The sequence below is a fragment of the Chrysemys picta genome, chromosome 1, assembly GCF_011386835.1.
Source record: "Chrysemys picta bellii isolate R12L10 chromosome 1, ASM1138683v2, whole genome shotgun sequence".
In the NCBI taxonomy this organism is placed as follows: domain Eukaryota; kingdom Metazoa; phylum Chordata; order Testudines; family Emydidae; genus Chrysemys; species Chrysemys picta.
In genome coordinates this window covers 265,220,108-265,292,196 of record NC_088791.1, presented here as the reverse complement: position 1 = coordinate 265,292,196, position 72,089 = coordinate 265,220,108, and the positions used below count along the sequence as shown (strand labels likewise).

The window sequence follows — 72,089 nt, the reverse complement described above, 5'->3', positions numbered from 1 at the left end:
GACTGCAGTGGTCTTTGGATCAGGCCCATAATGGTTTTCTTAAGACCAAAACGTACTGTAGGGCCAATGGGCCAGAACAAAATAAGTGTTTCTCAATCAAATCCTAATGTACCCCATATCACTACTAAAAGTGGAACAGAAAAATAGTAAGGGAAGGAAATTTAAAAAAAAGAAAAAAATCCATGAAAATATGAAAACAAATCTAATAGCTGGAGAGGAACAGCATAATGGAGAAATACAGTTGGATTAGAAAAATCCTTATTGATTCCATTATCACAGTGTTTAGCTATTCTAGTGACAGTCAACCTAGAAGACAGATAGATAACATTTCCTTCTTCAAAGACAAAAATTGTCTCAAGATCCCAACAGAGTTCCACCACAACACAACAATTTAACTTTCCAAATTTCACAAATAATTTCTGTATAAATCACAGTTTAGTCTTTTTTTTTCATAGCAAAATTGGTAAATTAGGCTTCACCTTGCATTCAGAGAGAGATGGGAGAAAACAAATGTCCTTGCAATTGGATAAGCAGTTGTTAAAGACTCAAGGGGAAAAAATGAGTCCAAATGACTTGTACAATATTTCACATAGCCACGAAGAGATAAAAATAGCTCTGTCAATACATAAATACCACAAACACCATTGCAGGATAAATTGTAACACTTTTATCTATCTCTCTTTTCTCCTCCTTCTTTATAACATGGGCAATTCATAAAACCACGTCTATCTCATTGTGTGACCTTGGACAAGTCACTCAACTTCATTGTGCATAGCTTTCCTATCAGTAAAATGAAAGGAGTAATACATATATGCCTTTGAAATGTGCTTTGTCATAGTCCAATGAAGCATTCAGTAAAACTGTTATATATTATTAGATATTATTTTATTAAATATTAGTTTACTTTGCAGGCCAAATTCTGCCCTTATTTACATCAGTGCAATCGGATTCCATTGCAGACACATTACTATTTTTTTTAGTTCCATTAATATTGATTCTGTTTCCCAGTACATCTTTTTTATATATGCATATTGGTCAATAATATGCAGATGGGGATAACAATTATTAATTGCTCTATGCTCTTTAGAGAAGATAAATGTAAAACTTTGTTTCAGAGCTGACCTTGACTCAGTAGATCTCATTTTGATTCCATATTTCTCGTTTTTGATTGTTTACAGTTTTGATGAGTCAAGATTTTCGTCTAGTCTCTTTCCCTCCTATTCATTCTCCAGTTCTTTTAAGACATATAAATATAGTAATTGCCATATTGCATCAACCCAGTGGTTGATCTATTCCAATATCCTGTCTCTGAGAGTCGTCACCATCAGCTATTTCAGAAAAAGGTGCATGACACCTAGCAGAAAGTAGTTATGAAATAATCTGCTCACAGGAAGTTTCTTCCTTACTCCTAATGGTTAGAGGCTGACTCATTCCCTGAAGCATGGGGATTTATATACTCTTCAAAACTCTTGGATACTTGCTATTTTAACTTTTTATTTTCTGGCTATACTGAAAGAAGGACAGGAGACACTTGATATGGATTTTATTCAGGCCACAACTTTATTGTATAGATGTCTGGGACTACTTGGCAAATAAAGTGTGCAGTGTAGGCAAATCCACGTTTATTCAAATCATTACCCGGGGCTTCCAACAGCCCCCCTTCATTTTCCATCCAGGTCCCCCATCTTTACCTTACCTTACCATCCTTACCATCCACCACCCTCATAAAAGGGTTAAGGTGGGCTATAAGAACAGGGAGGGATGTTGGGGTCTGGAGCACATGACTTATGAGGAGAGGCTGAGAGAACTGGGATTGTTTAGTCTCCAGAAGAGAAGAATGAGGGGGGATTTGATAGCAGCCTTCAACTACCTGAAGGGGGGTTCCAAAGAGGATGGAGCTCGGCTGTTCTCAGTGGTGGCAGATGACAGAACAAGGAGCAATGGTCTCAAGTTGCGGTGGGGGAGGTCCAGGTTGGATATCAGGAAAAACTATTTCACTAGGAGGGTGGTGAAACACTGGAATGCGTTACCTAGGGAGGTGGTGGAGTCTCCTTCCTTGGAGGTTTTTAAGGCCCAGCTTGACAAAGCCCTGGCTGGGATGATTTAGCTGGGAATTGGTCCTGCTTTGAGCAGGGGGTTGGACTAGATGACCTCTTGAGGTCCCTTCCAACTCTGATATTCTATGATTCTATGATTCTATGTTGGCTCCCTGCTGCAACAATAATAGGACTCCCCATCTCCCGTTCTGTTCCTTTATCTAGCACCTCCTTTTAAGTCCTTTACCAGGCTATTTATCTGGTCAATGGATGCCTTCCCAATGGAATACCTGCACTGGACATCCGCCCCAAACTTATAAAATAAGTTATGACATATAGCCTATCACCTTTTCTTCTTACCAGAAAAGGTCCCCACGACACCTGCTGTGGGGAAGGCAAAAAAAACCTCACTCCACTGAACCTAATCTGGTGGTAATGGAAAAGTTCCTTTCCATCCAGCATAAAAAGGAGCAACTAGCCCAATGCTCACCAGCAGGTCCTAACCTAACCTGATACAGTAACTCTTCGTTTAACGTTGTCCCACTTAACGTTGTTTCAATGTTACCTCCCTCCTCAATTAGGGAACACGCTCATTTAAAGTTGTGCAATGCTCCCTTATAACGTCGTTTGGCTGCCTGCTTCTAAGATTCTGTGGAAGAGCAGCGACTTTACAAGGGAGCATTGCACAAGTTCCGATTCTCTGCCTCCTCCCCCTCCCTCCCAGTGCTTCCCCCACCTTTAGGACTTTCTGGGAGGGATGGGGAGGAGCAGGGAAGCTCTGTGTCCACACTCCTCCCCATCCATCCTAGAAAATCCTAGGCGCCGCTAAACAGCTGTTTGGCAGCGCTTGGGACTTTCTGGGAGGGAGGGCCAGGAGTGGGAAGCGCCATGTCTCTGATCTTCCCCCTCCCTCCCAGAAAGTCCTAAGCGCTGCCAAACAGCTGTTTAGCGGCGCTTAGGATTTTCTGGGATGGATGGGGAGGAGTGGAGACACGGAACTTCCCTGCTCCTCCCCCTCCCTCCCAGCACTTCGCATTTAGGACTTTCTGGGAGGGAGGGGCAGGAGCAGGGAAGCCCTGCATCTCTGCTCCTCTCCCTCCCTCCCAGACAGTCCTAAGTGCCGCCAAACAGCTGTTTGGCAGCGCTTTGGACTTTGGTGGGGGGGAATGTGGCGTGCTCCGGAGAGGAGGTGGAGTGGGGGTGGGAAGAGGTGGGCCTGGAGCGGAGCTGGGACAGGAAGAGTTGGGCCTGGAGCATTCCTGGCAAAATCCGAGCATGTTATCCAGGGAAGCTGCCACTGCTGCTGCAAAGGTGCTTCCTAGCGTCCTTGCCTACAGGGGGCTGTTCCTGTGTGGGGTAAGCCGGGGCACTTCCCAACCACAATACAATACAGTACTGTACAATATACATTATAATGCCTTTTGTCTGCCCCCAAAAAATTTCCTTGGAACCTAACCCCCGCATTTACATTAAATCTTATGGGACAATTGGATTTGTTTAACATAGTTTCACTTAGAGTTGCATTTTTCAGGAACATAACTACAACATTAAGTGAGGAGTTACTGTATTTGCCACCTCTAGGGAGGGGAAAGCTGGTGCTGTCTTTCAATTACATTGAATGACCCTTTGTTTTTTGTGTTGTGAGACAGGTTGCGAGGAAGGATGTTGTGAATAGGTTTTATAAAACCAGCCACTGTAAGGTGGCTTTTTTTCTGTAGTATTTTACCTTTTCCTATGAACAGTGGCCAAAGTCACATATGACATCCAGACGACCACAACTGTCTGCTCTTTTATATGGTCTTGGCAGCCTGGTCCTTTGACAACTCAGGAGCCAGTAGATGATGAAATATGACTCCACTTGAATACTTCCCTACACCAGAGATCAAGCATGTCAAATTCCATGAGACAAACAGTCCTAAGTGGATTATAGAGTGGATGCCTCAAGGCTGCTCAGGAACCTGGAGCAACGTGATGGCAGTACTATAATAATGTGCTTCTCTACAAAATGTTTCATATAAAAAATTTCTTGAACTCTATGGAATAGAATAACAAATACATCACTCTATTACCATATCATCTGTTCTCTTTTCTTCTTTTTTTTCAGGGGAAGAAGACTTGTACTTACTAACATGTCACCTTTTATAAACTGTCACAAACTTGTTTGCTGACTTACTCTTTGGTAGCCTGATTTCCCAAAGTTGTCCAGTGATTTTTGGAAAGTTTTTCTAATTAATATATTCAGGTCATATCTCTTATTTTGTATACTTTTTTCAGAGGTGAGAGTAATTAGGTGGTGAAGGCTGATTTAATATCCTATGAAATGGAATTTACATTTTAAAAAAGCTACACTATTTGAAGTCACATTATATAAAACTAGCAAGTAATGAAAATGAGGAAAATTAACCTTCACTCAAGAGGTGTATCCTAATGAACAGTGTAATGTAGTGCTGTTTCACCATTCAATAATATCTTGGTACTGATAAAAATACATTTCAAAATATTTCCTCTCTCACCCTTAGTCTCTCTCTTGTTTATTTAGATTGGAAGCTCAGTGGGATAGGAGTATATTTACATAACAATCTTGCACACTGTTGGGCTCATCTTGGTTGGGACCTCCAGATGCTACTGTTATACAAATAATAATAACTGACACCATCTTCCCATCAGTAATTCTGTCTTTCATTCCCCCACCATCCTTTGTCAAATGGGCCCTTCTGCCAGGCTCCTAAAGTGTTTCCAGATATTAGGCAATATAGTTAAAGTTAAGGAGGTCTCTTTCTTGTAGTGTATGACAGGACACAGAGGAAAAAATTTCCTGCATCTGAGATTAGCAGTCTAAAAGCCATGGTATTGGCTTACTACCGTAGAGAGGTAAAATAAAAGAATAGCTATTCTTCAAAATTCTTGGAAAGGCACATTTATAACCTTAATAGGTCACATTATAGGAATCCATCCAATGCCAAATCTATACATTTATTTTAGAAAATAAGTTTGTGTAGGATAATAGCTATTAATGTTAACTGAGTCAAAGAAACTGATCACCCAGAACAGCTCCCACTGAGACAGTAGAGTCAGTTATTATGCCAAATTGACAGAGTTTGGTGGCCTGCCACACCTACCCAAACTTGCAAAAGTGATCCTTTTTGTCATTTTTAGCAGCCTCCCATGTTTCTGCACAGGAGAAGTCCCAAGGTGTTAGGACAGGGTCCATGATAGAAAGGATAAGGAAGAGAGATAAATATTGGGGGCCCCCGAGGATGTGAACTGGGGCCTGTGATGTTCAACATATTAATAAATGATCTGGAAAAGGGGGCGAACAGTGAGGAAGCAAAATTTGCAGATGATACAAAATTACTCAAGATAGTTAAGTCCAAAGCTGGATGTGAAGAGTTACAAAGGGATCTCATTAAATTGGGTGACAAAATAAAAATGTAAGAATGGCCATAATGGGTCAGACCAAAGGTCTATCTAGCCCAGTATCCTGTCTTCCAACAGTGGTCAATGTCAAGTGCTTCAGAGGGAATGAACAGAGCAGGTAATCATCAAGCAATCCCATCCCGTGTCGCCCATTCGCAGCTTCTGACAAACAGAGACTAAGGAAATTCAATGTTGGTAGGGACAAATTAATGTACATTGGAAAACATAATCCCAACTATATATATATATATAATATGATGGGGTCTAAATTAGCTTGCTGTCACTCAAGAAAGAGATTTTGGAGTCATTGTGGATAATTCTCCGAAAACATCTGCTCAATGTTTAGCGGCAGTCAAAAAAGCTAAGAGAATGTTAGAAACCATTTGGAAAGGTATAGATAATAAAACAGAAAATATCATAATGCCACTATATGAATCCATGGTACACCCACCCCTTGACTACTACATATAGTTCTGGTATCCTCATCTCAAAAAAAGATGTATTAGGATTGGAAAAGGTACAAAGAAGGTTAACAGGAGTGATTGGAGGATGAAACAGCTTCCATATGAGAAGAGTTTTAAAAGACTGGGATTGTTCATCTTAGTAAAGAGATGACTAATGAGGGAGATGATAGAGGTCTATACAATCATGAATGTTATGGAGAAAGTGAAAGATATTTACCCCTCCAATAATACAAGAACTAGGGGTCACCCAATGAAATTAATAGCAGGTTTAAAACAAACAAAAGGAAGTACTTCTTCACACAACACACAGTCAACCTTTGGAACCCATTGCCATGGGATATTGTGAAGGCCAAAGGTATAACTGGGTCCAAAAAAGAACTAGGTACATTAATTGAAGATGGGTCCACCAATGGCAATTAGCCAAGATGGTCAGGGATACAACCCTCTGCCCTAGGTGTCCCTAAGCTTCCAACTGCCAGAAGCATTTGCCGCTGGCCACTGTCAGAGACAGGATACTGGACTAGGTGGACCATTGGCCTGCCCAGTATGGCCATTCTGATGTTCTTCTGATCCTTGTAGATATGATTAATCCTTAATCCAGTTAGGCCAGGGTCCAGAGTGCTGCAACTGTGAAAGGGGAAAGACACATGGGGAGAGACAGCCAGATGAAAGAGATATAGTGATACTGTGTAGCAAGAGGATGCAGACACAGGGTGAGGAGCGGGGAAGAAATAAGTGATAGTGGTATTGGTAGGAGAGACACGGAACAGGGGGAATGTATGGATATTAGTTGGAATAAAGAAGAAGGGTGGGAAAGGGGAGAAAAGGAAGCAGTGTAAAAGTGAGTGGAAAGGTGTAAGAGAATAATATAAAGAAGTGAGAGATGATATGAAGATAAAGAAAGAAGACAGAAGTGGGAGATGGAAGGAAAGAAAGAGAAGGGAATGAAGAAAATGGAAAAATAGACAAAGGTAGGAAAGTACACTCAAAACTTTGATTGTAACCTTTTAAATGTAATTGTGTTTATACATTTTATTGTAGGGCATATTCCTCTTCTGAGAAATAAAATGAATTGTTTGCAGGACAGAAGAGGGAAAATTGGACTGAGAGTGAATTTGGTGAGAAAGAGAATTTACCAGTACCAGCCCACAAATGTTTATATCTGTTTTTACTTCTATTATAGTAATGTCTTAGTGCCCCAACCAAGATCAGAGCCAATTGTGCAAAACACTGTTCAAGCACATGATAAAAGATAGTCCTTGCCTTAAGAGTTTGCAATATAAATAGTCAAGAGGAACAAATGCTGGGAGATAGGAAAAGTTATTATCTCAATTTTATAGATGTGGGAACAACAATACAGAAATTAAATGAGAATTGAAAGCAAACTTCCTGAGACCAGGCCAGTGCTTTATCCATATGACCATCCTTCCTCTGAAAATAGAAAGCTACTATTCTTCTAGTCCCTTCTTTTCTCTGTTCCCCATTCATCTTAACAGTGACTCCTTGTACAGCTCTGCAGAGTTTGTTTTGTTAAAACATATGTTCACTGGTACATTTTTTCATCTATTTTCACTGAAATTAGGAAAAGAAGATACATAATATGGAGCAATGGTCAAAGTTCCATGACTAAGCTTGCAACCAGGATCCATTATAATTCCTATTTTTAGTGCTTACAACTTTCACTAAGAAAACTGATTTTTGGCCTGAAAATTGCCTGACTTACTCTGAGGGCAAAGGAGAGGATTTTCCCCCCTGCAAAGTTGAATGAAAATTGTTCAAATTGTTTTAAACTTAAAGCACAGGTCATAAAAAATTACCCTGATTTGAAGTCTTGACTAGTGTCAAATGTTTAATTGGGTCCCTCTGGCTTTAAAACAGATTGTTTCTCTCATTTCAAACTTGACATTTCCTTGAAAATGACATTGCAGGCTATACTTTAAGAAATGATGATGATGATGATGATGGTGTAGTTCAGTTTTAGAGCACCCAAAATGGGCTGGCCATTTCACAGAAGAAATAAGAAAGCAGGGCCTGTTCAAATGAGCTTATCTTTTAAATTAGATTCTAGTTTTACAAAATTATTAATGATATGGTCAGAGAAAGAGAGAGAATACATGACGATGTGTTGTGACACAAAGGTTGAATGACCTGAGTTTGGGTGACTGCATTGTTTCTGAGTAGCGAAGTTACAAGGGAGTTTTGACAGTCATCCCTAGTGAATGAAAGTAAAACCTTTACACCACACAAAGATTTACTTTGTTTCTTCCACGTATTTTACAGAAAAACATATTTTCCCTAAACATAATGGAGAGCTTTCAGTGCATCAGCCAATAAAGAAGGGGAATGTGTGAGGGAGTGCAGCCTACCCAAGCAAGGAGACAAGGGAATTATCCCTCTGATCTTAGCAGAGTTGAGGAAGGGGCCTTCACACCATTCCCCTGAATTTATCCCATGATCCTTGTGCATTAGCATCATAAGCCCAGCTGTACATGAGAAAGAAAGAAAGAAACTGTAATTAATGATTTAATGATTTTGGAAACTTCTACAAATAATCTAACCATAATAATTTTATGATCTCTAAGGCCTGATATGTAGCATGCTAGGTCTAGAGGGGAAAAAAGAGCTCAAGGACTGGGGAGCTGGGAATCTTTTCTGACAAATCTGCAGAAATCCCAGGACTAAGGAACAGGTTCTGCTTGCCACAGAAATTGTCACTCTTCTGGGAAAAAAAAAAAAAAAAAAAAACCCTGCAGCTGTACTTTTGAGTTCCACAGACAGCTAACTTCTGACAGTTCTGAATGGTTCTTTGTGAGTGTAGTCCTCTCTGTTTGATTCAAAGCTGAGATTCTGGAAAAGCTCCAGAACACATTCTCTAGTGTGGCTGCAAAGTGCTCCGAGTTTATGTTAGGAGACAGACAAGGTAGGCATATTTGAAAGTGGGCAGAGTTCAGAATTCTTCCAGAGTGTTATCTTTCTTTTTTTCCACATATGGCTGTTTAGGTCTGACTCTGCAATCCTTGTACACCCAAAACTCTGTGATTTCAGTAGGTGTTTTGAGTGTCCAAGAAATGCAGGGTCAGAGCCACAGTGAAATGATGTGCCAACTGAGTTAATTTGAGGTTTAGCTGAGGTTTCAGGAACCCAGGCACATTGTCAGACAAATCACATCAACTGTATCATAAAATCAAAGAAGTTAGAAACAGAAAACACTGATTGTTATTATCCAGGAAATTTCCCTGCCTACAAAGAGTTGTTCTCTACAATATATCTTGTAGTGTTTTGCCAAGCCTTGGTTAAAAAGCCTCAATTGATTGGGTTAATGCCACTTCCTTTTTTGGGGAAAAGGGTAAAATTTTACAAACTATGTTTCTCATCCTAACTTTTTCCTTTCTTGATTTTACCCTATTTCCCTTTTTTATAACCTTGTACTTCTAAGAGATTTATTGTAACATGTTATCCCCCCCCCCCCTCCTCTTGTTGTTATGACACTTAAAGTATTGGAGACAGTTATGTTCCTGTCACTTAGTCATCACTTAGCCAAGCTGTTCATTTAGTACAAAAATTAAGTACTCTTAATTTTTTCCATATTAATTAATTCCTCTAGACTTGATCAGTTTTGTTCTATTTCCTCAATTCCTTACAGCTCGTAGTCTAGAATTGACTGCAATATTCTAGGTGTGGTTGCACTAGAGCCCTCCAACTCTCCATTGTATTCAAATATAGTCATAAATCAAGTAGCCTGGATTTATTCTGGAAATATGAAAGTATCAAAGTACCCAGATTAACTGTACATGCTTCCATGTAGTACGTGCAGTGTACTGAAGCTGAACATACTTGTTGAAGTCATTGAGAACCAGATTCTGTCTTATTATTTCATGGGTGCAGTGTGGTATGGAAGAGTGCAAGCAGTTTTCCCTATCATTGCACAGCCCACATATGGACAAAGCAGAATTGCAGCTCCTATTCTCTGTGGACAGCAGGGATTGCTCCCTCACTTCTCCCCATGGGTTTCATGGCATCTCAAAGCAGACAAAGAGGTTTTCCCTGCACAAGGGGGTAGTAAAGGGGCAGTGGATATGCAGAGTCTATGCATCTGAGAGCTATGCCATGGAAGCATGCCTCCTGGTGCTCCCTGAGAGGTGGTTCAGCACTATACTTCACCTTATTATGAGGCTGTGTCATGATGCAGATGACAATATGTGAAAGTTGGTGTTCCTGTGTAGAAATGTGCCTGACATATGTATCTGTCTATTTCGCATAAATCACTTGTGTTTAACAATGAATCCTACTTGTTTTTAATTTTGTAATTTATGACTAACATTCTACTTCGTTGTTTTTTTCTTCAGTAAAATTTTTATTTCTTTATATTGTTTGGGTAATTACGTTGGTTTCACGTAACCAAAGTAATGGACAAACCTCCTTCCAAAATTCAGACACAGAATTGATGAATTTCATGTTATTTCATGTTGTAGAACAGAGTCCAGAAATGCCACTGAATTAAAGGGCCCCTGATTATGCTTTGGAATCTTAGACTCAGTGAACTGGCTTTGAAACAGAGAATATGTTCCAAAATGAATGACCAGTTGGGAACTTATAATGACTTACACTGCACCACATTCTGATTGCAGTTGCTTCCATAAAAATCCAAGTAACAGCTTTAAATCAATGTAATTAATTCAGATTTACCTGGCTGTAACTGAGATCAGAATCTGGCCCATTATGATGGTTTCTTCTCCACATAAAAATGAATGACTTATACATGTGTGGGTGGAATGAGAGAGAGAGAGAGAGAGAGAGAATATACTACCAGCACATTCTGCTCCTATTGAAGTGAATAGGGATTTTGTCATGATTTCAGAGAGCAAGATCAGACTGCATAAAGGTAACCATGAGCTGTTTGTTTATAGAAAAATGAAAGGGTTTTAATGATAATGGTAGCTACAAGAATTAAGTCTCAATTGTCTGTAAAGTCACAAGATTTTGTTGTTGTTGTTATTATAATATGCCAAGATTGGTGCTGCACTGTGGTAGGCACTATAGCCTTATTCAACTCTTATTCTGTTAACTAATAAGAACTACCTAACATTTCTGGAAAAGTAGATCTGTTATTTGTTTGTTTGAGCACTACAATGATTAACTTCAAAGGCATGCCAGGAATACAGGGACAGGCCCAAGAAATGGAAAGACATCTGCAAAATTATCATGATAATAATAACTGATTATCATAACTGAAATAAGTATTTGTGAATGGAAGTCAATGGAAGTTTGCATGTGAAATGGATGAAAAGGATTATATTCTCAGTCTACTAGCTAGAAGTAGGATTTATGCTGTATCTCTGAAATAACTGCATTGACTCAATATTTATGTAACTTATTCTTAGCCTTCCTATCTTTTAATGAAATTTATCTCTAATAAAATGATAGTAAACAATAACAAACAAAAATCCAGTTTCCCAGGGCTTGTTGATTATTTGCTGCACTTGTCTGGTGCATGCACAACCATTTTCTGAAGCATCCACACTGTGTATACCAAGGAATAGATTTAATTGAACAGAATCCTCAGTGAGAAATATTCAAGATATGCTATACATGGTAGAGGAGTATACAAGGCAGTAAATTACTTTTGTAAGGGAGTAAATGCTGAAATGAAGTGGAGGCGTGTAATAACTACAGAAATTCTTTCTTGTGAATATATTTCAGTGACATGAACTTTATGCCTACACAACCACAAAAAAAGAATGTCAGAAAAAAATAGAAAAAAATGTTTTCCTTGTCTTTAAAGTGTTTGAAAATCTGCTCCTGCCTAATATGACTTTCCACTGATGTCACTTGAGGCATAAGGCCTCTTATATAAGCCATTTTGCAAGAGAGAACTCAAAAGGGGAAAATTCACCCCCCCGGTGGAGGGTCCACAGACTGCCTTTTGCATTGCTTAAGCCCCATTCAATTCTAAGTGGTATGAAGACCTTACACACTGGGTTGAATTTCACCTTATGAATGATTCTTTGAGGTAGTGAAAATATGAGTTTTCACTGGAAACAACACCATGAAAAAAGGGTGAAGAAATAGCTAAATCCTGTTACACTTAGAGCAAGTCTACACTACCATGCTATATTACTGCGCTGCTGTAGCGCATCTGGTGAAGAGCCGCTATGCCAATGGGAGTGTGCTCTCCTATCGGCATAATTACTCCACCTCTGCGAGAGGCGGAAGCTATGTCAGTGGGAGTGGGTCTCCTGCCAATATACCATGGTGTGGAAAGCACTTAAGTTTATGTAACTTACATTGCATGGGGGTGTCTTTTTCAAACCCCTGAGTGACATAAGTTACATCGACTTAACCAGTAGTTTAAACCAGCCCTCAGTCTCACCATGAACAGTCCCATTGAGGCTGCATGGAGTATACCACTAGTCAATGTGGTATCAGAATCTGAACCAAAGTGAGAAGAGAGTTATATGAGAGCCCTAGGATAAAACTCAAGATAACATAATTTTAAAAATAAAGGATTAATACAATGAATTCTCAAATCTGGAAATATTTAGATTATATGTAAACATAGAAATAATGTAACACAACTCTGGTTGCAAGTTAATAAAGATCAGACAGACAGAACAAAATAAATGGACGGAGACAGAATGTTCCATTTATAATACATACAATACACAAGTGATTGTTGGTTAATGATTCTGTTAATGGAAGGATTCACAAATGGGTGATTAAAGGTGTTTTTTTTTATAATGAATAATATTACACATAGTATCAAGTATCAGGGGGTAGCCGTGATAGTCTGTATCTACAAAAACAACAAGGAGTCTGGTGGCACCTTAAAGACTAACAGATTTATTTGGGCATAAGCTTTCGTGGGTAAAAACCTCACTTCTTCAGATGCACATAGTAAGCATTGCGTTTTTACACTATATATAGTAATACATGTTATGTTTTATCAGCTGATTCATAGAACTAAAAGAATATTTTGTGAGCACAACTGAGGGGATCCTGGAATGGTGACTAGCTAGAGGTTCTGCCTCTTTGGTCTCTAGTAAGATCAGAAGTTATTTAGAAGTGTGGCATCAGATTCCTGTAGCTAGGAATATAAAGAAAGTTTCTAAGTGACATGTAACGCTGATAAAGGCTATTTGTGACCAAAATAGAAATAGAAAATGAATTATATAAGCTAGCTCAATTTGGGTATTAGTGTACAGCAAATTATATTATAGAGTAGCCGACGGCCAGTCATAATCAATATATCATGTGGCAGTTTAGTTATTCTGAATATCAAGTCATATTTCTATATTTCATTGTCCAGTCTGTTACAGAGTACTTGTATGTTTTTTGTTGCTGTGCCTTTTACTGTAACAATGAAGTCTGTCATGGCTCATCATGGCTGATATGAAGGTCAACTGTATGGAGGCATGTGTCAACTGCATTTTATAAAAAGGCAGAGTTCATAAAGACTATCCCTGAAAACTGGGAGAAAATTACATTTATCTTTTTCATATAAAAATTTAAATTATAAAGAGAGCCTCAACAGAAAACTCTGCTTACCGAACATAATATGCTGCTATAAGTGCCTTTGCTAAGGATATTTGTGTTCTGTTCAGTTGAAAAAACTAAAAAAAAATGTTTTCCCGTTATAAAATCTACGTAACATTTGGACCAGGCCATTTGGCCACAGGATACCAGATTTTTAAAGAATGATTTCATGGGCCTGATTCTATGCCACTGCAGCCAGTGGCAATCTTCCCATAAATCATGAGCTGTCAATGGTGTATGACTATATACACATCCACATCAGTTGTTGTAGGAACACATTTTTCAGTGGACAAGCAGGACAATACAAAATTTAAATTTTAAAAGTATATCTGTATAAAATAAAGTTAGTTTTTTTAAAGGAACATTGGCAGCCATTTGCCAGTATCGAGACAGATGAGATTTGTTTAACTAATTCAAGATGAAGCTCCTTTATTATTGTCTTAGCTATTTTAAAACATACTTTTTGCTAATATGGGGACAGATGTTGATACCTTTAATCACACTGAGTGGCACCTTTCTACACAAGTAGTCCCACTGAGGTCAGCAACACTATAGGTTCTATTCAACATAAGCATATCAGAATCTGGCCTTTAGTAATCCATTTAAAACTAGATTAGGTTACATTTACACATGCTATGTAGTGCATTATTTTGTGAGTCTCACTGATTACTCACAAAGTAAGGTTTCACTCAGTATGCATAAAGATGGCAGAATCTGGCCCTTAATAAATATGAATTGCTAAATGTTTCCAAATATTGATGTAAAAATGAAACTTCTCTTGGGTTATTATATGAACTGTGTGAAAACTTCAAAAATGTATTTTAATATTTGCTGCTCACAGTACCAGTACAAAAATAAGAGATTACATTTTTATCTGCATTCCTGTGCTGTGAAAATAATAGTTTAAATTGGAAGTAACAACTTCCACTTAAATATAGAGTGTGTGGTGGTGTCTGATAGAGCTCTATTTAGGTAAAATGCATGTGGCCTTATAGGGAATGCAAGCCCAAGAAATCCTTGTGTGCTGGCTGCGCACTGTGCTTCTTTGTTTACAGGAATAGTCACCTTAGTGTTTAAGGAGAAAGAAAAAATATTCCATTCTGCATCAGGCAGTTGTGCAAGTTCTGAGGAATGGGGAGTTAATGTAACTTAGCACTGCATAGCTGCATTTTATCAAGAAGAATCATTTTGTAATAGAGTGTGGCTGCTATGTTTACAGAGCTTGAGGCTAACAGAGCTTACATAGGCTCTGTAACTCCAGTGGCAATTTTAGGCAGGACAGAGTCCATAATTTAGGTGTAGATATAATATTTATGAAGTTTCCACACTGCTGACAGCTTCGTTGAGATATTTACATTGGGGGAAAATGCTGAGATGAAGTAAGTCAGAAAGGAACATCATACTTTTTTTGAAGAAATGCTGAGAGTTGGTTTGGTTTTGTGGTTACACTACTGGAATGAGACTCTTGAGAAGTGGATTAAGTTATTCGCTTCATTAAAAACTTCTTGTGTGACATTGTTCAACTCATTTAATTTCATTATGTTTCAGTTTCCCAGCTAAAATTTGAATAATAATGCTTCCTTTCTCAGGGCCAAATTCTGACATGCTTGCTTAATCTGAATAGCAGTTTACTTTGCAAATGGTCACGTTTACTTCAACAAAAGTGCCTGTGGAGTGAGCAAAATTCAACATGCATAAAGGTATCAGAATCTCAGCCTCAACTGTCTGAACTATTAGTGAGTCTTACTTAGTAATCTCTTGGTTGGAAATTCATGGGTTCAATTTTTTTCTCTGGGAGTCGGATTCAAACCCAGTACAGATACTGTGATGCAATAATGCTAGGGGTCAGTCTGGGGACCAAAATATAAAACTGTGCATATAATCCCCATATACCTGATTGTGTCTCATAAAGTGATCAGCACTGAAATATTTAATAGTGTTGACACATAAATTATCAGCTCTTTAAATTGTTATTAGAGCCAAAATCACAGACATATTATTATTTCAGGTTGGTTGGCTGCAGACTCAGGAAGACAGCTCTGCATAGGTTCACATTTGGAAGGTATTCTTTACAGTCATAAGGGCTACAAACTAATTTTTGAAGTAAAAACTTAACTCTGAGGGGGCTGTCCAAACAGGAAATTCCTTGACCACTTATTACAACAGATTAGAAGAAACCCCAATGGTCTTGTCATTATATCATCTCTCAAAAAAGGAAATGTCATATCCCAATGCATATGAGTCACTACTAAGGATATAAAGACTGCTGTGTTTGCCTATACACTAGCTGCTCTGAGAGCACATTATTTATATAGCACTATGTAACATCTTGAGTATGAGTAGAATTAGAGCATAACCAAAATATTTCCAATCCTACCTGGCTGTTAGTACAAGCATGTAAGTGTCAAAAGACTGTATATTTCACTGAAGTCTGCACAATGTCTTGTGTATGAAAATTCTTGTGATATCCTATTTTTCCTGACATAATGGAGATACATACCCATAACACACACAAATTCCTTTGTATTTGTTACATGTAAATACTGAGTTAAAAGATTTCAATGTCTAGGAAACAATGTTTTTATGCCAACCTGTACAAAATATATGGTAATTCATTATAAATAACATTATGAAAAAAAACTTTATTCAGACATAACTTTTCTAGCAGTTTTCATTTTCTCCTGCTTTTGAAATATATAGTTATGGTATATAATAGAGGAAGGACTTCACTAGTACCTAACTGGAAAAATCTGTTATGAAATCCAGTGACTGTAATGATCACTGAATTTATGAATACGTCTTCTTTTTTAATATTGTTCTAGAGTCAGAGTCAAATAGAACTGTAAAGATTGTAAGCCAGGGTTTTGCTTATTGTTGTAATATTATGTCCCCTCCCCCTTAGCTTTTTTCTTTTCATTGTTAAGCAGTTCCTTGCGTAGGTGCATATTGGGACACCTAGTGGCAGTCACTGATGATAAGTTCCCATTCAGGAGAAGTGGAGGAGACACCAGTAGAATGACATCCAAATGTCTCATTGAGTATGTGGAACCCACAATGTGCTTTCATTCTAAGACATTTGGTTTGTTGTGGGTTTTTTTTAACACCATGATCGTCCCAACAAATTTAAGCCAAACATTATTCTCTTTCTATTACAACATAACGCAGTTATACGGGCTATCACAAACCAAACTGTTAAATCATATTTTGATTTTAATATGTTTACTATGTAAAGAAAGTTTACATATTTCATTTATCTAAAAGACAGAACTATTAATTGAGAATCATTGTTGTCTACAGTATTTAGATAAATGTTCGCATATAATTGTTTTGTTACCACATTATTTCCTTAATTTGTAAGTATATGTTTATAATGATTCAAATTCTTATTACATTTATTTTGTAAAGAAGTTACATGTATACAGACATGTTAGCTTGACTAATGTTTCCAAAACAGTAAAGTGATCACATTATTCTATAAATTAAGGTCACTTTCCCCCAAATGTTGGCACCTGAAGTTAAGCGCCTACATTCTAAATAAAAGTGGCTTGCTTGATGTACAGTGATGAAAAGCACCAACAGAAGGTACTGAAGTCAGTGGGAGCTGTGGACACTCAGTGCCACAGAAAATGAGGCCACTTTTCTGGCAGTGCCTACAGATAGATTTAGGTATGTAATGTTAGGCACACAACTTTGAAATCTTTGACCTACATGCTTGACATTTTCTGAAAGTGTAGGATAATGACCAATATAACAGGAGACAGGAGAGATGAAAGATCAGGACTGAGACATAATGGCAGAGCTTTATAGAGAAGTTTATAATAGTATTTGCCTTGCACTGAACTCAAGCCTACTCCTTTTGAAATCAACAGAAATTGTTCAATTAATGCCAGTGGGAATAGAATTGGGCCTATTATATGTCCTATAAGCAGGGATATTTGTCATTTATTTTTATGAACTCTAGATTTACTCAAATGTTTAAAATAAAGGGGAAAACCAGCTCTAAATTAAACTAAAATTAACACAATTCTGAAACTGATTTCCCTTTTCTGCTTATAAAGTTAGCCAGACTTTTGGTGTTCTCACTCTAGCGACTTGTATTCCCAGTTTTAGTTTAAAAATTCACAATGTATCAAGATAATGAATCATCACCGACAGCATAGTCCTCATTACGTTGGTGAGAGTTTCACCTGACTAAGGACTGCAAAACTGAGACTTATATTGCTGTTCATGCAAATTATGATAAATATTACAAAAAATCTTACTGAGTTCAAATAAAAGTGCTTAATTCAAAATGGAGTGCTAATCAAAATGAGGTAATAATGAATGGAACACTCAGATGCTGTCACTCTACATTAATAACAATTTCGAACACATTTGTTCTGCTAAAATACTCCAGCAATCTAACATATTGAAAAGGTTTCAGTAAGAACTGTGAGGAAGAGTTTCCATTCATTGTAGTTGCTTCAAATACTCTCAATAGCACAGAACATTAGACTGTAGTACTTTTACTGTACTCATTTTTTTGGAGATATCCCATCTCCTAGAACTGGAAGGGACCTTGAAAGGTCATCAAGTCCTGCCCCCTACCTTCTCTAGGAAGGACCAAGTACTGATTTTGCCCCAGATCCCTAAGTATCCCCCTCAAGGATTGAACTCACAATCCTGGGTTTAGCAAGCCAATGCTCAAACCACTGAGCTATCCCTTTCATTTGACATTATTTTTTGTAAGCACTGTTTTGGTTTTATGGAATGTTGACTTCTTCAAAATGATTTGGTTGACAGATTTAACCTCTGTAATGTCTAGCTTTTGAGGTTATTCAAAACATTTTCCTCTCATATAGAAAAAAAATGTATGTGTGTTTATGAGAGAGATACACATAGAATGCATGATAATATGGTGCAGTATAAAAAATGTACCAGCATGACTTTGGGATCACAACATTCCTCAGAAATGGTGAAGTCACAAGAAAGTTATGTAGGCCATTCCAAATTAGTGTCTATAAAATATGTATACCTCACCATGCAATTATGTACTCTCTAAATACTACATGCAATGTTGGGAATATTTTAGAGGATTTATTTATTTTTATCCCTCCATCTATGAAACCATCTAATTGAAAGCCAAACAAAGTAATTCAAAGACTTCCTTTGACTTCAATAGGCGTTGGATTAGATCATATGTCTCACTGTACAGGGCACATAGGGAGTTATAAACACTTGTCTATATTGTCTATACCTAGAAATGTCATGATTGTAATCTTTGATCCCATTTGGCACTAAAAACGAGTACTTGGTCCCACTGAGAAGCTGAGATTCTTTCCAAAACTATATTTCTTCTGTTTCTAGCCCTACAAGGTCACAGGAAATGTTAGATTTCAATACCTAATGGAACAAACCGGTTTATGCAGAGAAAGCTAACCAGAGTCCAGGACCAGATCTTGTTCATTCTCGGCTTTAGGCAATACAATTTGCTGGTAAAAATTCCACATCTGGAAAGAAGAGGATACATCTGTGGGCTAGGTTGATGTTTAAAAGGTGTTTCTTTGAAACTTTTCAAGGGATTAGAATGTTAAAATAAATTCCAAGGGATGATATACCGCCAGTGGGCAGAGAGCTAGTGGGACAGTCAAAGGTGCATGATAAATTTATTGATCATTAGTCTTGACTTCTCAGTTAAGGTAGCATTTATTTTTTTCACTTAAAACTGGAATTTCATCTGAATTTAGTTTTTCACTGAAAGAGGGAATTCAGTCTCACGGGGGTCTCCAATTTATATGATGAGTATGACTATACATTATATACATGTTTTATGTACTATACACTGGTTGTGCATATGTATAATTTAAATATATATGCAAATATATTTTCGCTTGTTTTGAGATCATTCAAAACTCCAATTGCCCTGCAAAATAAATACCTAGAGCTAAACTTAAACATGATCCACTATGATAGCTTGAAAGCAAAGTGAAGGAGCTTCATTTTATTTATTTAAAACGAGATTGCACGTGAACTACAATTCTCCCAACTGGCAATAAAGGGGAAAGCAATCAGCAAAACGGTGTGTAGTTTGTCTCTTCAAATTACCAATCGTTGAATCGCTGGCATATTATTTCCTCCCCTCCCTCCTTCAGTTCTGGGGCTGGCTGCAAAGTCTTACGCTTGTGCTATGTTCGGGACATATTCTGCAAGGCTGATTCCCATGCCCAGAAATAATATCTAGAAGCTGTTTTGGCTCATTCCGCGGCATTCCAGGAGAAAGCCGATCTGCCGCCCTGCACTGCCATCTATTGGCCACGGGGCCTCACTGCTCTGCCTTCCCCCAGCTCCACCATGTCTGCCGCAGCTTTGCTAAACCGGCAGCTCCACAATGAGCAAGTGTCGGAGCCCCGGCCCCATGGCTCTTGCCATTGAAATGGCTTAGAGGGCAGAATCACCCGCACTCACACAGCGCCTCGTGCCCGAGGCAGACAGGGCCCTTCTCTGCGGCAGGTCGGCGCGCGCGTGCCCCCACCTGCCTTTTGCTGGAGGCAGGAGGACGAGGGGAGATTCTCCTGATCTTAAGGACGGCGCCTAGCAGCCCGTCCGCTGCCCCAACTCCCTCGCTGCCTTCTAAAGAAGCGGATGCAGCGGAGGCTGCCAGACACCACGCAGGAGAAGCAGCTACAGCAGCCTGAGCTCGGTCCGCGGCGGAGGCTCTGCAGGAGGCAGCCGCGGGGGCCAGGCTCCCCGCTCTCCCCCGCTGCACACTACCATGTTCGGCGCGCACCGCCAGAAGAAGAAGGGGAAGATTAAACCCAGGCGCGCGGCGCCGCGCATCCTCCCCTGCCAGTCTGGGTCTCTGCCGGCCCGGCGGGGGGGGGCCGGCCGGCGGACAATGGTGTGAGGCGGGGGAGCAAATCAGGAGGCTGGGTCTCGGCTGGGCGGAGGGGAGGAGGGGGAGGCTGAGCTGGAAGCTGCTGCGGAGCGGGGAGAAAGTTGTGCCTCTCCGTGGGAAGGGGGAGCGCGGGGAGTGCGCGCCGGGGGCAGGCGCGGTAGCTTGTTGTATCGGCATGTGAGTCCCTGTGTGGCGCCCTGCGGAGCTGACTGCCCCGCAGCCTGGCAGCGAGAGGCGGAAAGGGAACAGCCTCCTGGTCCCTCAGTTAACCCCCAGTGTACAGCCATTCCCCCATCTTCCTCCTACCCTCCCTCTTTGTGCGCCCCTCACCCCCCTTCCTCTCCTCCCTGAGTCCCCCTCTCCCCTCCCCTGGCTCCGCTCTCTAGACCCTCCACTTGCCCGCCTCTCTCCTCCGTTCCCCGCCCCCCCACTCTCCACCCCCCCTCACTCCCTCTCTCTTGTTCGCCCCTCCCTCCCGCCGCCCCCTCCCCCCCCCCACTCTCTGGTCGCGGGGAGAGCGCTGAGAGCAGCTTCGGGAGCCAGCCCTTGGCACCGCCGCCGCCGCCGCGCTCGATGTGTGTGTGCCGCGGGGGCTCGGCGCAGCCTGGGCGGGGGGCGCCGTGTGCGTGCGTTCCTTCTCCAACCTTCCCGTCTGTGAGCCCCGCCGCCGCTCTCCTTCGCCCGGGCGGCTCGCACGCAGCGCACACCCCAAACAGGCATCTGTATGGGTTGCAACAATGCTTGGGCCCTGGAGATTTCAGGCTCAGTAAGTATCGGGGTTGACTCCCCCCCCTTCCTGTCTGTGTCTTTTTGTGGCTTCCCAATCGCCCCCCTCCTCCGCAACTCCTCCCCTTCCCCCCTTTGGAACAGGATTTCTCCCGACTCGGGTGCTGCTCAGTTAGGTGGCGGTGTCCGGCGGCTGCTGCTGCTGCTGCTGTCGGCGGTACTGAAAACTGCCTAGAGCCGGCCGGGCAGTGCGGTGAGCTAGGGTTTGAACTCTTTGGGGGGAAAGCAATACACCCCCCGCAAACTGTGACCCTCCACGGAGATCTGGCAAGGAGCGGCGCACAGCCATCACAGACGGGCTTCTCAGGCAGGATCGCAGCCTTGTATAGCACAGATTCAACTTTATTTTCTTGATCCCCACCCCCGTCGTTTTCTTGAAGGAGGAAGGGGGGAGGGGAAACTGTATTTATCTCCTTTACTAATCATAACTGAATTAAAGTTGCAAAATGCCCGGGAGTTTGATACTATACTGCCCGGGCACGTTTCGCAATGGCTTTTTTTCTTGTTTGGTTTGGTTTGGTTTGAAGATCAGGCGATTAATGGATGAATAGATCTGATCGGGCTGAGAAAGAATTTGCAAGGTAAATGCGATAACTAGAAAGATTGATGCAGCTTTGATGCAGTGAAGCCGTTTATCTTCAGTAATTTCGATCCGGTAGATGTTTGGTCGAAATTGTATATCTATATCTAGATATATATCTATATTCGCCAAGACGTCCGATTCCCTGCTGCTTCCCTCCCTATGCTGCAAGTGCTAGATTTCAGCGTTGAACTCGCTGCCACAAGAGATGTCTTGCAGTAATGAGACTTATTTTTAGGGTGCGTTTCTCCAAGCGAGTGTTGCCGTGAGGAGTGACGCTCAGAGAAGGTTGACCGTAGAAAATGCAGTCTCAATGACTTATTAGTCTCCCCCCCCCACCCCCAGACACACACAGATGTACATATTCTGGCTCTTAATATTATTTTTAGACAAGTAGAAGTAGGAGAAAGCTGCAAGGAGACAGACTGCAAGAGAGAGAGAAAATCGGATTTGTTTCCTGCTAGATAAAATTCGGGTATTAAATCACTGACGTAGGTCAATGGTAGGATTTTTTTTTCCCCGTTGGCTTTCAATCAGCTCGGGTGTCTTCGCCCCTAAAGGATGAAGAGCACTGACAGCCATCCTTGCTTATAATCAGTTTCTCCAATGCTTGGAGTGTTGGCGATGATATATTTCCATGAGACCTAGTTAGATCTCTCCGCTTCTATTAGGCTAGTTTTACAAAAAAACATTGGGAATAAACAGTATGCCAGTTATGGCTGAGCCTGCGAAGGTGATCTTCATGTTTTATATATTTTTTTCACAAATTTTGGGTGAGTGGCTCAAACGTCCCCTTTAATTCTCTCTCGCGCTCGCTGTACGTGTGTTCATAAATATCAACCGAGTAAGGTTCTTATGTGAGTGGAGATGCAAAACATGAATACTGTTACTAAAGAGAGCTAGTAAGTGCATTCAGTTACACGGTGGATGTAACTCATTGCAGTGCCGGAGAAGTCCATCACAAAAGTTATGTGCTTTTTTTAAAAAAAAAATGCATATATATACAGCCATTGACCTTTTTAGGAAAGAGGTGATTTGGGGGATCCAGCAGGATTCTATGTGTTGAATTAATGTACATATCTCACCTTTTTTCTTTGGATTTCCGACAATGGCATTTCCAGCAATGGTTAAAAATAATCACGGTAACACCTTGGGTCTGTAAAAGTGGGGAAAGACCTTAACAGTGCGCTGTTCGCTTAAGAGGTTCTGAAAGGAAGAAAGGGGGGTGGGTAATAGGGCTGAGATGGGAAACCTCATAAAATGGTGCTTTTTACTTTTAAATTAGAACCGTGAAACCGAACTGACAGCCATTTTATGTATATTTATGGGACTGGTCATGAAAAAAAAAATCCGACGAAACACTGAAATGTAGCACATATGAATAGAAACAGAACGGTTTCCAGTGTGACCTTACCTTTTAAAAATACAGCAGACGTTTAACTCACTAGGAGTTGAACATTGTCCTTTCAAGCAGATTCAGTGTTATCCAGCTTTTAAAACACTTGGAATTAGAAATGACAAATTTTTATTTTGAATAGCAACCTTCTCCACCTACCCCCACGCTAAAATAAATAAATGAAAACTTTGTGTCTGGTTTATATTTTAAATCTTTATGCTATTACGTTTTCTTTTCTCTTCTTGCCCGTACAGGAGTTAAAATGTACGCTTGCTGCTCTACAGTAACTTTGGAACAGGACCCCAACAAAAAAATGCATATCTGGATGCTGCAGACGATAGCGGTTGCTTTAACATCGCTAGTCCTGTCGTGGGCAGAAAGCATCGAGTATTATGGGGAAATCTGCGATAAGGCGTGTCCTTGCGAGGAAAAGGACAGCATCTTAACAGTGAGCTGTGAAAACAGAGGGATCATCAGCCTTTTCGAGATCAGCCCACCAAGATTCCCTGTCTATCACCTCTTGTTATCTGGGAACCTTTTGAACAGACTCTACCCAAACCAGTTTGTTAATTACACTGGGGCTTCGATTTTGCATCTAGGGAGCAATGACATACAAGACATCGAAACGGGGGCCTTTCATGGTCTGCGGGGCTTAAGGAGGCTGCACCTGAACAATAACAAGCTGGAACTATTAAGGGATGACACTTTCCTTGGTCTGGAGAGTTTGGAGTATCTTCAAGTCGATTATAATTACATCAGCACTATTGAACCCAATGCTTTCAGCAAACTGCATTTGCTGCAGGTGCTGATCCTCAATGATAACCTCCTCTCCAGTTTGCCCAACAACCTTTTCCGTTTTGTGCCCTTAACTCACCTGGACTTGAGGGGTAACCGGCTGAAGCTGCTGCCCTACCTGGGCCTTTTGCAGCACATGGATAAAGTGGTTGAGCTGCAGCTGGAGGAGAACCCATGGAATTGCTCTTGCGAGTTGATCGCTCTGAAGGATTGGCTAGACAGTATCTCCTACTCGGCTCTGGTGGGGGACGTGGTTTGTGAAACCCCTTTCCGCTTGCACGGCCGAGACTTGGATGAAGTCTCCAAGCAGGAGCTTTGCCCTAGGAGACTCATCTCGGATTACGAAATGCGACCGCAGACACCTTTGAGCACCACAGGGTATTTCCACACTACCCCGGCCTCGGTCAACTCCGTGGCCACTTCTTCCTCGGCTGTTTACAAATCCCCCTTGAAGCCCCCTAAAGGGACCCGTCAACCAAACAAGACCAGGGTGCGTCCCACCTCCCGCCTGCCCTCCAAAGACCTGGGATACAGCAATTACGGCCCCAGCATCGCCTACCAGACCAAATCCCCGGTGCCTTTGGAGTGTCCCACCGCCTGCACTTGCAACCTGCAGATCTCCGACCTGGGCCTCAATGTCAATTGCCAGGAGAGGAAGATCGAAAGTATCTCCGAGCTACAGCCCAAACCCTACAACCCCAAGAAGATGTATCTGACCGAGAACTACATCGCCCTGGTGCGCAGGGCGGATTTCCTGGACGCCACCGGGCTGGATTTGTTGCACCTGGGCAACAACCGGATCTCGGTCATTCAGGACCGGGCCTTTGGGGATCTAACTAATTTGAGAAGACTCTACCTGAACGGGAACCGGATCGAGCGGCTGAGCCCGGAGCTGTTCTACGGGCTGCAGAGCCTGCAGTACCTCTTCCTGCAGTACAACATCATCCGGGACATCGAGGCGGGCACCTTTGAGTCAGTCCCCAACCTCCAGCTCTTGTTTTTGAACAACAACCTGCTGAGATCTTTGCCCGCCAGCATTTTTTCCGGCCTGACTCTCTACAGGCTGAGCCTGAGGAGCAACCACTTCTCCTACCTGCCTGTGAGCGGGGTGCTGGACCAGCTGAAATCCCTGCTGCAGATCGACCTGCACGAGAACCCCTGGGATTGCACCTGCGACGTGGTGGGCATGAAGCTGTGGCTGGAGCAGCTCAACACCGGGGTGCTGGTGGACCAGGTCATCTGCGAGTCCCCCAAGAAGTTCTCCCAGAGCGACATGCGGACCATCAGGTCGGAGCTGCTGTGCCCGGACTACTCCGACATCATCGTCTCCACCCCTACCCCTTCCTCCATCCAGCTGCCGGGCGGGACCACCCTTTTCTCTTCCACCGTGCGGCTCAACAGCACGGGCGCGGCGGGGGGCGCGGCGCCCTCGGGCGGCGGGGGCGGATCCCCCTCGTCGTCGGTGCCGCTGTCGGTGCTGATCCTGAGCCTGCTGCTGGTGTTCATCATGTCGGTGTTCGTGGCGGCGGGGCTCTTCGTGCTGGTAATGAAGCGCCGGAAGAAGGGCCAGGGCGACCCGGCCAGCGCCAACAACTCCGACGTGAGCTCCTTCAACATGCAGTACAGCGTCTACGGCAGCGGCCACCACCACCACCCGGCGCCGCAGCAGCCCCGCCACCCGCGCGGCGGCGGCCCGGCCCTGCCCAAGGTGAAGACCCCCGCCGGCCACGTGTACGAGTACATCCCGCACCCGCTGGGTCACATGTGCAAGAACCCCATCTACCGCTCCCGGGAGGGCAACGCGGGCGAGGATTACAAAGACCTGCACGAGCTCAAGGTCACCTACAGCAACCACCACTTGCAGCAAGGGCCGCCGCCCCCGCCGCCCCCCGGGGAGGAGGAGCCCCTGCGGAGCCCCACTTACAGCGTCAGCACCATCGAGCCCCGGGAGGAGCTGCTCTCCCCGGTGCAAGACGCCGATCGCTTTTACAGGGGCATTTTGGAGCCCGATAAACACTCCTCCTCCTCGCTGGGCACCCCCGGCAATAATCTCCCCGATTACCCCAAATTCCCCGCCGCCTACACCTACACCCCCAACTATGACCTTATGCGGCCCCATCAGTACTTGCACCCCGGGGCGGGGGACAGCAGGCTCCGGGAGACGGTGCTCTACAGCCCCCCGAGTACTGTCTATGTAGAGCCCAACAGGAACGAGTATCTGGAGTTAAAAGCAAAACTAAACGCAGAGCCGGACTACCTCGAAGTGCTGGAAAAACAGACCACATTCAGCCAGTTCTGAGAAATCCCTCCCTCCCCCCAACAACCATAGCGACTCCTCCTCCTCCTCTAGAGTATTTGTATTTAACAACCACACACAAAACAAAGAAACACAAATGCTGAACCCCCTCCCTCCCCCCTTTAACTCATTTTGTTGTAGGGTGAAGTGCCTTGGCACAGGATTTTCAGCTTCGGGGAATGATACTGAAAGGGTGTGCTGTTTCATTTTTATTTTTACAAGTAGGAAACAATCTATTGTGTAAACTGGGCACAACACTTGCTCTTGTGTGTTTGTGTGTCTGTGTGTTGGGGAGGGGGGAAAGAGGGTTTACTTAGGTTGGATCGTGCAGGTTATAAGTACAAAAGTCATAGTCACTTTCATTTTGTTGGACAGGCGTTGCTAAATTTTATTTTCTCTTTGGTTGAAGAGTGCAGCGCACGTTTCCCCCTTTTAGCTCTGGGTGAGTCTAAATGGCTTTTAAGGAAAGATTTGCACACCCAATTTAATACAAGGTTTCCTTTTTTAAAGGATGTGTTTGTATGCTTTCTGGACTTTTGAATTAAAAAAATATATATATTATGATCTTTAAAAAAGATCACCAGAGATGTTGACAAATCATTAAAGAGGGCAGAGATATATGATCCATAACTGGTTAGTGAAAATAACTTATTGATGAACTATAAAATATTTTATTGTAGCACCTATTTTTATATGTGCATTAGCATTTCTCTTTCCTTCACTATTTTAGGGCCCAGTCTTGCAAATACTTACATACCCACGTAACGCTATTCATGAAAGTAGTCTTGGCATAGGCATCCATCCTGCAAACACTTAGGCAAATGAACAACTTTGCTCAGGTGTGTAGTCCCATAGATTTCAGTGAGTATGTAAAGTTAGCCACATGCCCAAAAGTTTGGAGGACTGGGGCCATAGTCAGTGCAACTGTTCTCATAAGTAAAGTTACATGGACATGTAATTGTTTTTTCAGGATGGGGCCCAGAGTCTGTGAATTGCTCAGAAGTGTTGCACTACATGCAGAGCTTTATTTCCAAAGCTGAAGTGGTATCAGGAGGACATTTTAAATCACTAAAATTAACAGTAATTATGACCAAATTTAAAAGACAATCTAAGACAAGCAATCTGGTCAGGATAAAAGAATATTGTATTGGGAACCTCCTGCTAGGGCAATTAGTCGGACTAACTAGCGAGGGACATGTGGAAATCGTTGATTTTAGCAGGAAAATTGTTTCTTTTCATTACTCAACCAAAATATAATGATTTGACTACTGTTGTAGCCAATTTCTGATTGTTTAGTCAAATGCAATTGCACTTGTACAGATCCATGTGTATACTGGCACTTTGAAAGACCAAATGATGGACTGTACACATCTCTATATAATGTCTTTACCCCTTTGGGCATCAGGCAATTAAAAGGATATCCATAAATACAGCATCACTGTAAGATGGGACAACTGGTGTCTCATATGTATCCCAGCACATGTAATTTTTTAAAAATAATTTCTGAATAAACACTTGATAACTATTTCAAATGTAAGGACATGAAGTAATTATTACCTGAAGTTCACAATATCTTGCCAAAATCAAACTTTGCTATGTGAAACTGCCTTTACTAGCAATGAAGTCTGAACGGAAAGGAACTAACAGTATAATCTGATGTGTTGTTCTTCAGGTTATTTTCAAAACACAATATATTGTAATTTATCAAGATACCTGACATGGGTCAGAACTGGACATTGCTATGTGAATCACGAACTTGCTTAAAAGTATAGTTTCATATTTACATTTTTTTCCTTTCTAAAGTCTTCATTTAAGATATGGATCAGGGTAAGTGATATTTCACATTCTTTTTTACCTTTATCTCTTAGGTTATTGTATTTGGTATTGTTTGGCCAGGATTCGCTAGTACATCTGTTTTGCAAAAGGGCTCTGTTCTGTGCTGCTTTTTCTACTTATGTAAAGTATGTGTCTTTATTTTTGTGTTAAACTGGCCTTCAGCAATTCAGGATGAATGATGTGTTGGGATGTGTACTTCCCTTCCACCATGCCCTCCACTACCCAAACAAACAAAATCAAATGTGCATGACCATACATAACTCTAGGTGGTTTGGTCAATATACTGAAATCTGGATTTTAAATGTGAACAGGAGATTCTTCTTGTTTTATTGCAAAAGCAACAACACATGGCATTATGGTGTATACTGCTCTTGATCTGCAGCATATCTGTCATTGAAGTCAATGAGAGATGTAAGTGCTGATTGAGGTCTCATTCTGCAGTTTCTATTGAGCAAAAAACTCCCTTTGAACCATTGCCAAAGCCAAAGGGCCTCATTCTCTTCTCATTTACACTGGCGTAAATTAGGAGTAATCATTAAAGTCAGCAGTTACACTGGTGTTAAATGGCTACAAGTGAGAAGACGATTAAGCACATTGGCTTGCACAGTGACATGGAAGGAGATTTTCTTAGTAATGTCCAAATGATCAGGGCAATACGTGGTCCTTCAGATGTGAAACTTTTTTTCTCGTGCACCCAAAATTCAAGTTGATGGGAGTTTTGGGTGGTTTCAGTAGAAATGCAGGATCTGGTCCTTAATGTGAAAGGTACATTTTACATGGCATTCTGCCACAAAGAGGCAGCATCCACAAGTGTGTAAATGCACAGGAACAGCTTGAATTTATGAGACCTGGGTGATAGAAATGCCTGAACAGTCTTTTTATGTCAGAGTTCCTGATGCTGCTATTTCTGATGCCAGTAAATCTGCTGCCTCCATATTCTCTGCATACACTTGATATTTGAGACCAGGAAACATTCTAACAGTACACATGCTAAAATCAGAATAATTAGTGAAATCCTCTTCAGTGCCCTACACCAACTACAAGTAGCAAAAAATTAAAATATTAGGAGAGCCATTATTGGAGAAGAAATTTAAACATAATCAATTAACCTCCAGCCGCGTAGTCTTGAAGAAGAATTCTTAAAAGACACATGAATTTCGAAAAAGATCATTTACTCATTAAGTATCCTGAAATACAACTAAGAGGGACATTGATAACTCAGACCTTAATAGAAATGGGATTACCCATGCAGAGGCTACAATGATTAATTTTCTGAAGAAAATTATAGGTAGAAAGAGGTGACAGAATGTCTGATCACAGAGGTAGTTTTGGTTGTGGAGCAATATATTTATATGGAAAATATGACCTTTGTTTGCTAGCAGGATCAGTGAAACCATCAGTTTTGCTAGCAGGATCTGCTGAGTTAGTGCTGACCAAAGAAGTAAAAGTGTCAGAGAAAAAAATATATTAATCCTTTTTTTTAAGTTGAGAATTGTTTTAATGGGGCCATTTAATTCACTTCCCCTTTTTGTCCAATTGTTGCCCTTTCTTACAAGATATGTTGAGTTTCCTGAGATGAAAGAGCCATATAGCTATACATTTTCTTTCAAAAGTTCATGTAAATCGATTATAAAAGAGAAATAAAGGCAAAAGAACCCTAATTTCTAAAATGTAAGTGCTAGAATCAACATACAGATTCTGACAATATAATATATACCATTTATTTATAAAAGCAAGTCAAAAGTTTTCTTTATCTATCTTCTATATTCAGTATTTTGCCAACTGTTTAGCATACTGATGCAATGTCTTATATTCATAATTGTGCTTTTGGGACAGATTTTCTTTTTTGGGGTCCAGATTCTTTCTTTCTTTCTTTCTTTCTTTCTTTCTTTCTTTCTTTCTTTCTTTCTTTCTTTCTTTCTTTCTTTCTTTCTTTCTTTCTTTCTTTCACATCAATTTCACAACATTCACCCATGTATTTTCTAGCTGTTTTTATAAATTGTTTTGAACACCAAACTTTGTGTTCATTTTGTCATCAATTAAACATCTGACATGAAAGATGTTTCCACTTTTATATTTATAGGACCTATTATTGCACACTTTTCTCATGTTGAACTCACATTGACTTTCATGTCAGTTGTTGCTGAGTAAAACATGTAGGATTGTGTCTAAAGACTGGTATATTTCAGTTTCATATATTTTCCATTATCTATTTATAGTACTAGATAACTGATACTCAGGAGTATTCCTTTTAGACAAAATTCTGGTACTCCTTGTCATATTGATTAGTAGTTTAATTTAATTGAAATTAAGGGTAAGGTACTGTTCAACATGAATAAGATATAAGAATCTAGCCCATATAAATACATTATAGAAAAAATAAATCTAAGAAAGCAGTAATATTTAATGTAATGTCATGCAATATAATACTAGTATGATAAATACAGTTTTAGGTGGGTAAAAGTTTATAATTATTGGTAGGTTATTACTATCATAGCTTACATACAAGTTATAAAATATAATGAGGTACACTTTCTCTCTGACATTTAAGAGTCACTTTTTGGTAATTTTATAGTATGCCATGTTAAAGATCTGTCAGAAGAAGTAGTTACTTTCACTTGAGGGAAAGTCATCATTTACTGATCAAATAATAATGACAGAAAGCAAAATATTGGTCCTTTAGCTGTGCAGAGTGGAGCTTAGGTGGATATGGGTATTCTGCACCCCTCAAAGAGGCTTAAATGGATTCTGACATTATCAGACCCTATCAGAGCTGGTTGCATAATTCATATGGGTCCATTGTCTGGGGCAAAGTGCACAAATCCATCCCAAGACAATTATCCATGGCATCCTGGAGGCTGGGAGATGGTACTGGGACAAGCAGGGAGTTTGATGTGAGGAGGCTGGTGCTCCTCATTTTCCTGACAGCTGGTGAAACTAAAAGAGCTCTTGGGTGAAGATAGGACCACTGGAGTGACGATTCCCTTCAAGAGCCCAGGGCAGAAATATAGTCTTCCCTTATGCCTGCACAGCTCCTAGGACATTGTCATTACTACTGGAAACAAATAACAACGTAGAGTGAGTAGTAGAAAGTCAATGACAAAGACACCCACCTTCTCATCACCACCAGCCTCGCAAAGCTGCAATTACTTGCTTTAGTTAACGTGTTTTAGAGAATACCCCCCCGCACACGCCCCACATTGTCCTCCTGCAGCAGTTCTACAAGGAACTGTAGGCCCTGCATAGAGAAGTGGAAACAAAATCCAAAGGAGGTAAATTGAGGTTGGCTTGTGAAAGGGATGAAAAGGCTGTGAGCTCATTTACATAAGGTCCTGTCCTAAACATCTCTGTACTATGCTCCATTGAAGTGTGAGTTCTCCCGTACATTGTGTGTCTAAGCCTCCTTCCACTCCAGCCCTGCTACCTTCAGCATATCTGTCAATCCATCTATGTGTAACTGTGATCCATCCTAATATAAATGTGATACATCTTTGTAATTTTTATTGCTTTCATTTTACTTTTTTCGTTATTCAGATAAGTCTCAAAATAACTAGTATTGTGACAATAGTGCAAAAATGGTATAAACAGGTTTTAGAATGAATGTTTATTCTTAAAACACTGAATGGAATAGTGTCAGAAAACACAAAGACACATTTAGATAGTAGAAACCAGAAACATTTAATTAATTGGATTTCAAAGGGAATAAAGTGCAATGAATGTAGTAATTAAATGGTTATCAAATTTACTAATTAACTTACAGATAATGGGCCAAATTCTTCTCTTGGTTATACATGTGTTAGTCTAGAGCTACACCATTGACTTCAAAGGAATTATTCCAGATTTACAACAGCAGAACAGAGAGCAAAATTTGGCCTTGCATTCCTAAAATAAACCATTCTAAGCATTGTTATTTTGTAAAGGGAAGCATTTCACTACATAAAGTATGATATTCAGTTGTGGTTTTGCATAGAGCAGTATGGATGATTTGCATATATTTCCAATCTGCTGGCAAATTAACAGTATTTTAGCATTGCACTTTAAAATGTAATTTGGGTCCATATTACCCCCAACCATTTTGAAAGCAAAACTCTCAGTTGATTTCAGTGGGGAGTTCTGTTTAAATCTGGATGGAAGATAAGGCCCTTGGATACAATGAGTTATGAATTAAAAAAAAATAATTCTGTGGTCCTTACTTAGGCAAACCTACTATAGAAAATTTTCCCCCAATAGTAGTTTTGACAGTGTAAGGTCTGCAGAAAAGATCATACCCTATGTAATATTTATTGCCATTTTGCACTTTTTATGTAGAATATATTTATATTTGTTTGAAAACTATGGAGTAGTTCAGCTTCCACTGAAACATCTTTCTATATGACAAATGGTGACCACTGCTGTAAGTCATGTGTTCCTGGGCTATTCTTCAGGAATGTCAGACTGGGGCTTTGAGAAAGGGGTGGGGGGGGAGAGAAGAGGTTGATGCAGTATATTGTCTACTTGAGTATGACATGTAATAAAACATTTCCTTCTCATTCTGATTTCAACAGTCTACTTGGCTTATGAAAGTCAGGCTAACTATCTATCATGATAATTGTAACAGTACCATGAAGGGGCTTATTTTTACATTCATATTTTGGATAAGAGGGATAGCATCAGATCACCACTGTTTCATCTATTTTTTTTTTAGAGATACATTTACCACCAGTATATCAAATGTGAAGTAAATATAATTTTTGGCCAAGCTGATTTTTTTCCCCAAAAAAGAATAATATAGCAACTGTTTCCAGTTAAGAGGATGAAAGTTTAATACAAATGTACTCATATCTTCATCCCATTTACCATCAATGTGATTGTAAAAGTAAAGCCATACATGTCATATAAAAGAAATTAGACATATTGTTTTCATAAAGACTTAGTAAATCAATGTAGGCTATGCTAATGAGTGAATATGGTGTGTTCTTACTATCAAATGCAGTTTCATTGGCAATTAAAGCCTGTAGGATTAGGCCTAATGTGCTTTCAGTTCTTATGTAAGCTTTTAGGCCTTGATCCAGCATTGTATAGCACAGGAATGGCCAAACTTACTGGCCTCCCAGAGCCGCATCTGACAATTTTCAGAAGTTCGAGAGCTGGGGCACATCTGCGTGGGGCCGTGACTCCGGGCAGCCATCAGCTCCTCGGGAGGCGCCAGATGGGGTTCGGGGCTTCAGCCCAGCTCCTGCTGAAGCCCCAAGAGCCGTCTCCCCACCGGGCAGAAGCCCCGAGACCCCCCTTCCCCACTGGGCAAAAGTCCCTACCCCACCACCCCACTGCAAGGCAGAGGACCCGAGCCTCCCCCTCCAGTCTGGTAGATGGAAAAGGGGGGAGGCCAGGGCTCAGCGAGACTCACTTTAATGGTAAAAGAGCTGAATGTGGCCCGTGAGCCACAGTTTGGCGACCCCTAGTGTAGCATGTGGGCAGATTGTTGTATCTACACAGTGTCCCACTGAAGTTAATGTAATCCTATGGACCTTATCTTTGAAAAACTCTTGCTGATGTTAATGAGATGTTTGGGTACACACAGAATGTAAGATCAGGTCCAAAGCAAAATGACAGCTTTCCTGAATATGTATGTCAGTATTAGGCTCAAGGTCTGATTCATTAGCTGCATCTTAAAATAAGGTATTTACATTTGAAGAAGTACATTTGAAAATATTTACATATAGTCACAATGACCCAGATTCAGCTCTACTGCAAAATATCTTACAGATCAGTTTTGACCAAAGAATCTAACAGATTATAATAATACTATAATGTACTTAAAATAATAATAATAATAATTAATCATAATTAATTTAACTAAAACCGTACTAAAACAAATCAGTCATTTTAAGGGACCATATTAGGTGGACAGTACATTTTAATTTAGTTGTAGACCTTTTGCAATTTTTAAGAACTTGTACTCAGTTATGTGATAATCTCTGGATGGCAAAAATTGCTTTCTTTGTACTGTGCTGCTATCCAGTAACATATTTCAGCTTTAGTTACAATCACAGTGCAGCTTATGGTACTAATGACAATTACTCCATACTCTAGAACATTAACAGCTCATAAAGCAAGGTTGATTACTATGACCACACTTTTTAGATGAGATTCAATTTTCTCATTGTGAATTTCATTTTAAATATATAAAATTAAAATCATAAATATAATTTCAGGTTGGCAGTGCATTCTGTTAAATTTGATGTGGCAGTACCTTGACCAAAAAGAAGTATTAATATTAATTCAACTTTAAAAAGTTCTTGCATAGGTTTATAAGCCATTCAGAGCTATTTATCAGCCATATGCTTTATGGTTGCATAAGGGGGATGCAAAGTTAGCTAGATTTTACTTGATTATATCTAGCAAATTTCAATATGTACATTGCAATTCATTTAAATTTGGGTTGAGTTTCACATTATTCTTAAAATACTTATACACACATGTAATGTAACAGATCTATTTAAATAAAAATGTTATTTTGTTACATACCATAGCAACTTTCTTAAATTTAAAGTAAATAAGATGAAAGAACATGAGCTATACATAGTATTTACTTTCTGTGAACATTTATTTCTTTTGGAGTCTAGTGTCCCCTTGATATGTACATTTAACTTTAATGAGGGTTATTCAGGTGTATTACAGGGAAAATGGACCATAGGGTGAAATTGTGACTTCTCTGAGGTCAATAGCAAACTTCCATTGACTTCAGCGGGGCCAGAATTTCACCTATAATGGTTTTGATCAAACTGTATTCTGACAGTCCCATCTTTAACATAGATTATTTTGTCTTCCCTGGTGGGTCTTTTTTTCAATATCATTCCATATGGATACTGCTTGTCAAATTATAGTATATAGTGCAAAAGAAAGCCACAAAACAACACCTTATAATATAATGAACCTGAATGTTTCTAGAGGTTGCTTTATTTCCCTTTGTCTCTTTTTTCTGTCAAAATAAATCAGCCTTGGTCTTTTTTAACTGAAGTTCAATTATGTCTAAATTTAGTATGTAATGTAATCAATATTGATTTTGGTTAAAATATTCAAATATTGTGAGCCAGTGGTCATGCAAAGATTTAGAAGTGCTCTATAACATGTATTTTTGAAAATAATCATCTAGTTCCGTAGAGTGGAGATAACAGATGTGTTCTGTTATTTTTGTGTTTTTCTTTCTCATGAATCACAGTGATTGCTTTTATTTTTATATATAAACCTTTTTTAATATGCTGCCTGATTAACATACAGTATCTATTATTTGCAGAAGGCTGTTAACCTAATGTTCTTAGAAAAAAATGTGGACCAATACTGCATCCTTTCGTTAGGCCCTGATGCTGATCTGATGTAGGCAGACTTGTGCTTGCACATAGCAACATTGATTTTAATGGCGCTCTGCCTGTGCCCTTACAGATTGGATTGTGACATCGAGCAAAATCCTCTTTGAAGTCAATGGGAGTTTTGTTTTAGGACTTGTCTAGGGTAGGGAAATAGCCATAGTTGTAGTTACAACAGTGATGTAGTTACTAGTGCAGATCCCTAATGTAGATACACTACACCACTGAAGAATGAGGCTTTTGCTTACGCAACTTACCTCAAAAATTAGTAGAAGCACTGTCTTACACTAGTGCAAAGCAAGCACACTGGTGTTTTGCACCAAGGTAACTACAATATTAAAAGACAATCCCTATAGACAAGGCCCTAATAAGGATTGTAGGATTGTGTCCAAAATATTCCTTTACAACTGTTTGACATGACAAATAATAGTTGCTTGTAAAATAGATGAACAGGTACAGTACCTAAAGGATTAGTAAAACCTACTGGGTCCGTTGTGCAATATCTTACTCTGAGTTTAAAATGATGGTAGTCTTTACTAATGTGCATTTATACACATCAAATCTTCCATAAAATATAAAAATGAAATGTTTTTCTAAGATAAATGAAATTGTTAAACTTTCCAGAAACATGTTTCCACAAATATTAGGAATAGCTAAAGTAACATTTCTAAATTTGTTTGTACTGGCTAATCATGTTTTGTCAATGTAATAGTTTATATACTGAATGTGTTCTATAATTTTTCCAATGACTCTCGGGAGTTTTCTGAAGATGTACAGTTTTTTATTAGGTGTGATTTCAGGATCAAGGATGTTATTATGGAGAAAAGGGAAGTGTTTATTTTCCTCCAAGTTTAATATATCATATAATCTCAAATGAATTGTGGAATTATCTGGGAAAAGGTACAGTATGTATATCTCATACCTCATTTATCATTTGAATGTTTGAAAATGAGTCACTTCCATCTCTATTCATCATCAGCATAATGTGAGAGTTCCTAATTCAGCATTGACTGAAACTTCATAATTTTAGTTTGTAGTTGTCTAATGAAATCCTTTCCCTCTCCATATTGCATTATATTTCTTAGCTGACCTTATCTCCTAGTCTCAGTGACAATATAAGGCCAAACTCCTGACCACTTAATTAATCATTATAGTTCATTTTTACCTCAAATACAATGGTAAGATAATTTATCATAGCAATGAAAAAAAAAAAAAGTCCAGTCCTAGGCCCCAGTCCTGCAACTTCTTATGTATATAGCTCGCTTTATGTGAGTAATCTCATTGGACTCAATGGGACTACTTCTGTGAGTAAAGTTATGTGGTGTTTGCAGGATCCAGCCAAAATACGGGGACTGCACTTACAGTGCTGAGTTACTCCTTTGTCTGATCTCCAATTTGCTACTTTGGGAACTGTGCCCCACTAAAGACTGCAGGATTAGGCCTATTATAATTAAGTTTTATGCTTCCCTGATGAAGAGAAGAATCTTGTACAATGTCAAAAAGGTTTTCATGGTAGCATAATAGAATTTTCCGTTTGTACTCATTCAGACAATGTACAATTAGGTTTTATACAGAGAGAAAAGTGGTGTAGGCTAGTGAAATGATCACAAAGGTGACCAGCAAGATGGCCTGAGTTTGAATTCTGCTTTAGTTACAGTAGGGGATGCTTTTGTTTTTTTGTCTTAATGCACTTGTCTGCTAATTGGGGCTGATGATGATAACAATTATCCAGCTTCCCCTTATGGGTATTGTAAGTATTAATTAATTAGGCAATGTCTATGCAGTGTTTTGAATGTACAAATCACTGCAAAAGGCTAAACATAAATAGGGCTCAAAACTGCTTCTTTACATAGGTAGCACTCCCATCAAAGTCAGTGACTTATTTATTTATTTATTTAATATTATTTTTAATGCATAGTAGACTTGGCAAAATTCATTTATATATGTATAATTTAGACATGATATTGATGCTTATTTTATGGATTACATTTTTATTAGTTCAAATGTTCACATTTGTGCAAAATTATGGGTTTTTAAGCATTCTTTTTAAATTTTATTTATTTAAATTTTCACAGTTGTATGGAATTATGGTGGCGTCAGACAATGGTGGAGGTCAGACAATAAATATTTAATGACTGTAGACATCGAGATTCAAATAGTTAAAGCTTTATAACCATTCAAATACAAATTGTCAACATCACATGTCAAAATATACAAAGTAAATTCCCTGAAGTCAAACTCTATTAAGTTATCAAACAATATTTTTCTTATGTTGCCTATATGTAAATTTTGATTATTATCAATGGAAATATCTGTTAGCCAGTTTGTGTGTATACAGAGACATCGACATTTAGTGATATTTACCAATAAAAATCTAATCCTTCCAAATCTTTGTATAGGGACCGCAAGATCTGAATGAAGTACAGTTAGACACCACATTTTTCCAACTTTGGTGCCTGAAGATAGGCTTCTAAATCCACATTTAGGCACCTAAATAAGAATGTTTGATTTCTAAAGATGATGAATATCTGCAGCTCCCATGGATTTCACTGCAAAAAATGACACATTGGACTTTAACAGTTCTTTAATTTTTAGTCATCTCCAGTTATTATTAATAACATAGATAAAGAAATGTGTTTGTATAAAAATATGATTTTTAAGTTGACAGCATCCTTTATATTTGACAGAAACATATACTTTGTAAGAGAGGTTTTCATTTGTAATGCAAATCCAAAGTCTAGCTACTTTTAGTGCTTTTAAAATCTGGCAGTCTGGAGAGAAGGGGGGAGGTTGTTTTGGCCTATCTTATCTTTGCATAACTTTATAAAAATCCATCCAGCCTCATTTATTACATGAGTATGAACATCCTGTACTTTAAAGACAGGAATTATAGTGTCATAAAAAATCACACTTACAGGAAAAATGTTAATCAGAGGTATTAAAATTGCTACAGCAAACTGAAGTATGAAATTAAGATATGGTATTCTATGAATACAGCATACATTTTCAAGAGGGGTTTGTTGACAACTAATTCATAACAATCTGTCTTGCATACATATAACACCTTTCATCCCAAAGGATTCTAAATTCTCTTACAAAATGTATGCCTTCTCCTGCTTATTGCAGTCAATGGGAGCACTGCCTATGGAAGCAAGACTTGGCACTTAATAAGTTAATAAAAACGGCATAAGGATCACTTCACCTAACACCAAAATGCTTAACAATATACAGCAACACTATTCAACAATGTAGGATAGAAAGTGAATATTATTATATCCAGGTGATATTGCTTGATGAATTTAACTAGGCAAAATATAATTTGTTCAATTGGGAATATGTAACAGATACTAGCATCAATATCCCAGCTCTTGGTTAAGACTTCCATTTTAGGATTCATCCAACACACACTATACCATAGTATTTTTACATGTACTGGAACTATTAGCTCCAGCAGTTTTAATCAATTTGGTGTCACTTTCATTGTTCATCTAATATGTTTTGGATTTTAAACATACACCCAGTTTTTTGGCCTCAGGTTTACAATTTTTGCTGCCATGAGAGCTAAATAATTTCAAGTCTATCTGAAGAGTGCTGGAAAAATATTTCCTAATACAATAAAACAAATTTCTCCCAACGCTGCATACTTTTTGGCTGATTACATTTCTTTGTTGCCTGAGGGACACTGAGTGTTCAAACTAGTATTTGGCACAAGCATCTATATTCCTGCATTTTACGTATTATACTATGGGTGCCAGAAGAGGCTTAGGGCAAGATTTGCATTTTTCATGCTTCGGCTGCCAGTTGCAAGCAAGCCTTATGCCATCCAATCTGATTTTTTTTAGAATTTAGGTCCTTCAATATGATTGTCTTATCACAACTACAGGAATACTAAAGGTGACCTGAAAAGGGTAGCATAAAATTGCAAAAGGGTTTATACCCTATTTTGAATCTTTATGATTCCTAAAGAAGGCCTGAAATATTTTTGTTGGAAAAAAGTCTCTTTTTTTTAATGTTATGTTATGTTTATTACCCAAGGAAGATTTGATGGTGACAGGAGAATAAGTTAAATTATAACATCACAGCTGACAAAAGGCTGAAACTTGTGCTGCTAAGGGAGGAAAATTTTGTAGTCAGACTTTGTAAAGTACTTTGGCTGCTTGCTTGCTTTTGTTAACACTTGTTTACATCTAATGATTAATACACAGTTTTTTGGGGGGAAAGATGTTTTTGTTAAAGCTTCAGAATGTGAGAGCTCACAATAAACTGCTTTGAGAGTAATTAGCTTTGGAATAATTTATCTAGGAATCTGCTGGATTATCCATTAAATGAAGTCTTTAAATCGGGACTAGATATCTTTCTAAAATATATATGATAGCTCAAACTGAAAATTGTGGGTTTGATACAGAGATTATTGGGTGAGATCCTTTGGCCTGTGTTATGGAGGAAGTCAGACTAGATGCTCATAGTGCTGTCTTCTGGCCTTAAAATCTGATTCTGTGAAATCCCTAAGATATCCTCCAGCAAAGCCATGAAAGGTAAAATTTGTCATCCTTGATCTTTCTATGGTAAAAAATGAGCAGAGGGAAGGAAAAAAAGGCACAAATTCAATTTTCAAATAATCATTTGTAGGTCACCTTTAATAAATACACAAGAATTCCTGCTTGGAATTGAACTGCCTTTGCTCTGCTGCAACAGAATGCAAGGAGAGCAGGCCTTAAAGTAGTTTCACAGGGGAATACTGCACCCCTAGTGCATCATTGGAGCAATGCTGTGTAGCAGCTCTCTTTGAAAGACGGTGTTAATGGAGGTTGTCTTCTAGGCAAGATGTTTAGGTATACACACTAAACAGCTCCCCTTATTGGGAGTATAATATTCCATAGCCTGTATCACAGCATGACTATAGAAGCATCTGTGAAAATACTGAATCTGGGTTGAATGAACAAGTGCTCCTGTTTTTTCACCAACTTTCCTGCTAGGTCAATCTTATAGAATCTGATGAAAATTTCTTTCCCGACTATGTATTTCAGATATAATGTAGGACTTCTGATTTTTGGTTTTAACCAAATAAAACACTTCCCATACCAAAAAAAAAAAAGAAGAAGAAATCAATGTTTGTTCAATAAGCCCCAGAAAAAGCACTGGAAATGGTTGTTTATATCTAAGGGCTTGTCTACACGGATCAGTAATGCGGACTATGGAGTCTGATTTCTAAAGTGCACTAATGTGTTGTGCATGAATTGTTCCGTATAGACCTTGCTGGTGCACACTAAAGGTTCCCTGATGCACTTTAACATAGTGCTGTTTGAAACAGTATTATGTGAAAGTGCACTAGGGAACATTACAAAGAAATTACTCTTTATGGTATATGCAAAGAGAAAGCCCCCAAACCTTCTGATTTTTGGACATCTACATAAAACTCAAAAATTGCTAACAAATAACTGCCCAAAATGAAATTGATAAACCCCCAAAACAGAAGCCCTATATAATGCATCAAATCTACAAAATGTACAGACAGTTGTTCAGAAATATCTAAGATTAGGGACTGTATGTTTTTCTTTTATTTTTTCAAACATGTTTACAAAACTCTAAAAAGTATATTAAGTTCATAAATATATTTTTAAAATTCCTGATTATTATGTCATGGACTTCCTTAATAGATTGCTGTTTGTAGCATCTATCAAATGGCAGAGTCAGGTATTGAAATATCTTTTTTTATAAAATGAGGAAACAGACATTCATTAATTAATGACTCAGAACTGGAGGAATTTAGCACTTGAGTCAAAAATAGGATTAGATTTTAACCTCAGGACAGAATTACTTCCTGGGTAATGGTAATTGAATCTTGTCTTTATATTTCCTTTAGTTATTTCTTGCATAATGTCTGAACTTGAATTTCTTAGTCAGGGAACAACCTCTTTGAAATCAGAGGGAGTTCTGCCTGAGTAAGGAGTGCAAATGTTACCCTTAATCCTTAAATAACTTAATTTATATAATTCTGTGCAGCAAGTGTGTGCTAATTAAAGGGCTGAGTGACTTATGCAATATGAAATTGATATGTGCAACTGGTATTACAAAAATATTATATCTGATTAGGGCCAAATCCTGCAGCCCTGGCTTAAGTGTGCCTTGCTCGGCAAAGGACTGTAGGATTTCGTTCTTCAGGCCTCTGCATCATATTTGTTTACTCCATTAATAATTCTGTTGCAAGGTTTTACTGCATAGCACATACTTTTTCTTTTCTGGAAACATTTCTCCCTTTAGTTCCATGAATGATTTGTTTGTCATTAGCATACAGGTAAACATTTCAGGAAACATGAATTTCTGTATTATAAAGTGGCATTGAAATAACACATGCTCAATATAGAAGAAGATAATATTTCCTAAGAAAAATTATACAATTATACAGTGTTTTGAATTTTTTCAGATATATTTTAATGTATTAAATAAAAATCTTGCTAGTATGCAAAATATAATCTTCTCTATAAATATATTGCATACTGGTTACCTGGCTTTTATATTTAATTCAAATACTTGGACAAAAATTTCATACTGTTAATAGTTTTTTGAGACCCATATTGCCTTTAATGTAAAAAAATAAAGTTAGTATATTAGTGGACTTAAAAAAAGGTTAGAAACCAGCTACATTGGGTTTAGTTGAATTATTTGCACATTTTATACTGTAAAAGCATAATCAGTGTACAGTAGTAGCCTGAGAAATTGATAAAATCCACATTTTCATACTGTATTTGCACATTTTTCTCATTAATGTAAAATATGAAACAATCAGTTTTTGCCAATGTAATATCTTATTAAAGTTTCTACATATTTTTTTATTAAACTGAAATTTAAAGGATTAATTCCTTTAAGAATTGTTTTATATATGGTAGAAAAAGCCATATTCAGGAACATAGACTGTCAAGTGATACTGCTTCTTTCAATGGTTTCAAATGGTTTGATGTTAAATAGCATGTACATTAAAGTGCAATTCAGTAGCAAAAATACTACTTTTCAATTGCATACAGATTGCTGGTGTTTAGGGCCCACGCACTTAAACATGTAAGTAACTACACTACTGTAAGGCATTTCTATCAATATCGGTAACTCCTGGAATTAAAGTTACTTACATGTCTATGTGTTTGCAGGTTTGGGCCCTGAGTATTTGCGCACCTGATCTGCAGCCAAAAAAGTCTACAGACTTCAATGGGGGGACTCTTAACCTCACAGGATTGAGTCATAGACTTTTGCCTAACAATTTGCTATTGGAATGAAAAAAACAAAAACAACAACAACAACAAAAAACAATACATTTTCCCATATTGTAATAATTTTCTTTATAGAAGAATAAAGAACAGAGATCAAATAACACTAACACATCAGCTTTACAGTGAGTTTACTGTACAGAATAATCCAAAGAATCTTTTTGAATTTACAATATTAAATATTTGGGAACAACATATATATATATATAGCTCTACATCTGTTTATATTTATATGTCTATTATTCATTATACAGCATCATGGATGTATGTGGTGTCTGTATATATTTATATGTGTATATACAAGGACCTCTGTACTATACAGCACATTAGACTTAAATTATACAGCAAGATGCCATGATTTATGTGGCAGAGTTTCACTGAATTCTATGACAATGTTAATTAATTAAAAATCATTAGATAACCTTCATTGTTACTGGTGTAATTAAAAAAAATAAGTCCCACCAAGTGGAAATACAAACAAAAGCCTATTAATTTGCATTATGGCAGAGGAATATCACGCCTGTAGGCCTTAGGAGAAGAGTCCTTTTGCATTGTAGAACCTGCTTGGGTGCGGTGAGGCATTCAATGACATAAGAGGTACCAGGAAATGAAGAATGTCTTGAGGAAGAACTCTGTGCATTTTAGGAAAGATTCATCAAGGAAAGGCAGCTTGTATACTGAGACACTGAAGACAGCACGAGGGTGCTCCTCTATCTCTGAACCTCTTCCTCTGCTTCCACCATCCCCCCTTACCTCATCCCCCCCCCCCCCCCCGCCAACGTTTGATCCATTTCACCCGTTTCCTCTCAGAAAAAGTCTGGTGTGACAGGTAGCTCTCCTCTGCGGCTCTGGAGTAGCACAAGGACCTGAATGAAACCTGCTCCTTGGGAAAATATAAAGAAAAACAAAGCAAAGGGAGAGGGAAAGCAAAATGGCAGGCAGACAAGTGGAGGAGTTAAAGGATGATAAGAAAATGGCCGTTTTGTGCATGTATATGGCAACCAATTCCAGAAATTTCTGCTTATCAGCATTGTAAAGTATGTGTTTATTTTCATGTCTATATAATCACACTAGACAAAGTGGCCTCTGTATGTGTGTGTGAGAAAGAGAGAAAGACAGAGAGACTGAAGTAATATTAACATTTTCCCTCTATAAGTACTCTCTATACAGGGCCAAATTTTGGTCTTAGTTTCATGTATGCAACTCCATTGATTTTAGAGGGCTTGCATGTGTGTAAATGAATGTATGGGTAAACTGCTTCAATGTGCTTGCTCTCCTTAAAATAAAAATGACTTTTTTTCTACGTTGGTTTTACCAATATAGTAACAAAAATAGTCACCACATCTTGCAACAAAACAGGTACACCAGTCTTCCCTTATGCATGTTCTATGTCTCTGTAATTTTACAAAAGCAATTGACACAATGATCTCCTGCAATTTTTTGTTTTATTTATTTATTTATTTATGATGCTCCTCTCAGTTTTGCATTGTTAAACGCCATTGACTTTCTTGCAATTAATCCTGATTTGGATCCGTGTAAGTTAGAGGAGACATTCACTGTAAGAATGCAACCATTTATAAATCTGCTTCTTGATGTGAAATAGATCAAATGTTCAGAATGCAGAAGGGATGGGCATGCACAAACAAAAGGGAACAGAGAATTAGAGAACACTGAAAAAGTGGAGGGTACAATGGATAAACTAAATCATAAGCCAAAAAATCATAAATGTACATTTATAGATTTAGGCTAATCTAATTTATGTATTGATACTTATTTGGCATATCAACTAAATTGATGGAGATTGGAATTTTTAAACTGTTTGGGACAAGAACTGTGTCTTCCTATGTCTTGCACTAGGGTGTGCTTAGCATAATAGAGCCTACATCCTGAATAGGGACTAGTGACTACAAATAATAATGACAAATAATTATAAGAGACATAATAATAATGTCATTGTGATTAGTATTTTCTTGTGGTTTAACAAGTTTCAAGTATTTCTTCAATACTTAAACTTCCACAGACTTTCTTTCAACATCATATCACTACCATCTGTGTGCTTGTTCTGAAAAAAGTCATTAATGTAGACAAAATGCAAGGGGAATCCAAAACTACATGTGCGTTAGAGTTTTGCAAATTTTGTTTCAAACCCAAATGTGGTAGTCAGGTGCTAGAACCATAGTGTAAGACTGATACCTTTTTTATCACTTAACTAATATTTTATCATTTAACTAATGAACAATAGACATTTTTTCTAGTTAGATTAATACTATTAAAATATGCTAATATCCAGATAAATCCAGATCTTAAAACACATTTATTGCAATTTCTATGGCAGTATCACTTCACCTGATAAAGCTGACATAATTAGAGTTTATGTGATTAAAGTCCCCACAACTGAAGCTAGAGCACAGAACTGCAGCCTGGTCCCATACCAACTGCAGCTGTTACACCAGCCTATGACCTACAATAGTAACCTCTGCTTCCCCTTTCATTCTTTTCAAACACTAATCCCATGGTTCCTCGTCTAGCCCACACACATCACTGACCTCTGTACATAGGAACTAGGGGTGCCAGGGGTGCTGTCACCTGGATTGAAATAGTAATAAAAATCCAAATCCATGGTTTCTGCCTTCAGCAATTGCACTATAAAAATTGCTCCAGCAGCTGTATCACCCTATGTGTTTTCATTGTAGAGCCCCTTTTGCTGTGCACATGGATTGAAGGGCTAGGAGTGGTTTACATGAGGTGCAGTGGATTGCTTTGATCCTCCGGGGTGAATGTCATTAACTTTTTAAGTAAATTGGATAACATTCCCTTTCTTCTCCTTCAATGTGCAGATTGGTAGTTGTCCATTTTAATGAGTGTCAATCTCTTAATGTGACCGGTTGATTGAAAAGACATTGATGGTAATCCTAATGGCACTTATATCAAAGAAACCTAGGGTGACCAGATAGCAAATGTGAAAAATCGGGACAGGAGATGGGGGGTAATAGGCGCCTATATAAGAAAAAGACCCAAAAATCAGGCCTATCCCTATAAAATTGGGACATCTGGTCACCCTAAAGAAACCCCTTGGTGGTGGATAGGCCAGATGTTTAAAAAAATATATACTCAAGACTTTCGATAATTGTTTCAATATATAGGTCCTTCACAATCATAATTAAGGACTAACACATTCCTACTGGTGCTAATTTTTTTTTTTGTTATCTTTGGAAGACCAAGATTTAGAACCAACTGGGATCCAGAAGGAAAATTTATACATATGAAGGCTGCTATAGAAACAGAGGCGTGGTAAGAATTTTGTGCTCACAATTTTGATTGCACAATCATTTATGTACACAGCTCTGCACATGCTTATGTACTCATGCAAATGTCTGAATCTGCATATGCAAACAGCATTTGTATGTACACAACTGCACACGGTTTGTGTATACAGGTTTTATCATTTGCCTGTGCAAGTGATTGTGTAAGAAAATTGCTCATGAGTCGTGAACTCAACTAAAAAGAAGGGTTTAAGTCACTTTGAAAATGTTGACCTTCAAATACTACAGGCTGATAATAATTTGCTGCCAAAATCTCTCTCATTAAAATGTTCTTGATGTTCACAGAATACCAAATCTTCAGCTTGCTGGAGCATTGGTAATCTTTCTGTTGAAAATGTCCTTTCCACCCGACCCACACAAACATGTACACATCAGAGGGAATATTTATAGCATCATATTTCCAAACGTTTAAACATTGCTAGAGTTAGATGCATTTTACTCTATGGCTGATGGATTTCTTTTTCTTTCTTATTACTTTTTGCACATTCTCTTCCACCTGACCTCTCACATCTGCACAGGAAATACTTTTTCCTCAATATTGATATTTGACAAGCAATTGACTTGAACTCACATAACTGTGAGATCCTTTCTATATTTCTCTAATTCAACCCCGCTCTGCTGTAAAAGAGCATACAGAAGCTGTGATGTCTTTGAATATAGGATCTAAAATGTACTGAGTATATGCTCTACTTCCTTTTTATATTGTATGTTGTAGTTTGCTGTCCTGAAATCTACTTGTCATGAAATAGCAAGTTCATTGAAATAGCGTTAATCAAAATCGCCATATAGTCTGAGGTACCCCGCACATCTTTTGTTAGGCAATAAATGAGAGCGATGATCTGGTTGAGACCACTATCATGGTGGACTGATGCTTATGTGGCTTTTTCTAAAAGTGCATGTAGGGTCAAATCCTGACCTCAGACAAACCTAAGCAAATCATATTGATGTCAATGAAGTAGTGTGGGTGGACCTTTTCTGTGTTTTAACAAATTTAGTTTTGTTTACATTATTTTTATACATTAATTTGATTACAAACTGTTATAAAAATAACTTACTCCCCAGTACTCCAGAAATGACTGATAAATGCAAAATGTTCTTTAGTATTACTTTTATTTTGGTCCATTCTGTTACCTTTATTCACTTTAAATAGAATCTTATACCTGCATTGATTTCAGATGGACTCCCAGAAAGTTATACACTACTCCATGCGTAACCCATATCTGGCCTTTAATACAAGAGACCACTTTCTTCTTAGTTTAAATCTTCATTATTTCATTATTGAAGCGCATGCTGAACAGAAATGACATCGCTCTGTGGTTACATTCTGGAATGAAAGTATCTCTTTCTTAATAAAACCTAAGCTTTAAACTAAGATAACAAGCAGATGTCTTTTCAAAAAATTTGCATTGAGTTTCTGAAGATTCCACCATAGTATGTAAGCTTTGTCTAGGATTTTAATAAGGAGCTTGAATATATTTTTTTAAGTATGCACTTTGTATGGGTCCAAATCATTTACACACATACAGTAGAGGATATAGGGGAGGCTGTTTTCCTTCTGTAGGTTTTGAAACCAACAAAGGAGCTGTGGAAGTTGCAATGGACCTTTCATTTAATGGCCATTAGGTTTTGGATATTATTTTGTTTAATGTAAGAAATCATAGACAATACAATCCAGGTAGTGGACACAGTCTCTGTTCTGGACAGCTCACACTGCATGTATCCTATTCTCCGAAGAAACAAAATATTAAGGAATGAACAGCAGTAATATGCAATTGATGCATGATATGAAATGATCTGTGAAACATTTTACAGTTGTACAGCATATGGCAAATGGATTCTCGTGAATGGTTGAAATATCAGCTTCTGCTTGATATGATGATGGGGGAAGAAAAATACATCTGATCCCCGCCCCCAACACAAATGAATACCAGCGGTATGCTGTCTCTGTCCCATATATATCATATCTTTGTTTAGATAAGTATCATTTTTAACTAATTCACTGACAAAGGGCTAGACACTGCTGTATGGAGAGTACAGTAGTACTCTGGGCTTGGCGGAAAATATTTTCCATGAGTCAGTGGCATCTATATGTCTATCTCAACCATAGTGGACCATTCTTTTTTTTTTTTAAATGTGTATTGTGACCATAGAATATTTTTTGATGTGCTTTTACATCTTTCTTTATTAGAAGTTGTATTATCACACCATGTGCCCAACTTGCCAATGTCCTGCCCCGTCACAATGCTGTCCCTAAGAGACACTAGAAACTATCCCATTCAAAGTGTCTGTCAATAACACATTCCCTTGAATGTCTTGCTTGAGACATTTCCCTTCTTACCTTCATGTCTTTTTCTTATTACAGTACTGGGTGACCTGGGACACATGGAAAAGACATTTTCACCATGTTATTTCATGGATAGTTTTAACTGGGTTCTTAGATCATATTTCAGTATACTGTACTTTGTGATTTAAAGTATTTCCATATGTGACCCTACAAGCAGATTGTACTACTGTGCTATTTTGATCTAGAAAAATAAAAACTCCAACCAATGGCATTGGTATAGTTTTCAGCTCCTTAACAAAGGTGTACATATGATATCTATCATTATCAGCAAACTCTGAAGAAGTGAGGTTCTTACCCACGAAAGCTTATGCTCCCAATACTTCTGTTAGTCTTAAAGGTGCCACAGGACCCTCTGTTGCTTTTTACAGATTCAGACTAACACAGCTACCCCTGTGATATGTGCTATGAATCTTTCCCTTCCTTCCCTTAGATATGGCATGCATAGTTCGATACTATTTTCTCCTTACTATTCTATTTTGATCTTTAAAGCTTTTTTACTTTTTATTATGCTTCCTCTTGAGTTTTTTTTCTCCCACCATTGCAATATTATTGCTTTAATCAGATTTACTGAAGATTCAATGTATGCTCTGAATCTAATTGATTTAAGTCAGTGGGAGTCTTTTCATTGACTTCCATGAGTTTAGGTCAGCCCTTATTAAAACAATTGGTATGGATAATTTTCTCCTTCTCTTCTTTCTGTATGTACTGACTGTTGCACCAGACAGGTCACTAGATTTCAGTGGTTGGAGAGGTTATCTTTTACACATGCCTAGTTTGTAATTCTGTAAAATGCTCTGAGGTTTGTAAAAGGTGATACATAAATCATTAAATAATAATTTAATGTACTTCAATATACCAGAGATGTTGACAAGCTGAAGAGAGTTCAAAGAGCAACAAAAATGATTAAGGGTCTGGTAGGACTGATTTATGGAGAAAGAAAACAAAATCTAAATATGTATGGCTTAAGTAAATGGCAATTAAGGGACAAAGTATCTACTAGTATTGAAAAAGTGAAATCACTAAGGAGTGAGAGAAATATGTAATGTGTTACTATGGATTTTAACTAGGATAAATAGGATTAAATTAAGAAAAGAACTAACTAAGAATAAAGAAAAAAATATTGATGGTAACATCTCTTAAATTTTGGAATAATCGTCCAATGGAAGTTGCAGAAAACACATCATTTTAAAACTGGAACAGAAAAAGCATTGGAAAATGTATTCTAAGGATAATCCCTAATTGGCTGTGAATTGACTATATGGCCAATTTAATTAGGTCACTTCCACCTCTAACTTCTATGATCCTATGCCAAATTCTTACTCCAACCTTTATAGTCAGTGGGACTTTTGCCTATTTAAGACTCAAGCTGGAATAGGTTAACCTACACACAAGGGAGATGTGTGCAATAGAAACACGATAAGTAACTTTATTGAATAATTTTAGACCTAATTCACCTCTCAGACTTCTCTTATCTCTGAATTCTTCAGTGAGATAATACCAATATAAGTGAGGAAAATGTGGCTCTTATTATGAAATGCTTAGTCTCATCTATATATACATATGTTGCTTGATTGGCTTTCTTAATGTCAGCTACACTGACAGTTTTCACCCTTTATTTTGGTCCTGTTAATGTCAATCTGTTTTTCAATCAGCAGTCTCTTGGACAATAGTTTCTGAAGGTGCTCTGTTATACAATTAGTCAAATAATATTCATTGACTATTTTTTCCTCAGTTAATGCTGAGATCATTTTCAAATATATTATTTTTTCGCAGTTCATAGGTGTGGGTAAATATTTCACACATATTAGTGAATATATTTGAATTGCAAGAATTGTTTTAAAATATAAAATACAATTGGATCCATCCAGACTTCCTTTGACTCCTTTTTGCCACTGGCTCTGGATTCCTCCCAAAACAATTGAATTTCTGGATAAAAAAGGGTCATTTTTACTGGCCCCTATATCACTTCTCTCCAGGTCCCAGCATATAGTGTTTCTTGGGAAGGATGGTCAGATCAGGACTGCACTGTGGCAATCTCCAGCTGGATGATCGCTCCATAGGAATCTGAGGTTAATTCAGAGTAATCCTTGTGCTCTTTTAAATTATGCTAAGAACTATACCTGCCCCGGCTTCGCCCCATGATTGAGGAACCACAAAAAGCTCCTTTGCAGTAGCCCCTTACCTATTCATCTTTCTGCATCCAAGGGATATTGGGAGGAGCTGAGGTTTGAACTCCATATTTGTTAATAATTTTTCATTGTTTGCTTAGCTCTACTGTTTCATGAAACTATGGTCAATCATAGAGGTAAAGAATAGTGATATTTTGTAATCTTTCACATGTTTAACTACTATCAATGTAAAATCTGTCACATTCTGGGTGGAAGTATGGTGTAGATTTGTGCATGGATCAAATAATTTTTGCCTTACTACTATAGCTTTTATACACTGAAATATCACCACTAACTGTGGTATCTGAGAGCAACTTAGACTAGCCTGTCTACCATTGCTGTTGCTATACTGTATCCTTTACTTTCAAATTCACTGAGTCCTTATTTGTTTCATGCAAGTACATATTTCAGAAAAGTGGCTGCAAACATATTCTGTTTGTACCATTTATGACAATGTTCCACATGGCCCTTTGAAATAAATGTAAGTCAGAGAAACATTGATGGCTGAAACTTGCCATTCTGACCTCTCTACTTCCTGAATGGAAAAGAACAGAAAATACCTGATAACAGAGACTGCCAACTCTTCTTTGACAATGGGAATCCACCCTGCACTCTAAACATACAATACATCAATTAATAATAGAGAAATCATTGTTCAGCACCAGAGACAGTGCAAACTATCTGCCTAAATACCCTTTTTTGAAGCAAACTAAACAAGTCACTAACAAAAAAAGCCCCCAAATGTTCTGTTACACTACCTATTAGTTGTTAGCATTCTGGATTCTACACAGTCTTCAGCTCTGGGGAAGGTAGTGAATTTATTGTTCTGGTGCATGACCTTCTCTCAATTGACAAGTAAAATACATCCTTACCTATTCTACCGGATCTATCTCTGGCATTTGATATTACAAGTCACCAAATATTTCATTCCTGCTTCCAAAAAATTGTCACTGGTGAAGCATGATGCCATGGAATGACTCAGGTCTTTCTTGTCCGACTGAACCCAGAGTGTTGTTATGGTCATTTGGCTTTATATAGGGCACTAAATTGATGGTAAGGGTACATAGAATTTAGTGTGTTCTCAGATTTCCCATCTATTACCATATCTGTTTTGTTTTAATAGATTTTACAAGAATGTCACTATTTCCTATTTCTCCAAGTGCCTGATGCTCCTCTCACACCAATGCAAATCAGAAGTAGCTCCACTGAAGTGTTACAGTGGTGCAAAACTTGTCTGAGTGAGAAGAGATAGGCTCCACCTGCCTTTATATTTTGCTATGAAGGAAAATTTAGCAAAGAAGCTCATTAGTTCAATAGATATGAGACTTGAATATCTTTCCTCATTTATCAATAGACCTACTTTCTTTTTAGTACTTTCTCCAGATATACTTGTAGAAACACTTGTTCCTTTTTTTACTGAGGGCAGCCATCTTATTGGGAAAACTGTTTGTGTGGTAATAATATTGTGCTGGGTTTAAAATTAGTTACCTTTTTTATCTTTTATTCTCTTTTTATGCATATTTACATTACACAATGAATAATGTTCTAATTTTCTTTTTCTGGGTGTGAAATCATTGTGTGTGTGAGCACCAGTTTTAATATCTTCCTGCCCTTAGGTAGAATGAATTGTGGTACTAATGTTTATTCTTGTTGTAAGGCAACTGAAAGAATTAATGTGTCACTGACTACATACATTTATATAAAGATGGTCCCATTCAACTTATTTAAAATTGTTCATGGATCCTTCATAAACACCTTTATGCAGAGCTGGAATCATCTTCTATAAGTAGTATGTAGAAGACAGAGAAAACAATAGCAAAATTCACATACAATCTTGAATTATTTATTTAAATCAGTGAGAAAAAGAAAAATAAACCCCCTTTTGATATGCTTGTATATGCTTTAAACAACAGTCACTGGCTTGGCACACTAAATTTACAGCTTTTCTACATGGGGAATGTTGTATTAATTTAGCTGACCCACGGACTCAGAGGTGTTAACATGACCCTATCACTATCCAACATTAAACAGTGTTAAACAAGATTTGGGATTTGGTGTACAAAGACCTTATCCAGCTTAGTACCATGACAAACACACCATTAAAAATCCTTTTAAACCTTTTAATAAAGCTAGAGAAAAGAAGGAATAAAAGTTACAGCATTTGAAATGCAGCATCCCTTCTTCCTTTTCTCTTCAGATGTATAAAGGTGTTTTTTGTTTTTTTTCTTTTTGGGGGGGGGGGGGCAGAGAGGCTTATTTGACAGTCTCTGTCTTTTTTTTTTTTTTTTTTTGAGAGAAAAGTGTCATTTTTCTTGAGAAAAGTGAAGAAATTAAATGAGATGGGATGGAGCTGTCATTGTTTCTGTTGTTAAAGTCTGATATTGTTTCCAGGAAGACAAAACAGGACAAACAGATACAAGAGGGGAATGAAAAAAATAACAAAGAAATGCAACATCCATCACTGGTGTTGGCTGTCACTCTCAACCTTACTGCTAGAAAAACACCAGCACAGCACAGGGTCTTATCAGCCACTTCATGACTTGCCAAACTTGTACCAGTGTCAAGCTGTTTAGGGCATTGCTTTTAGCTGCCTTTTTCTGATCACAGACTTACAGGAGTGTTGTAAAATATTCAGCCTTGGCTGACTAACCCAAAATCTTATTAAAAAAACAAACTGCCCAACCAACCAAAGGTAAAGGGGAAAAAAATGACACACAGTTGGGAGGTGGGGGTGGGGAGCGTAACAAAGTATCACACCACAGGTGGTAGTTGGAATTTAGCCAGAGCCAGCAGAGGAGGCAAAACTATCTAAGTCCTGGTTGGTCTGTACTGGATATCTTTCAGATTTAGAGTGAAAAAAGCACAATAGTGTCACACTGCATTCCAGAGAACTAGGAGACTGCAGGTTTGGCAGTCAGAATGGTGAAGCTCACTCTTTTCCCTTCTACTGGTTTTCAGTCAGCCGGCATTGTGGTAGCCAACTTTTCCCTCAGAGTCTCTTTTGGGGTATCCCAAGAGGAAGTGAGAGGTAGAATACTCTATCCCCTCATTATTTTGTTCACCAATTAGGCCTAACTTCTGACACACCAATTTTGGTCCATTGATTTCCAGTCTCATGCTTTTCTTGTTTACCAGGTTTGATCTTAATACAGTCCTTAAATTATATCATTTAGCCATTTCATTTGGACTAACTCAGTCTTTGTGTCTCTTTTTTGTACCTTTCCCCATCAACACTTGTTATTATAGGTTACTGTGACATTTTATGAACTTTCACTTACTTTTCACAGTTGAGCTCACAATTAGGGTAAATTTATAGGCCCAATTATCACAACAGGACACTCAAGAAAATTAGTTTGAATTAACTAAAGGTGTGAATTTAAAGCGAATTTGTTAAACTGCGTTAAATCCCTGTGTGGCCAGTCATTCAGAATTAAAATGGCCTTAATATTTAGTTTAATTCACTTTGGAATTAACCTCTTATTTTGGTCTGGGTAAAGACTCTCCTACCATCCAGGTCATTCCAGCTAAAAGCAGGAAGTTAAACCTTAGATCCAGCCTCTGAAGTGTGCTGGTGCCAACCTTTGTAAAAACATGCAACTTCAAGAATAGTGAGAAGGCATTGGCTATAGCACCCATTCTAACAGGCCATAGCAAAGCCATACCAAGTCAAACTAAAATGAGGAACATTATATGGAAAATATTTTTTAAAACCTCCACCCACAAAGCTTGTTCAAAATATTATTTAACATACAAAATGCAAATAATTCTGTGCAAAAATATCTAAGTAGTAGTATTGTTAGGATATTAGGATGTGGTAACTGTAATAATATGAGGCAACTGTGACTTAATATTAGAGTAGGGGATTGGGGAGATTTAATGTGAAATATCTAGAATGCTGATATTCAGCATGTTAGATAAGATATTTAAATCACTTCAGATTGATGGGACAAAGAAAGAGAAATTGGCTTGAATATCCCTCTTCCGACATAAAATATGTAAGATGTAGCCCTAATGGAGGAAATTTCTGTGAGGATCCCCTTGAGGAGCTCCTGCTTTTTTCTTCCATACTGGATGGGGTTTCCCCAGTGAAAGGTCACATGGCCTTGTCCCCAGTGCTGGCAAATTCCAGAGATCCTCAGGAGATCAGGTCGATGTATACAGAGACTCTGTGACTTTGCACAAGATCTGATCTGTTACAGTCTCCTGGCTCCAGGTCAGCATGGTTGTACTGAAGTAGTGATACTCAGGGTTTCCTCTGACTATAATTACCCCTATCTTGTATTATAATTTTTGACTGATTTCTGCAGGCTCAGGGGAAGGATATTTCTAAACCCCTTATCCTGCCCACACATCCCTTTGCCCTATACACTCTCTGCCCTCTTCCCCAGTGTGGACTTCCAAATGATGGATGGACCGCCAAAGGGTCCAATACCATGGAGTTGGTTAAGTCACAATTCTATATGGGCAGGAACAGCCCTAGGTGTTTTGCCAGTCAGGATGGAAGATGTTTTCACCTTCCTCCTTCCCACCTCCCCATCCCCAACGGAGTGGCAGAGAAAAAGCAAAAAGGCCATCCAATTAGTCAGGGGAAATTAAAAAAAAAAAAAAAGGCTAAGTGGCTCAGTGGTACAGCTTTCCCTGAAAGCTGACACTCAGAGTGACTGCACTGATAGACTGCCCCTGGAACCTGCCCTGCATGTGCATGTATAAGAGGAGAGATTTGATTCATCTATGTATGAATCAAAGAGATGGGGGACAACGTAGACCACTGAAATTATTATTTCTAGGATGAATAATCTAGTCAGAGAAGAAACACATTTATCTTTTCAACCAATGTAATTTTTTTTAAGTCTCTTTTGACTTGAGAGATTCCTAATCAGAGCTTCACACTTATGAAAAATAAATTTCAGCCTTTAACATAAAAGGTGGAGTTCCTCTTCAAATGTTCACTTAAATCATACTTATTTCGGATTTCATGCATTTTTGATTTCATGCATCATCTCCCATATTTTCTGTGGGAAATGATGCGTGAAATCAAAAACATGGTGTCTAAAGTACCAAGAAACTCAATATTATTTTCATTGAAAAAGTCTGAACCTGAAAGACTGAGCCTTTTATCAGCTCCTATACAACATTTATCAGCATTGTAGAGTCTGTTTGATTTACTAAAATTAAAATGAAGTACTCTATGAAAATGGCCATCATCTGGCCACATTAATTAATTAAATTAATTTGACTTACTATTGACTTTAAAGCTTAATCTTTCTTTATATCTCAGTCATACTCTTAATTTTAATGGCCTGATCCAAGCTCTCTGGAATCAATGAAAAAGCTTACATCAACTTCAGTGGGCTTTGGATCAGATTACATATTCATTTAGTGCTTGTGAAGTGCACTGAATTATTATTTGTATTGGAAACTGAAGTCCATTCTATGGCCAGAGAAGAACTGTGGCAACACCCTCCCATACTGCTGTGCCAATGTACCGCATCCTGTACTAAATGTACCTCTTCTTGCAATTCTGTCTCCTTGCCTATTCAAACCCTGATGTCTTTGCTGAGGCTATCAACATGGGTACCAGTTGGCTATAGCAATACACCCTGGCTTGTATTTAAATTAATGATCTAAAGGTAAGACAATATAGATATCCAGACCCCGTTACCAATGCTTTGTTATTGCTGGTCTATTGTGAGGACTGTTTGGAGACTGCTGTTGAGTATGTTCATGGCTAAATGTGATAGATACACACAAAAAATTAGACAGTCATGAATATTTTAGATAGAACATTTTTCAAAATACATATATTTTCATGAACTGCTCACCTAGCCCTCCAGCTATGGCTACTACTGTGTAGACATATTTGCTGAATGACATGCAAATATTGCAAAATTCATCAAATAACTTATTTGATTACCATTATTTGGCCAGATCTATTCATAGAGTCACACTGACATCATAGAGTGGGGATGAGTACAGCAAGTTCTGCCTTTACTCAGTTGCTCTCACTCAGATTATCAGAAGTGATAGAACTTTATTGCATTGATAGTCCAAAATCTGTTGTTGGACTCCTCTGTAGCTCACATATCTGATCCTGTGGTAAGCTAGGAAAACACACTTGCATCAGTCTTTTGCCTCTCCCTTCCTGATATTGACAGAGATGTAAATGGCAGGGAAAAACCATTCTCCTCAGCCAAGAGAGAATAGTCAAGGGCTCGCAATGGTGGGTAAAATTCACCCATGTGACCATAGGTATTGCGGATCTTAATTAATATTGGCATCCCATTTAAGGCCTCGTTTGATGGTTTGTGTGTGACTTTTGGGCCTGGTACTGTCTCCATGCACAGGGTGAATTTCACCCAGTGGGAAGAGGCCACTGGGGATAATTTCTCTCACCTATTCGCTACAATATTATTTTCTTCATGTTTTCATTTTACTAAGTAAATGAAGTAAAAATAAGTAAAAAACTCAGGCCACATTGGTATTGTTGACCCCATACCGTACCTGTTATCATGCAGTAAATTCACACCAACTCAGGGCCTTTCTGTATCAAGACTGAAGTAGAGAAGGGTGAGTAAAAGCAATAAGAAGTGTTCATGGAGAGTAACTATATATGGATGGTTCATTTATGCCAAATTCCTATCTTCCAGTCACCTTTGGACTGGAAGATAGGAGATTTTTGCACACAGAGCAATTTGTTATTACTTTGTTATGAGTATAGTAAGATAACCTTTTGTGTGTGTCAACCTCAGAAGGAGCCATGGTCTGCAATTTCTGGGGATTGTGTAACCGTCAGCCACAGAACTATGCTTTTTGAATGAATATTACTGAATCTACTATCCTGCAATAAGATTCCCAAGAATGAACCCTTGTACTTGGTGAAATTCCTCATGGATGCAAAGATCTGTTCATGTGACTCTAATTGCAGCTCCAAGGGCTTAACATTTATATTTTGAGTGGGAAATATTTTTTTTTTGCATAATTTCTCTTGGAAACATAAAGATATTTTTTGACAAAGCAAAACCAAGCATTACAGATATTTAGGTTGTTTTTAAGTTACATATAAAATTTGTCAGAATGGTTTTCTTCTTAAGATTAATTTAGTTCTCCTTTTTCATTTTAAAATGTGTAAAAATAGAATGCTGCAGTAGACATGACATTGCAATGTAACAACAATGTGGCATAATTGATAGGAAAGAGAAGAATATTGTACAAAAATGTTGTTGGAAACCATTCCTGACATTTAAGAAAAGTATACCCATATTTAATATTTGCAGGCAAACTCTGAAATAGAAGCAGCAGCATATTTTTAGCTTTCAGGAAATATTTTGTTTACTATAACAGGATCTCAACTCCAGTGTTTTAGTGGCAGCTGGGAGGTTTGTAAAGCTTGAGCACTAATAGATACAGTTGCAAACATTTAGTCATGTTTTTCTCCCCCTCCCCTTTTAGGAAAAAAAAAAAGAAGAAGAAGAAGAAGCCAAATTGCCTCTTAAGCCAGTTGAAAACATGAACACTTACTGAGCGACAGGTTTAAACAGTGCCCTCCGTAGTTCATTAATTTCTAGTCTATAATACAGTCTAACATCTGGAGAGGATGAGGGCTGTTAGCACATCCATGGTAATATATTATTTCTGAATAATAGGTTCTGGACAGTTAACTATTTATTAAGTATAACATATGAATGCAGTTAAATCATTTTATTATCACCTTGTTACCTCAGCTACATTGACAAGGTTATTGTGCTATTGCACAGAACATGTCAGTAACTGCATGTATTGCTTTGTAAAGCTACTTAAATACAGATGGAGATTTCTGTAAATAATAGAAGAATATTTATCGTTTTTTCCAATGTGCTCAACATTGTAGCATATGAGTATGTCATAAACATTAATGGATTTGTCCTCAAAAAAAGGACAAAGAAAGTATTGTTATCCCCATTTTACAGATGCAGAACTGAGGAACCAAAGGTTACAGCTAGAATTTTCCTGGGCATCTAACTCCCTTAGATCACTTTCAAAATCCCAAACTAAGTCACTTGCAGTAGGTCAGAGAGGGAATCTGTGACAAAGTCAGTTAGACTTGATTCCTAGTGCAATGACTGAACCATCAGACAACATTTACTTCCTTTAATGACTTTATAAGATCATTCTACATGGATGTTGTAATAATAATAAGATTTTCAGGACCTGAACTGAATACTTTATTAATGTTTAATTAAAGCCCCTTTAATTAAGGTTGTTATTACATCATTGTCATTAGATCAGAGAAAACAAATACAGTATGATCTATGGATTTTATTTAAGAGCATAAACAACTATAAATCTAACTAATTTACTATACTTCTTTTACATATCAAACAATATAAAAATCAGATTGAATTTACAGTGGAAATTAAATATCAAATAAAAGATTTAACAATTGTATGAATTAAAATTGGTTAATTGACAAGAAACAATTTGAGACTGACAAGTGATCAGATCATTGCAAGAACATAATCAACAATCGAATCACAAAAATATTATAGCACCAATGATAAAATGGTTCACTTATTTTTTTTTCTCTATGCAGTATATACTTTTCCTTTTGGAAAGAATGCGTTAAATCTGGAATCTTTACATACTTCGGGATGGTCTATAGTGATCTATGGTAAGATTTGCTTTGAATTTCCATCCATTTATGTCCAGTGGTAACCTTGTACTATGGGCTTTTATGAATGCACTATTATGGTCCCTCCACACAAACACATTCACACATACATACACCTGAAAAGGCTAAGACAAGTCTTTCCTGGCAGACATCCCTGTATAGGTATTCAGGTATTCTGTTAAAGAAACAAAAAGAAGAAAAATTACTCAGGAAAAGAGTCAAAAAGCTCTTTGACTTGTTTGGTTAGTGGAGCTTCAGAGTCAGTCAGGAACTCCAGTTTGGGGACCAAGACAATGTCTTATGGCTCAGATACTGTCATGAGTAGTCCTCTGGTCAACTGTCTGATCATCGTCTCCACTTTTCTCAGGACCAACTCAGGGAAATAGAAGAATCAGCCATCTGGTTGTTATCATGGTTACCTCAGGAGGAGTACATTGCTTCCTCATTTACCTGGTCTTTTAAGGTTGAGATTCAAGCTAGTAACATCCAGTAGGATCTCCCCAGCAATCTTCTAAGGAAATCAGGAGATCACAGGTTTTTTGCCCCAGCTGCATTTTCCAATCCTGGTCAAATGAAATCAGTCTGACCTGGTCCACTCTTGGCTCCTCCTTCCTAGGAGACTGCTCTTTCTCATGTCCAAAAAACTATATGTTTATCCTAAGCAAGCAATAACAAGAGAATAACAGAGATAATGCCCCCAACATTGTCTCAACCTTATCTGAGTCAGCAGTCAGGGTTAATTATTTAACTTTTTTACTATTAGTCACAATTTAACATTGGACTATTAGGAAGTATTTCTTCACACAATGCACAGTCAACTTGTGGAATTCCTTGCCAGAGGATGTTGTGAAGGCCAAGACCACAACAAAGTTCAAAAAAGAACTAGATAAATTCATGGAGGATAGGTCCATCAATGTCCATTAGCCAGGATGTTTGCCAGAGTTGGGAATGAGCGACAGGGAATGGATCACTTGATGATTACCTGTTCTGTTCATTCTCTCTGGGGCACCTGGCACTGGCCACTGTCAGAAGACAGGATACTGGCTAGATGGACCTTTGGTCTGACCCAATAGGGCCATTCTTATGTTCTTATGTAGTGTAAGGACACTTTTCTGATAATTTATGCCCCATTGTGCTTTAAATTAGAAAAAAAATGTCATTGTTCCTACTCATTAACATGTCTCATGCTCACACTTTCTCAAGATCTCATGACTACAGAAAGAAATTACAGAACTGCCACTCTGTCTGTGAAACTGTCGAATGGTGTGAAAGGTTATTTCACTCTATCAAAACTCATAGACAAGCTGCTTCAAAAACTACATTTTTAAATTCCATTAATATACATTTATTAAAAATACAGCAAATTAAATTCTGTACTTAATGTCTATATTACTATAGGTCTATATGTTCTACAGTGTGCTAAATGAGTCATTGATAATTCACTGTGGAATTTGTTGAAAGATCAGGGTAATCATTTCAATCTCAACACCATCTTGAAATTAATCTTCATTTCTTCTCTAGTTTAAATTGGATGTTATATTTTTTCCGATAAGCTTAAAAAAGGGTAAAAGTCATATTTATATATATATATATTTAAAAAAGCAACTTTTTTGGATTTTTTTTGTAAATTCAAAGTTTAAACAAAAAAAAGTTACAAAATCAAAACTGGAAAAAAAAAGGTGATTAAATGACTGGTTTGTAAAATCCCTTTCCTGCAAATTGTATTTAAGACTCATTTCAGTCCTCAGATACAATAGCCCAACTTACATTGATATTAATGGGAATTTAGCCAGCTTCCTTGAAGGAAGAAGTAGGACCACTATTTGTAAAGCACTTTGTAATTTTTCTTGTTGGAAAATTACCTCATTGAATACAATAGTGCCTTAGTCCAAGAGTAGTCTTATTGAATGCAATGGGATCACTAGTGGAGTACAGTGCTAGTGGAGTGCAGTGGGTTCACTAGTGGAATATGGGGATGAGAATCTGGCCTTAAATATCTTTAAGAAATGACAAGAGCAATATGAAATTAACCAGATTTACTTAGCAGGGGTTTAAATGAACATATCCTTTCATTTCAATCCATCCTCAAATTTCGCTCTTAGTTTTGGTTTGAATGAAACCCAAAACTCAAACTGAGTTTAATTTGCTTTTGGGCTAAAATGATGTGAAACCACAGGGGTTTTCTAATTCATGATTTCCACACAGAAATCCAACCCTGACATTTTCATATATTTTGGGGGTGTACTTAGTGGCCTGTACCCTTCTCCATTAATAATTTTCCATGTAGTGGGGTACTTGTCTTCAGCAGGGGCAGCAGAAGCAGCTCTTCCCTAAATGCCAGAACATGAGACAATGAATTCCCCAGGGCAGCAATATATTGCACCCATGCTGCTCAGTCTCTAATATGCTCCTCTGCACCTTCTAATTTTAATCACCCTCACTGTTCGACCCTCCTCCTCAGCTTCAATGTCATCATATGTATTAGTTGATACACTACCACTAGAATCAGCAGCAACATCTTTGTCAATCTCTGTGTCAGCATATGACCCTTGCTTTTGTGATGACTTGGTTTCTGTTATGGATTTTAATTTCAAATTAAATTTTAATGACCCTATTAAAGGAGTTGCTATAGAAATACTTTTTTAGGAGTGGACAATGGGAAGAAAGCTATGCTGCCCTTGTGCCCTCCCTTCCCACACACACATATGGAGTCTGACCACAGCACCTTGAAAATGCTGGCCATGATTTTCAAAAGTGGTCAGTTCCCAGTAGTTTCCATTGAAGTCAAGTTCTTACCTAGATCACATCGCCATGATTCTCAGATATATTTTCTGGTTCTCCTTTAATTTTAGAATCCACTGTACAACTACCATGCATGAATTTGCCGCCGTCCACTTCATACTGCTTATCACAGGGCTTGATCTTACTCTTAGTGGAGTCAGTGGCAAACTCACATTAACTTCAGTTGGAGTAGGATCAGTTTTCTAGCCCGCTGCTCATCTACTCTTTCTTTAATGTTTCTGATTCACCAGCACTCCAGCTCTTTTCAAATCCCACTGGAAAACACCCAATTTCTTTTCTCTCTTGTGTCTTAATTTTTCGTCTCCCCATGTTATACTGTATTAAATTCTGTATTAGTTACATGTATAAGACATTCTGTGAGAAAGTTTACATGAAATATTTCACAGAAAATAAAGATGAGTTGCACTGTATGACTAGGGCTGAAAGAAATGATCAGTGTCTAGTCTCACAAAACTGGGTGACTGGGAACCAAAATGGCAGATGAAATTCAGTGTTGGTAAATGCAGAGTAATGCACATTGGAAAACATAAGCCCAACTATACATACACAATGATGGGATGTAAAGCAGCTGTTACCGTTCAAGAAATAGATCTTGGAGTCATCATAGATAGTTCTCTGCAAACATCGGCTCAATATGCAGTAGCAGTCAAAAAAACTAACAATGTTAAGAAACCTTAACATTAGATAATAAGATAGATAATAAGACAGAAAATATCATAATGCCTCTTTATAAATCCATGGCATGCCCACACCTTGAATAATGTGTGCCGTTCTGGTCAGCCCATCTATCTATCTATCTATCTATCTATCTACATCTTCTGTAGGAGAAGGAATTAAAAAGACTGGGATTATTCATTTTAGAAAAGAGACAGGATATGATAGAGGTCTATAAAATTATGAATGTTGTTGAGAAAGTAAATAAGGAGGAGTTATGTACCTCTTCATATAGCACAAGAACATGGGGTCACCCAATGAAATTAATAGTCAACATGTTTAAAAGAAACATAAGGAAGTGCTTCTTCACATAATGCACAGTCAGCCTTTGGATTTCGTGAAGGCCAAAAAGTATAACTGGGTTCAAAAAAGAATTAGGTAAGTTCATTGAGGATAGGTCAAGATGGTCAGAGATGCAACCCCATGCTCTGAGTGTCCATAAACCTCTGACTTCCAGAATCTGGGACTGGACAACTTGGGGCATGCATCACTTGATAAATTGCCCTATTTTGTTCATTCTCTCTGAAGCATCTGGCAGTGGCTATCATCAGAAGACAGAACACTAGACTAGATGGACCATTGGTCTGCCTCAGGATGGCCGTTCTTATGTTCTTAAGTAGACCTGGGGCACCTGAAGTCATTTTGAGCTAAATGGTGCCTGTTTGGTACAGCCTGTTAAAAGGTGTGATGTGGAGCAGCACCACCCTGGGAGAAAACTATTAGATATTTTGCCTCAGATTGCATCCCAGACCTCCCTGGTTGCACCATTGAGAGTAAATTTTGATATTCCTTTAAGGCTTACAGCATGTTCCCATCCACAGATGTAGCCAGCCAACTACATTAGATGACATGTTGTGGAGCCATGGCTCTGTCTATTTTTTGCTCCTCTACACTGAAGTTCCACTGAGTTTTTCCCAGTGGTGGAGGAGAGGAGCAATATCTCATTTATGCTTCCACAAACACACAACTGCATGGCCATCTAGCCCTTGAGTTCTAGAACATGAAGCACAAGGAATATTTTTAAAGGACAATGTCAACTGGAAATCAAAACAATTTCAAAAAATGAGTTAAATGTAATTTGGAGTGCTCAAGTACTATATTTGCCCCAGAGTCCACTTGCCAGTTTTAATGGTTTTACAAGAACATTTTCCTATTTTCAAAAAGGTTTTTATTTCCCCTGTTGCTGTGTGAAAAAAAGCTACATAAAACTATAGGGGAAAATGCCTGTAGGGAAACAATGAAAATAAGCATATATGTAACAGAATTAACTATGTTGAAAGTTCTTTGAAACACACAAAGCAAGCAAGCTAAATAAATTAGAGGAAAATATTTTTCTTTAATCCCTTTTAGTTCACTTGAAGTAATACAGGATGCTACCCATAATAATAGTAGTAAGTAAAGTACAGTCAGAAATGTAATTTTTAAACTAACAGTGTTAAGCTTTATCCGGGTTTTCTACTGTGTCCATTAACTGTACTATCTAAATGTTTCCCATTTACATTAGGTCTGCTTGGTGAGGTTGCTAGTGGACTTCCTGGGACAGATCCTCAGGTGGTGCAAATCACCATAGCACTACTGATTTCAAACAGCTATGTTCATTTACAAAAAGTGGGGCTTTGGCCCCATAAATCTTCTGTTTCAATACCTTCTCTGGTAGAGGAGAGTTGGCTTGAGATGAATGTGCATTGTTTTTGGTGGTGAGAGTTTGTTTTGCTAATTCCTTATTCTTCTACTTCTTTCCTCCTCCTCCAATAAACGGTCTATGGTGAGAATCTATTTGATTTGCTATAGTATGTAACATGTAGACTTTATTTTTTATCCTGAAGAGTCTGAAAACATGTTTTACAAAATATAAATGTAACCCATCTGCCAGGTGGTATCAGCTGCAACAAAGGCTGGGTTCAATGTCTAGGGGTTCCTCTCAACATTACAAAACAGAACCAGCTTGAGCCCCCTCACAGAAATCTGGGAACACCAAACACCACCCCGGGCATATCTAAGAGGCAATACTTCCTCACTCACAAACACTGTGTCTGTATAAAACAAAAGAAAACTTTTATTAGAAGGGAAAGGGAACCCAGTGTTAGTTTGGGAAAACACCACAGCAGTGGTTAAGAAGTACTCAAGCTATAGTAGCTTGGGAAGTGTCCTTTGCCTCAGTGAAAATCCGATGGATGAATGTCCTTTTAATACACCACTCCTCTTTTCCTCTACTGCACTCCATTCACAGTTGGTTGTCTGACATCAGCGAAGTCCAAGTGTTCAGTGATGCATTCATATGGTGTCAGCTCCCACTCCTGCTGCCACATTTGCTGCTGGTCACCACTGTACCTGCCATTGTTTGCCCGTCACTGCTGCCTCTGCCTTTAGCTGTGATGTTGTGTTCTGAGGTTGCACTATTTATCCCAGTTCTTAGTGATTTCAGCCTACAGCAATTTCCGTGGGTAGTGGGTAAGCTCACTTCTGCTGTAGCCACTGTGGTGTTTTTCACTGTATCACTGTCCCCATACCTGGTTTAAATTTCAGCACCCTACACGTGCTTATTAGTAATTTTAGCTGTATTGTTCACTGAGCAGAAACAAAGACTTTAAAATAGTCCAATAAACTCTGTTTAAAAACATTGAAGGGAAAGGACCAATTGGTATCTAGAACGCTTTGAACACATCGACCCCACCCTTTCTTACTTTCATTTGTATTTGGCATCACTACCCCCCTGTTTAGCAAGTGAGATTAAAGTTAGGGTGACCCACCTCAATTAGGGCACATTAAGTACAATTCTGCTACACATTACTCATACAGTAAGGATAACGTTATTTCATTACCCTTGCATCAAAGACTAAAGTTTATTTTAACATAAAACAGCCAAAACTGATCATATTGGCAAATGCAGATCAGATAAAGGTAGGTTTGTGTATGCAAATACAGTCGTCTCCTGAGGTCTCTCCCCCATCTTCATCAATTGATGTCAGAGGAGAGCTCATTCAGACCCTGGCTTATATAACAAACAGGCTGAAATGCAGCCACTGTACATTTGTGAATAAACATGGCAACTCTTCTACATTGCTACATGTGATGCCACACAATAATTTAGGCAATGAAGTAAAGAAAGATAGTGTAAGAAACTGGAACAGTAGGGAGAACTTGTGTAGAAAGAATGTAATTACCCTAATTAGAATTTAGCCAGGACACTTGCAATCGAGTTAGAGGGCTTATCCCTTCACCCTCCCATTCCTTGGTCCTTCTCGTGTGAACAGAGAGCAGCAATACCCAAAGTCCGAAGGTGAAAACAATTCAATGTTTATTGGGATGAACTTCCAGCAAGCAATGATTCCAATTTCCTTCCTCAGTGTCCCCCTTCCCAGCTCTGACACCACAGAACCTTGCCTGTGTCCCTGTTCCCATTCCCTGTTCCCATCCCCCACCTTAGCAAAACATGATTCCAATTCCCCCCCCCCACCCCACTTCCTGATTCACTGCAGACTATATAATAAAACTTAAGTTCTGCTTAGCTATACCTTAACCAATCATTTTACTAAAATTTAACTAACCAATCCTAACATATTGTAACATGATTATCTAACTGATTATATCCCACCACCTTAATTGGTTTACACCCAACAAAATTAATTATACAGCAAACAGAAACAATCACAGAACCAGACAGAGATTATACAGACAAACAATAGGGAAACTTTCATTTTTAAGAAAAGGAAGGGTTAGGGATGAAGGGTTTCCACTGATAGATCCCTGAGCCCTGTAGCAGCTGATTTTGAATTCTTTTCAGTCTTGCACATGGATAAAACAGCATCATGGTGAAGATCAGAGAAGTTTAGACATAAGTGATGCTGGAGAGAAACAGAAAACAGTTTGAGGTGATAGCCAGAAAACAGTGCTAGATTCAAGTTAGACTTATCACTGCTTCTAGACACACAGATAGAATCAACTAGTGCTCTCCTCCAGCTTTGGCTAAAGAGAAGAATGTGCCCAATCCTCTTGGAAGATAATCCAGTCACCTAAATCCATGTGTTTGTCACCTCCAGACTGCAAAGTTTCTGGAGCAGGGACCATTTTTTATTCATTATGTGTGTACAGTGCTTCACACAATGGGGTCCAGTTCCTGGTTAGAGACTTTAGGTGCAACCAACATCCAAACAATAATAGCAAGGATAAAAGATTAGTGTAATTGGGGCTGATCTTGAAAGCCGCATAGAACTCCCAACTTGTACAACATTCAGCAGTTTGCCTATTAAGCAAGAAAGACTATGCTCCATGCGTCTGACGAAGTGGGTATTCATCCACGAAAGCTTATGCTCCAATACGTCTGATAGTCTATAAGGTGCCACAGGACTCTTTGTTGCTTTTTACGCTCCATTGGTTCTCTATTGATTTCCACACCCACTTGAAGGTCCTGGTCCTAATGTTTATTACCTTGATTCAGCAAAACACTTAAACACATGTGTTACCCTGGATTTTCAGAACCCACAGCAGGAGCAACTTAACTATTTCACTGAAGGTTGGTGTCCGCACTGAATCAATAGGAACACAGCAATTCCGTCTGATAAGATTCATGCAAGTAAGTGTGCTTTGTGTAAAACTGCAGTTTATTAGATTTAAGCATACACAAACATAATAGGTTTAGAACATCCCAGATATTTACCTCAGAACTGGAATGGTATTGAATAATTAACAGCAGGTTTGCAGTGGGCAGTTGCTCACTCACCGGGGAGAAAAGGTGCCAGGAAAAAGTCTCTCAAGATGGCTTCAGAGGCCTGCTCCAAAGTACACTTTATTAGCTAATCTTTTATAACTAACTTCTACAAAACACATAGGTTATAATGATCCCTGCTGGATCATCACTTTTCTAACTTTCAATATTTTTTTAATATCAGAGGCGTTTAGATTCAAGGTTTTCCAACTACCAAGGTTTTTAGTCTCAGTTGTTTACTTGTCTGTCCCCTCCTCCCATTCTGATCAGCAGAAATGCCAGCTAGATATGACCTTGCTTCTAAAAGCCTGACTCCAAATTAACCCGTAACTATGTAGTGTTCTATTTCATTAATTCGGGGTGGCTGAATGCACATAATATGGTTGCAATTAACTGGATTACATTCTGGGGTATACACACCCCTCAAATCCAGGGCAACACATGTTTAAATACTTGTGTAATTTCCTGATTCAGAGCATAGCACTTTAGTGTGCTAGGTCAGGTTGTCTTAGAGACTGCTTTACTGCAACCCACTCAAACTGGGATACCATGTCTGACAGCGTCCAAGGTGAGGCTGCTGAGTCCTCTACTGAGATCTCTTTGCCTCCTCACCTCCCAACAGTCTCACCCACATGTTCCAGTGGAGGCATTTAACAACAACAAAATACGAACAACATACAGCTAACAGAAAATATCAATTTATCCAAATTCTTTATCTCATACATTGGTCTCTGGCATATCACACAATACTTCATCAGTCGTATTTTGTTACAAAATATAGCACAGCCCCAAAGGACACATCAAAATTCGTTTGGCTCAGATTATTGAAAGTGTCAGTTTAAAAATCAAGATTTGCTTATCATTATCATACAGGTACTGCATTTGCTAGATTCACTGAAAGTGGAAATCAGTGATAATATTAGACACCAATAGGATATAACTTTTGGCAAATATTTGTTCTATATTAAAGAATTATGTGCCTCATCAAAAGCCCATTGAAGAAAATGGAAAGACCGTGTTACCTCAAGGGGAAGAAGGTAACGCTTCAAAGGAAATACTAGAGAGATGGTAGAGGGAAGATATAACAGGGAAAGCCCCTTTTCTCAGAAGCTGCAGACTCGGCTCCCTTCCGTGTCTGTCACCGGTGGTCTTAGCTACCCATAAAATATAATAAAATAAAGAAAAGACAAGATAATATGGTGCAAATAAAGGTAAGTGTATTAGGGATAAAAGGTACAGAAAAACTAGGGAAAATGGGGGGGAGAAATACAAGAATAACACAGTGAAACAGCAAAACCATAAATCAGTAAAATAGTGGATCAGTGACTGACTCTGAGAGCTTGGAGCTCAGGCCCATAAACCCTCCCGTGGGATTCTACAAAACAATAAACAATACCCCAACATGGAAACCTTTCTCCTACTGATGCAGCAGATGTCACGTACAGGCGTGATGCCCAGGACCTACAACTCTTGGACTGATTTAGAGTCCTTGAGGAGGAACACTGGGGAGTCCAGACGACTGATGGTTCTCGTCGCTGGCGAGGAGACCCTCTGGGATGATGGACACCAGGAGATGCAGGATATATGAATGATGATGACAGGACTCCTCTTCCTCAAACACACTACGGGATAGATGTTGTTCTTCGATCTCAGCTCTGGAGCTCTGCGAAGACCCGACCGTGTACGAACTGTCGCTAGAATGGACAGCCCCGCGCAGGCGCTGAACAAGACCTTATAAAGCCTTTTTGGCGGGAAGAGTTCTGAGGTGATGGAATGCTTCTGAGGTGATGGAACACTGAGGGTTGGATTTGGCGGGAAAAACCGGTTCTGACTGGTTTAAGCTAGAGTCTGTGTAGCAAAATAAGTCCCCTCTCAAAGATGGAGTTCAAAGTTAGAGTTCATGTACTCCATTTTGAATTTCAGTTTTAAAGTCAGTGATTCACTTTAGTATTTTAAAAACATCTTATTAATAGCTAAGTGAAACAGTACATTTCATCTAACATATCCCCTCCTTGGGACCTTTTTCCTTAACTATGGACAAAAGGTTCCAAACAATTTAATACAACATCAAACATTAATAACATGAATTACAACAATGCATATGATAAATATTTACAGAGCATTCCAACCAGAAATATTAAAAGGAACTTGTTTATACTTTTTCCTTGCTTTCTTATGTTTACATATTAACACAGTTAACATAACCATGTACACAATCAGAATAAATTGAATAATTAAAACAACCACAACTGGATGTAGAAGAATATACCACATTGATCTTATACTTCCCATGTCGGTATACAGGATAGATTCCCACCAATGGGCAGAGGTGGTTTCATCCTTAATCTTTTTTGTAATTTGTTTAATCTCGGAGATAGAATGTTGCACAGTGAGAATAGTTTTACTTCCTTCCAATTTCAAATTATTCAAATACTGAGCCAATTTTTCATGGTGTAACAACTTTTGAATAACCTCCAGATTTGCTCCAACATGGATGGGTGTTAACGTATTGTACAATTTATATTCATTGAACATTTCTTTGATATATACATTATGTACAGATACATTGATATCACAACCCATTAACTGTATGACCTTACATATACATAAATTTCCTATTCCTGAATTATTAACTTTATACAAATTATTAACTAAGAAATATGGACATAAACTTCGGATACAAAAACAACCAGAATTCACTTGTACTATGGCAGAGGCTTTACTGAGGGAATGGTGAAACACTTCATAAGAGCAAGTGCCCTCTACAGGATCTAGGCACGTGGAATCCTCCTCCCACACTTGGGTAGTGCAGGTATATCCCAAGTTGGGTTGATAGACGCATGCTTGCAGATTTATAGGGACGTATGAATTATTAGCGTTAACATGTACCCATTTATGTTCTTCTATAGGGACTAGTAGGGACTGGTTAGCATATATCCCCAAAGCAACAAGAGGATATATGGTTTCTTGATTAGCTGATTTTAAAGTAAGAATCAAGGCCATGATCGTATCGTTGTGCTGGAAGTAAGTGAACGTCAATAATTGCCACCATTGGTGATGTATTTTCTCAAAATCATTGGCGTCCTCGTAGATGATTTTCTTCAATTCCAAAGGTAACTGCTGGTTAAAACCATCTCTGATGATAGCCTTGGCTACCGTTATCAACCATTGCTGAGCTTCTACACATGCTAGAGCTTCTGAGATATTAGATTGGAGAATATCTAATGCTCCCAGTATTCGCAGGTGGTCTTGCATATCCAGTATTCATTTTTCTTAATTATTAAACTTCTACAGGTCCATAAACTTAACCAAGTTATAACTATGTACATCAGAAATTTTCCAGTAGTCTTCATATTTTCTTTGTTCAGCATCCTGTGGATGAAAACAAGACAATTAGTTGATCCTTATGGTGGTTTTTCATCACTTGTTCTATTACTTTCTGTTCTAGATGGATTAGTACAGATGTTTCCTTTCCATAATTTTAATTGTGAGCTATGGAACCACTTTTGTACTTTACGTTTTCCGGTCTTCAATTCTAGTTGATAAGTTGTTGGACTGGCTTTATTGACGATAGTTACTGGTCCAACCCATCTTGGACTTAATGGATGGTTCTTTTCAGAAAAATACTTAAAGAGAACTTGATCCCCTATGTTCCACTCTAAATGTTTTAAATTGTTGTTCAGTCTTTGATCCATCTTATGAATATTTCCTTTTAAATTAACCGCCACTGCCCTTTGCACTTCTGATACGGTATTTAACACTGATTTTATGTAATTGTCCGTCACCATTCTAGGTTTATACTCGTCCGGTGGTACCCCTCCTGGCATCCACCATTGCTCAGGCGTTACCATAGGTCTTCCGAAAAGTGCTTCATACGGAGTGAATCCATGGACGCTCACTGTGGATCTGATTGCCATCAGGATGAGAGGTAGATGTCTGTCCCAATTCTTTCCTGATGAATCAATTACCTTCCTTAGTGCAGTCTTTAAAGTGCGGTTTGATCTTTCTACTAACCCAGAAGCTTGTGGGTGACCAGCTACATGAAATCTTTGGCGTATTCCTAAGGCTATACACAATTGTTTAGTTAATTCTCCAGTAAAGTGCGTGCCTTGATCGGAATCAATAATTCGAGGTAGTCCGAATCGACTGAACGTATTTTCTAACAGCAATTTTACTGTCGCACCTGCAGTGCAATTCCTAGTTGGGTACCCTTCTATCCACTTGGTAAATGGATCTATTACTACCAGGCAGTATACATTTCCTCGGTTAGTTCTAGGTAAGGGTCCAATAAAGTCTATCTGCACTCGAATCCATGGGCCATCTACCGGTTGATGAAGTAGAGGTCCCTTTTTTATCCTTATATCAGGATTATTGTGGGCGCATCTTAAACAGTTGTTAATAAAGTGCTCAGTATCTCGGATTATCTCAGGCCACCATCCTACCGTAGCTAGCCTTTGTAGAGTCTTTTGGAGTCCAAAGTGTCCTTGTTGGTGAGCCAGCTGGATTAACTCCCTTCGCAATATGTTTGGAATCACTAATAGTGGAATCAAGGTATCGTTATCAGTATTTTCATAATTATCTTTTGTTGCCATGATTAGTCCAGACGTATGTCGAGTGATGAGGTATGTTTTGTGTTTTCCATCTTTTAGCAGCTTCTTAATTTCAGGATCTTGTTCTTGCAATTGTACTATATCTTGATGATCTGTATGGTCCACAGGTTTATTTGCACTTATATTAGCTTCTACCTTGTCCCATCTTGTTTCAGGTC

At 38.5% G+C, this 72,089-nt stretch overlaps 1 protein-coding gene across 2 annotated transcripts; it reads left to right on the top strand.

The window, feature by feature from the left end:
• The first annotated feature begins 19,712 nt into the window (after positions 1 to 19,712).
• Positions 19,713 to 40,534, top strand: SLITRK5 (SLIT and NTRK like family member 5). 2 transcript variants are annotated; one of them, XM_024109569.3, is made up of 2 exons: positions 19,713 to 20,327; positions 23,341 to 40,534. In XM_024109569.3, the coding sequence occupies exon 2, from the start codon at positions 23,349 to 23,351 to the stop codon at positions 26,178 to 26,180; it is 2,832 nt and encodes a 943-aa protein (XP_023965337.1). In that variant the 5' UTR covers positions 19,713 to 20,327; positions 23,341 to 23,348; the 3' UTR covers positions 26,181 to 40,534. The 2 variants fall into 2 exon arrangements, with proteins under 2 accessions (XP_023965337.1, XP_005293546.2); XM_005293489.5 differs by lacking the exon at positions 19,713 to 20,327 and adding an exon at positions 20,398 to 21,090.
• The last annotated feature ends 31,555 nt before the right edge of the window (positions 40,535 to 72,089 follow it).

Coding starts and splice junctions, on each gene's coding strand:
- SLITRK5 (XM_005293489.5), top strand. CDS start 20,898: ATGTGTGTGTGCCGCGGGGGCTCGGCGCAGCCTGGGCGGGGGGCGCCG. Junction 21,091..23,340: donor CCCTGGAGATTTCAGGCTCA/GTAAGTATCGGG, acceptor TTGCCCGTACAG/GAGTTAAAATGTACGCTTGC.